General features: G+C 36.9%; 2 protein-coding genes across 2 annotated transcripts; both read right to left on the bottom strand.

Annotated features, from left to right (window-relative positions):
* Window positions 1-2,517: 2,517 nt before the first annotated feature.
* LOC127189544 (60S ribosomal protein L35-like) lies at window positions 2,518-2,939 on the bottom strand. The gene has a single exon (XM_051146467.1). The coding sequence runs from the start codon at window positions 2,890-2,892 to the stop codon at window positions 2,521-2,523; it is 372 nt and encodes a 123-aa protein (XP_051002424.1). The 5' UTR covers window positions 2,893-2,939; the 3' UTR covers window positions 2,518-2,520.
* A 2,241-nt stretch (window positions 2,940-5,180) lies between these two features.
* Window positions 5,181-56,558, bottom strand: LOC127189885 (cytochrome P450 2C37-like). The gene is made up of 9 exons (XM_051146953.1): window positions 56,532-56,558; window positions 39,979-40,125; window positions 39,632-39,818; window positions 36,177-36,337; window positions 34,063-34,239; window positions 22,773-22,914; window positions 20,063-20,250; window positions 7,393-7,534; window positions 5,181-5,634 (listed from the first exon to the last, which is right to left on the bottom strand). Exons 1-9 carry the CDS (start codon window positions 56,556-56,558, stop codon window positions 5,453-5,455), a joined length of 1,353 nt encoding a protein of 450 aa, XP_051002910.1. The 3' UTR covers window positions 5,181-5,452.
* Between the last annotated feature and the right edge of the window lie 5,994 nt (window positions 56,559-62,552).

Below are 62,552 nucleotides of genomic sequence, written 5' to 3'. Positions count from 1 at the left end.
TTCTTTATTTATTTAAGGGATAGTAATCACATTTACATCAATATATATAATATTTATCATGTTCTGCGTTAACTCATTTAGTATTATTCTTTTGAGTTCCATTTATTTGCCTGCAATTTTTTTCATGTTATTATTTTAGTATCTCAGTAATACCCTATTGTATAAATATACCACATATTCTTTTTCTATTCTTTTGTTGAGGGAAATATAGGTGGTTTCCATTTCCTGGCTATTATGAATAAATCAGCAATGAACATGGTTGAGCATGTATTCATGTGATAGAATCAAGTGTTCTTTAAGAATATATCAAATAGTGGTATAATCAATCTTGAGATAGATCAATTCTAATTTTTCTTTTTTTTTATTAATTTATTCTTGTTACATCTCAATGTTTATCCCATCCCTTGTATCCTCCCATTCCCCCCCCCCATTTTCCCATTATTCCCCTCCCCTATGACTGAAATTAACAAATTAGAAACTAAGAAAACAGTCCAAAGAATCAACAAAACCAAAAGCTGGTTCTTTGAGAAAATCAACAAGATAGACAGACCATTAGCCAAACTAACTAAAAGACAGAGAGACAGTATTGAAATCAACAAAATCAGAAATGAAAAGGGAGACATAACAACAGACACTGAAGAAATTCAAAGAATCATAAGATCCTACTTTGAAGGCATATACGCCACAAAATTTGAAAATCTAAGGGAAATGGACGATTTTCTTGAACAATTTCACTTGCCAAAGTTGAATGAAGAACAGATAATTTTTCTGATAGAAGCTTATATGGATCTATAGTGTCTATACAAGTTTGCATGCACACCAGCAAATAAGAAGTGTTCTGCTTATTCCATTCTTTACCAGGATCATTTGTCCTTGTTATTACTCTTAGCTATTATGGCATATGTAAGATGAAATTTCAAAGCATTTTTACATTTTCAGAGTGGCTAAAGAGTTTGAATACTTTGAAGTGTTTCTCTGCCATTAGAGTTTCCTCTCTCTAGAAATCTTTGTTTATATCTGTACCTCAGTTTACTTGAATAGGTTGGATTTAGGGTATCTAATTTGTTGAGTTCTTTATCTATTTTAGATATTAGTCCTCTTTCTGGCATAGAATTGGTAAAAATCTGTTTTCCATTCTATAGACTGCCAATTTGTCTAAATGTTATTGTCCTTTGCTTTTCAGATGTTTTTCAGTTTCATGAGTTCCACTTATTGATTGTTGATATTAGTGCCTACACTATCAGTATTCTGTTTATGAAGTCTTCTCCTGTGCCAGTGAGCTCAAAGCTGTCCCTGACTATCTTATCTATCAGGTTAATGGACTCTGGTTTAACACTGAAGCATTTTATTCATTTGGACTTTAGATCTATGCAGGGTGATAAGTGTGGGAATTTGTGCATTCTTCTAACATAGAGACATCCAGTTTGATAAGCACCATTTATTGAAGATGCTGTCTTTTTTTCTGGTGTGTATTTCTAGCTTCTTTATCAAAATTTACATGTTTATAAGTGTTGGGATTTATGTCTGTATCTTCAATTTAATTTCAAGGATTATCATATCTGTTTTATGCTAGTTCCATGCAGATTTTATTACCATAGTTCTGCAGTATAAATTGAAATAGGGAATAGTGAGCCCTTGAGCAGTTCTTTCACTGTTCAGGATTTTTTATCTATCCTAAAATATTTTTGTTTTTCCATATGAAGTTGATAATTGTCTTTTCAAGGTAGAAAATTGTGTTGAATTTTTGATGGGGATTACATTGAATCTGGAGATTGCTTTTAGTAGACTGGGTGTTTTCTATGTTAATTCTACAGATTTATGGGCATGGGACATCTTTCCATTTTCTGATATCTTCTTCAATATCTTTCTTCCAATACTTGAAGTTTTGTTTTTGTTCTTTTTCATGTTGTGTTATAATAGAAGTCTTTCACTTGCTTGGTTAGAGTTTACCCCATTTTATATAATTTGAGGTTATTTTGAAAAGTTATACTTCCCTGGTTTCTATCTCATTCTGTTTGTCAATAGTATACAGGAGGGCAACTGATTTTTTGTGAGTTAAATTTATACTCAGTTAATTAGCTCAAAGTATTTATCAACTGTAATAGTTCTTAGGTTAATTTTTTTGAGTCACATATGTATATGATCTTATCGTTTTTCAAAGAAAGATATTTTTACTTCTTCCTTTTGTATTTGTATTGATTTGATCTCCTTCAGCTGTATTATTCTAAGACTTAAAATACTATATTGAAGAGATATATATGGACAACATTGTCTTGTTCCTGAGTTTAGTAAAATTGCTTTGAGTTTAGGCTGATGTTGCCTGGCTAGATGCTTGCTATAAATTGCATTAATTATGCTTAGGTATCCCTAATAACTCCTGTATACTAATCAGTATGATCTGTATGGGACTTTTTTCATGAAGGAGTGTGGAATTTTGTCAAAGGCATTTCTTCATCTATTGAGATCTAGTGTTTGTTTGTTTTTTTTGCCAAGCCTCGCACTTTATTGTCGCTGCCCTCCTCAGGCCTTGACTGCGTACTTGCGCAGCGGGTACAGCCGCTCTTTCCGCTGCTGCTTCTTGGTCTTCAGCTTCTCCTCGTGCTTGGTGAGCCGGTGGAGCATGGCTCTAGTCTTCTTAGGCCGCAGGTCCAGAGGCTTGTACTTCTTGCCCTTGTAGAATTTCCTGAGGTTTTCTTTTTGAGTCTGGTTAATGACAGTGAGGACGCGGGCAATGGATTTGCGGACGACTCGTATCTTGGAGAGCTTGGATGCGGCGCCGCCGGTCACCTTGGCGACCCGAAGCTGAGACAGCTCCACCTTCAGATCGTCCAGTTGTTTCAGCAGCTCCTCCTTCTTCTTGCCGCGCAGGTCCCGAGCCTTAATCTTGGCCATGGCTGCGCTGCTCACCGCGGAGGCCGCCAGGTACGAGAGAAAGAGGAAGGGGCCTGTTTTTTTTTCTTTTAGCTTAGATAATTATTGATTTTTGTATATTGAGTCATCTGTGAATCTGAAATGAGATCTAGTTGAACACATAAGTGGTGCATGATCATTTTGATGTGCTCTTGCATTTTGTTTACCTATATTTCATGCAGTATTTTTGCATCTCTATTCATAAGGGAAAATGGTCTGTTGTTCACTTTCTTTGTTGAGATCTCATATGGTTTGTTTATCAGGGAAACTGTAGCCTTATAAAATGAATGGGGACATATTCCCTCTGTTTCTGCTTTGTGGAATAATTTGAGGAGTATTGGTGTTAATTCTTCTTTGAAAGTCTGGTAGAAATCTGCAATAAAACAATATGACCCTGAACATGTTTTGCTTAGGAGACTTTCACTGACTGCTTCTATTTCATTAGGGTTTGTATCTACTTACATTGTTCATCTGATATTGATTTATGCTTGTTAAGTGATACCCATCAAGAAAAGTATATATTTCTTTTATGTTTTCCAATTTGGTAGAGTATCAATTTTTAATGTATGTCCCCAGGAGTCTCTGTATTTCCTTCATGTATGTTGTTATCTTCCCCTTTTGTTTTTGTTTTTGTTTGTTTGTTTGTTTGTTTGTTTTTGGTTTGGATTCTGCCTTTCAGTTAATTCGCATAAGGGTTTATGTATTTTGTTTATCTCCTTAAAGAACCCACTTTTTGTTTCATTCATTCTTTTATTGTTCTCTTTCTATTTTATTGATTTTTAGCCCTAAGTTTTATTATTTCTTACCTTCTATTCCTCTTGGATATGATTAATTATTTTACTATAGATCTTTCAGGTATGCTATTAAGTTTATCTCTCCTTTCCCTTTTTAAATGTAGGTACTTGGTGCTTTGATATTACCTCTTAGGACTGCTTTCATTGTTCCCCATAAGTTTGGGTATGCTTTGTATTCATTTTAATTCATTTTAATTAAATTCCTTTTACTCCACTTCTCTCCAAAAGCAGTAATCCCTCTTAACTGCTTTCTTATTCCTCTGATCTGAAGTTTTTATACATTTTAGTACTAAATCAAATAAATATTATATCCTATTTTATGTTTTAAGTATTTTGAAGGCTTTAGTTTTAGATCCTTTAGTAGAAAAAAAATCTAATTGTATAAAATTTAAATATTTCAATCCAATTTTACAAAGAAACATACTTTATACCATTTTCGTTTAGCATAGATTGCACAGTTTTTGTAAATACATGCCTGTGCACTGACACATGTGTGATGACGTATGTCTGCATTTGTCACTACTATAATGGCTAAATGAGGACAAGCAAAGTGGCTTCCTTTGAAAGTGACAGAAAGGGCTTGTGAGTGATGTAACTTCTCATTTAATAATTTTCAATGGTATGGAAAGGGAATATGGTAATCATAAAATAATAGAGAACTGATATGTCCTGTTACTGTTATTCTTGCTAGAAAGAAGAGAGGCACTTAGAGACATGGTAAACAATAGGGAAACATGCTGAAGTTTAAGCTGGAAGAAACAAGTCAAAACATATTTTAAGTGTTTATATTTTATTCTGGGTAATAGAAAGGCAGGAAATGGCCTCTACCCTGCATGTGTATTCCACCTGTGTTTATCTACAGTGAGCAGCTGTTCCCAGACATTGTTTATCTGTTTCAAATGTAAATACTTTCAGTAACTCTAGGTGATTTCCAGCCAATAAACTTTCTTACACAATCTTTTCTGTACCTTCTCTTTCCAAGTAAAACTATAGGCCTATGCTTATGAGCATGACAACACATGTGTATGTACAGTAGCCTGTGTGTTATGAGTGCATGTGCATGAGCATGTTTATGGCAAAGGTCAATTGTTGCTGCTGTTTCTTAGGAAATCTCTACCTTGATTTTGTCTAGACCCAGGGATGCTTCTGGCTCAGCCTTCCACTCTGGTAAAAGTAATATTTACTGCCACTTCTGACCTGTAAATGTGCATTGGATACAGACTCATGTACTTAGGAATGCATGGTAAAAACGCTACTTCCTGAAAATCTCAATAGCTCTCACTCTTTACATTCTCTATGTTTCTTGTTATGTGGACCAACAGTACCTTCAGGATCTCTTTTTTTTTTTTTTTTTTTCTTTTTGATGTGAGTTAAAACAAAGTCTATGTGAACAAGAATACAAACTAAAAATGAAATATTATTCACAACACATAAAAGATACCCACATGATTGTAAATTATTATATGGCAATACTTTATTTTACATAGAAGCTACATTAACTACTTAGGTTTGGATGCATGTGAGTACAAGAAATGGTAGCAAGGTTACAGAAAGTAGACTGGCGGATATATTCAGGCAATGACTTCAGAGACTTCAAAATGTAGAACTGTAGATATCCCTGACCAATGACAGAATGAAAGTTGTGAGAAGAGGGAAGAACTCAGTGACCCTGCTAAGAAAGTGGTAAATGTAGACTTTGTGTATAATTTTAGAAGACAACATAGCAAGAGCCATGCATATGATGGTTATTAGATAGGAATGAAGCAGAGCTGGAAAGGGGGAGGAACTGAAGCCAATCCACAAAGCACTGGGGTTGTATCAATGTCCTTCGGATGAACCAGAGATTTCAGTTTGAAGTTCTGTAAAATGGTGGTCAGAAATAGAAACAACTCCATGCGGGCCAGTCCCTCTCCTGCACACATCCGTTTTCCTAGGGGAGAAAAGAGTCAAAGATGTTAACTATGCTATGCTCATAAGTGTAAATCTGAGGCACCCTATGTTTGTAACTGGTACAAATGTGCAAAAGAAAACTGTTGAGTAATTGGATGGGTGGTCAGGTGGGTGAGTGAGTGAGAGAAAAATTACTTGAGCAAATATATGAAGATAGGAAATGTTTACTTCCCTGCTACAATATATCTTAAGGAATATATTGGAGAAGACAGATCACCCAACAAAAACTAAACATAGAAATGATGTATGACATCATAAATCAAATAGAAATAACAGAAATTTACAGAACATTTACCCACCACCAGCATCCACAATTACTAAAATGTATGCTTTCTCAGCATCTCTTGAAACCTTTTCAATATTGACCACATACTTGGATACAAAGCATTATTAAGAGATATTTTTAAAAATTAAAGCAACACCTACATCTAGTAAGCAGCCTACCTCACTGCCTCAGATTAAAGCTGGGTATCAATAACAGCAAAAACAAGAGGTTTACAAATTCATGGAAGTACAACAAGGTACTACTAAATAAATTAATAACTCAATGTGTGTATGGTGTGTGAATGGGCAGAGTAAGTATGCAAAAGTTATTTGTCTACACAGTCTGGAAGACTGCTACAGATCACCTGGAGCTGGAACAATAGGTGGTTGTGAGCTGCCTAAGGTGGATGCTGGGCATTGTACTCAGGTTCATGGCAAAAGCAACAAGTTTTTTTAGTTCATAAACTTACTAGCTTTGTAAACATGACAAACATCTGCCAAAATTGTAGTAAGGACTAGGAATGTTCTCACAAGGTCTTACCCCTTCCTGAGGAGCTACTGACAACTGGTGGCTACCCATACAGAGAAAACTATTCTCATCATGGATGCAGTTCCATTGGCATGCTCCAAAGGAGTCACTTAACTCATACAATAGCAGCACACCATGCATTCCGTGAGACCGAAAAACAAAAAGTGTAAGAAGTTGAGGGAAGGAATGGTTGAGGGCAGGGTTGGGGATATGTGATGACTGGGTTGAAATACAGTGGTAGTTTTTATCAAAAGACATTGTATACATATTTTAAACTCAAACAATTCAAAATGGAGTTTAAAATTGCATTTGTCTCCCCCCCCCCATTCTCTATTACTTACGCCCTTTGAGACAGATTAAAGTCATCAATTAGAATGCTGACTTATTTTTATGTTTAGCAATTGAGTTATCTGAGAGCAAATATGAGTGGCTTTCTCCCAACAGCCCTCTTCCACAGACATGTGTAATGATCTCTAACCATACGTCCAACTATGTCAACATATGTATCCATCTGTTTTCTTGAGTGGTCTTATGCCTATTGGAGTATTTGTGAAACTTATGTATAGCTGAGCCTGGAGAATGGTGATGCAGCAAAGGCATAAAGACAAATTATGACAGAGTCTTTACCTAATGGTTCATTATCAAAGGCTATATGACCTTTACTCTCTAGGATAATGTCTTTAGTGTCTACAAGATATACATAAATAAAGAAGGCAATTAGTGCAAATGCTAGCTTTCTTTACTTGAGTGAAATGTGTGAACAAGTTGAACTTCAATATTTGTTTCTAATAGGGAAAAGGTGTTGCTATAAAAGACAATACATGGGCATTGGGAGTCATGCTACAGATGATGCGCAAATTACAAAACTACAGGATTTTTTGGATTTACTGTAAAGTTCCCATGGATTGTCATATCACTAAAGCCATGAAAATGAGTTTCTATTACCTGTTGAGAAAGGCACAAAGTGGTCACTTTTCTTAAAGTTTCCTTTCGCATCTAAAAAGTGTCCAGGGTCAAACATCTCTGGATGGGGGAATTCCTTGCTGTCATGCAGTACTGATGACAATGAAGTTAATATTTTTGTTCCCTGCAAACAACACAAACAGCAACACCAAGGTACAAAGATATTATGAAAAGAATACGTAAAAAAAAAAAAAAGAGAAATAACCTTATGCACCTTCTGCTCCATAAAAAAGTTAGAGTACAAAAAAAGAACAGGGATATAAGAGAGAAGTATGAGACCAGTCATAGTGATGAGGCTAAATAGTCTCCAGGAACATGTGAAGCCAGTACTTTGGTATTTGGTGATAATGCTCCTGAGTTTGTTCTTCTTTTGCTCTGCTTTGAGCATGTATATCTCACCATCTGCTGCTCTAGTTCATTGCCTTGTTTTCAATAGTCACATAGATCATAGCACTAAATGGAGAGCTGTGTTGTATGTGGAAGAAACAAGAAATCATTCACGAAGGTAAAAAAAAAAAAGTTTAAAATGACAAATATCCCTTGTTTTCTCTCATGGACATAATTCAGATATAGATGTAGATCTTACTTGTCATAAAACAGAATGTACTTTCATATATAGAATCTATGTAAACACACACCAACAGGAAAGAGATCGTGTGGAGAGGGAAGGGAACTAATGGGATGGGATAGGAAACTGTAGAGCTCACAATTTGAATATTTTACTTAAGGGTGGCTATGTCATAATACACATGTTCTATGATAGATGATTGATAGATAAATAGATAGATGATAGATAGATAGATAGATAGATAGATAGATAGATAGATGATAGAGAGATACATAAGGCTTAAGGATGCATGGTTATGGTTGTTGCTGGTTCTTCCATGTTTCTTTCAAATAATACACAAACATATCCTGAATAATTCTAAAATTTTTATGGACTGGTATGTGTTTCAGGATATTTGATCACCCTGTGAAGCCTCAGAACGTGTACTGGAAAAAACTATTTCTCATTGTGTGTGTCTCAGCCCTAGCACACACATTTAACCCAAGAACTTTCTGCTTATTGTAAGCAGGTAGTTATGGTATGGCTCAGCCCTAGAATACACTTTTAATCTAAGAACCTTCTGTAAACAGGCTTAAATAAAGTCACCATAGATCAAGAGGTGAAGCAAACAATCAGTTGAAATAGAATGAACATAGGAAAAGATAGAGAATGAGAGAAAGTACAGAGGACAGATAGAGAGAAGTAAGTAAGTAAGAAGTGGGGATATTCAGTTTGCAGTGCTTTTTAACAACAATATAGAAAAGGGACTTTTCCCTTCTGGGATACCAGCTTAGTAAGAAGTGCATCTTGATGATTTATCTGCTTCTCTGAGCCAGTAGGCTTTTACTCCAGCCTCTGGTTCCTGAGTCCTTATTAGTAAAATTCAAACATTGTGAATTTTGTTTAAAAACGCAATTTTGCACTCCAATGCATGGCATGACCACACAGACAAGAGAATTAACACTAGCTTCAGACAAACTGAAAAGTTATTAGATTTGGTAAGTCACCTGACAAGTCCTCAAGGAAAGAGGTAAGAGTGGAAAATACACTAATACAAGTTTCTAGGACCATGTGTGGTGCTACTTTAGATGGCTTTAACTGTAAACAAAAAATGAAGGGCCAAATGACTTAACTGAAATTGGCTCAATATCAATTATGATTATTATCTGTTGAGAGTTGGTTTGATAATATATATTCTGATGATAATTACTGGCTCCCAAGATCTAGTTGCACATTCTCACATATACCTATCCTTGTGCAAGCTTTGCCTAAGAAATTATTTCTGTTTGACCAATAAAAAGCTGATACCTGGGCTGGGCCAGAGGAAGGTTCATAGGCTTTTGGAAAGAAGCAGAGAGTTATTGGAGGAAAAAAGAAGTAGAGCTGCTATGATGGGTTAGCATGGAGAGGGCCACATGTCCAGACTGGCATGGATAGAAGAATGCAGCCCACATGAAGAAGAACATTAGCAAGTATTTTGGAATTATGGATGGGAGGTATCCCAGATATAAATTATTGGAGCAGATGCAGTGGTATGGGGGTTTGGTAGGTAAAAATAGGTTAAGAGGTGGTATCTGCCATACTCCAGGTAAAACAAAGCTATTCTAAAATCTATCAGGTGTCTGTGTCTTTATTGATTGTAATAGTGAGTTAGATAATACTGCTATAATAACTATAAGCTTAATAATAAGCATCATTAGGCCATAATTTTAAAACAACAGAACAATGATCATTTAAGTATTTCATATTTTATCCTAAAGAGCCACAGTGCCTTTCTATACCTGATGAATAAAAAATGATTTAGAGATACAGGTAAAATAAAAATATTAAAAGTGGATTGGTAAAATACAAGTCTTAGAAAGACATATAAATAATATAAGAAAAATACTTAGACACAGACAGAGGAATTTAGACAAGAACCTACTGCACCACCTCCTGATGAAACAGAAAGGGCCAGCCCAACTTTCTTAGAAAACCAACTTTAATCTATCCAGCCACCATACAAATACTACCAGCGGATGAGAGGCACCCCCAAGATTGTGAAGAAGATAAATGCAATCCTATAGACATATTAGATTTGAGATGATTTTAGGAAGGGATTATTTCATATAGTATGCATTCACCCTATGTCAATCAACTATTAAATTTATGGGCAATTCATAATAGAATTATCCCCCAAGAGTGGAAAGATTTGGCAGCAGCAATATTAGAAGCTGGTACCCAGTTGCAAGACAAACACAGTAGGAAGAGAAAGCTATGACCGTAGAAGAGTGACATAAGGTTATAGGTATAAATATTTCCAAGATCAGTTGCTAGGTGAAGGGCAATATGTTGAGTTGCAATGGCAGCTTGAATTTGATAATCACATCTTGGTGTTATGTAATTTATCAGCTTTAATTGGGGTGTACCAAGACCTCCAGTACAAGGTAATGATGAAATTAATCAGCTATTAATAGGATATGTGCTCGAAGTTTCACTATTTCAAAAAAAAACATCACTTTAACAGTAAAGGTTTGAAGAAAGATTTTTCTATCACTTGGTAATAAGCCAAGGAAATTCCAAGGCAATGTACTACTTGCTCTTTGTATAAACAAACTCCCTTACCTACAGAAAGTAAGCCAAAAGGTACACAAAGAAATAAAATTTGGCAAATGGATGTTTTTCGTTTTGCATACCTCAGATGTGCTTAATAGATTATGGGCCTCAAATCTTTTGGAGATCTGCTGAATAAAGATTTTAAAAGGTTTAAGTTTCCTACCATTCTTAAAAGTAACCTTTTAGGTCTCCAGTAAGATGATGGGGCCCCACAATGACTAAATCACCTGGATTGTGGAGTGATAGGGGAAAAGGTAGATTATTGAATCTACTCTTAAACTATAAAGTGCCTTTAAAGAGAAATTGGACACATCGCACATAAGTATATTAATGACACAACTGGAAGCCCTAGAAAAAAAGAAGCAGAAACAACCAAAAGGAGTAGACTTCTGGAAATAATCAAACTCAGGGCTGATATTAACAAATTAGAAACTAAGAAAACAGTCCAAAGAATCAACAAAATCAAAAGCTGGTTCTTTGAGAAAATCAACAAGATAGACAAACCATTAGTCAAACTAACTAAAAGACAGAGAGACAGTATTGAAATCAACAAAATCAGAAATGAAAAGGGAGACATAACAACAGACACTGAAGAAATACAAAGAATCCTAAGATCCTACTTTGAAGGCATATATGCCACGAAATTGGAAAATCTAAGGGAAATGGATGATTTTCCTGATCAATTTCACTTGCCTAAGTTGAGTGAAGAACAGATAAACAAGCTAAATAATCCCATTTCCCCTACAGAAATAGAAGCAATCATTGACAGTCTCCTAACCAAAAAAAGCCCAGGGCCAGATGGTTTCAGTGCAGAATTCTACCAGACCTTCAAGGGTGAGCTAATACCGATACTATTCAAGCTACTCCAAAAGATAGAAATGGATGGAAAATTACCAAATTCATTCTATGAGGTCATAGTCACATTGATACCTAAACCTCACAAAGACTCAACAAAGAAAGAGAATTTCAGACCAATTTCTCTTATGAACATCAATGCAAAAATACTAAATAAAATACAAATACAAGAACACATCAAAGATGTTATTCATCATGACCAAGTAGGCTTCATTCCAGGCAAGCAGGGATGGTTTAATATAAGGAAATCCATCAATGTAATCCACTATATAAACAAACTGAAAATAAAAAAACCGCATGATCATCACCTTAGATGCAGAGAAAGCATTTGATAAATTGTAACACCCATTCATGTTTAAAGTTTTAGAGAGATCGGGGTTCCAAGGCACTTTCCTCAATATTATAAAGGCTATATACAGCAAGCCAATAGCCAAAAGTAAATGGAGAGATACTCAAGGAAATTCCTCTAAAATCGGGAACAAGGCAAGGCTGTCCACTCTCTCCATATCTCTTCAATACAGGACTCGATGTTGTAGCCAGAGCAATAAGACAACAAAAGGAGATCAAGGGTATCCAAATGGAAAAGGAGGAAGTCAAATTATCCCTATTTGCAGATGATATGATAGTGTACATAAGGGACCCTCAAAGTTCCACCAGAGAGCCCCTAAAGCTGATAAACACCTTCAGCGAATTGGCTGGATACAGATTTAACTCCAAAAAGTCTATAGCCTTCCTATACACAAATGAGAAGTTTGCAGAGGAAGAAATTAGGAAAACCACACCCTTCACATAAACCACAAGCAATATAAAATATCTAGGAGCTACTCTAACTAAGCAAGTGAAGGATTTGTTTGAAAAATTTTCAAAACTCTGAAGAAAGAGATTAAAGATGACCTGAAAAGATGGACTGATCTTCCTTTCTCATGGATCGGGAGAATTAACATAGTAAAAATGGCCATCCTACCAAAATTAATCTACAGATTCAATGCAATCCCTATCAAAATACCTACACAAGTTTTTAAAGACATTCAAAGTTCAATTCTGAACTTCATATGGAAAAACAAAACAAAACAAAAAAAACCCAGAATAGCTAAAACAATCTTGTACAATAAAAGTTCCTCCGGAGGAATCTCCATACCTGATATCAAACTGTACTATAAAGCAATGGTAATTAAAACAGCATGGTACTGGCACAGCAACAGGCTGGATGATCAGTGGAATCGAATCGAAGACCCAGATATGAATCCACACACATATGGTCACTTGATTTTTGACAAAGAAGCCAAATCCATTCAATGGAAAAAGGATAGCATCTTCAACAAATGGTGCTGGTCTAACTGGAGGTCTATATGTAAAAAATGCAACTGGACCCATATTTGTCACCTTGCACAAAACTCAAATCCTAGTGGATCAAATACCTCAACATAAAACCAGAGACACTAAGTCACTTAGAAGAAAAATGTGGGGAAGAGCCTGGAACATATTGGCACAGGAGACAACTTCCTGAACAGAACAACAACAGCCGAGGCCTTAAGGTCAACAATTAATAAATGGGACCTCATGAGGCTGAGAAGCTTCTGTAAGGCAGGAGACACTGTCAAGAGAAAAAAGCGACAGCCTACAGACTGGGAAAAAATCTTCACCAACCCTACATCTGACAAAGGTCTAATATCCAAAATATATATATATTAAAAAAAACTTGAGAAATTAAACACCACCAAACCAAATAACCCAATTGAGAGATGGAGCTTGGAACTAAACAGAGAAATCTCAACAGAGGAATATCAAATGGCTGAGAAATATTTAAAGAAATGCTCAACCTTCTTAGTCATCAGGGAAATACAAATTAAAACAACTCTGAGATTCCATCTTACACCCATCAGATTGGCTAAGATAAAAAAATTCAAGTATACCACATGCTGGGGAGGATGTGGAGAGAGAGGAACACTCCTTCATTGCCAGTGGGAATGCAAACTTGTACAGCCACTTTGGAAATCTATCTGGTGCTATCTCAGAAAAATGGGAATAGGGCTTCCTCAAGACCCAGCTATTCCACTTCTTGGAATATACCCAGAAGATGCTCCAGCACACAACAAGAAACTTGGCTCAACCATGTTCATAGCAGCTTTATTCATAATAGCCAGATTATGGAAACCGCCTAAGTGTCCCTCAGTAGAAGAATGGATAAAGAAACTGTGGTACATATACACTATGGAATCCTACTCAGTTATTAAAAACAAAGAATTCCTGAAATTTGTGGACAAATGGATTGAGCTAGAAATGATCATAATGAATGAGTTAACCCAGAAGCAGAAAGACTCAAATGGTATATACTCACTTATATCTGCATACTAGCCCAAGGGGCATGTCCCATGAAAGCCTTCACTTACCAGGAAACTGGAACAGAGGGGAGGACATTCTATTTGGACTCTACATGAGAGAAGCATGGGAGAATAGCAAAGTAGAGGGATCCAGAGGGTCCTAGAAACCTACAAGTAGAACATTATAATAGGTAGATTTGTGCCCAGGGGTCCCACTCAAACTATGGCACCAGCCAAGGACAATACATGCCGTAAACTTCAAATCTCTACCCCAATCTAGCCAATGGACAGGACATTCTCCACAGTTGAGTGGAGAGTGGGGAATGAATTTCACACGTACTCTGGTGCTTCATATTTGACCATGTCCCCTGAATGGGGAGACCTGGTGGTACTCAGAGGAAGAATAGCAGGCTACCAAGAAGAGACTTGATACCCTATGAGCATATAAATGGGCAGGGAGTCCCCCTCAGGCACAGTCATAGGGGAGGGGAGTAGGAGGAAAATGGGAGGGAGGGAACAATGGGAGCATACAAGGGATGGGATAAACATTGAGATGTAACAAGAATAAATTAATAAAAAAAGAAAACAAAAAAAAAGAAATTCAGTTTGACATGTTTGCTACAGATTGTTTCTAAAGAGAAAAATATACCTATGTGCATTAAAACTTGAATAAAAAAAGGAAATGCCAAATCCTAAAAGTCCCTGACACAGAACATCCAAGAAATCAAGGACACCATGAAAATATGAAACCTGAGACTAATAGGCAGTGAGGAAAGAGAAGATGCCTGACTCCATGGCCCAGAAAATATCTTCAACAGAATCATAGAAGAAAATTTTACCAATCTGAAGAAGGAGATGCATATGAACATACAAGAGGCCTACAAAACACCAAATAGAATAGACCAGAAAAGAAATTTTTCCCACCCATAATAAAAACACAAAATATACAGAACAAAGAAAAATATTAAAAGCGGCAAGAGAAAAAGGCAGAGTAACATACACTGACAAACCTATCAGAATTAAACCAAACTTTTCAGCAGAGACTATGAAATCTAGAAGGGCCTGGAGAGAGGTCCTGCAAACCCTAGGGGACCAAAGATGCCAGGCCAGACTACTAAACGCAGTGAAACTATCAATAACCATTGATGGAGAAACAAACTATTCCATGAGAGAAACAAATTCAAACAGAACCTATCTACAAATCCAGCTTTACAGAAATTACTAGAAAGAAAACACCTAACAGAGATGAAGTACAACCAAAACTACACAGGGAATTGATAACTACATCATTGCAAAATCACAACCTCACAATCTCTCGAGCGTAACAAACATCAAAATGAAGGGACTTAACAGTCACTGGTCATTAATATCTCTCAACATCAATGGTCTCAGTTCTCCAATGAAAAGACACAGACTAACTGAGTGGATGCATAAACAAGACCCAACATTCTTCTGCATTCAAGAAACACATCTTTCCCTCAAGAACAGACATTACCTTAGGGTAAATGCTGGAAAAATATTCCAAGCTAATGGTCGCAAGAAGCAAGCTGGTGTAGCCATTATAATATCTAATTAAATAGACTTTCAACCAAAATTAATCAAAAGGGATAAGGAAGGACACTTCATAGTCATCAAGGGTAAAATCAACCAAGATAACATCACAATTCTGAACATCTATGCTTCAAATACAAGGGCACCTGCATTTGTAAAAGAACTATTAACAAAGCTTAAACCACTCACCAATCCCAACACATTAATAGTGGGAGATTACAACACCCCATTTTCACTGAAGGATAGGTCATTGAAACAGAGACTAAGATGAGAAATAACATGTTGATAACTAAACTTCAAAAAGACTCAACAAAAAAGGAGAACTTCAGACAAATTTCTCTTAAGGAAATAGACACAAAGATATTCAATAAAATACTCCCAAAATGAATAAAAGAACAAATCAAAGATATCATTCATCATGACCAGGTAGGCTTCATTCCAGGCATGCAGGGATGATTTAATATACAGAAATCCATCAATGTAATCCACCATGTAAACAAACTAAAGAAAAAAACCACAGGATCATCTCCTTAAATGCAGAAAAAGTATTCGACAAAATCCAGCACCCAATCATGTTGGAAAGATCGGGGATACAAGGCACATACCTAAACATAATAAAGGCTATATACAGCAAGCCAATAGGCAACATCAAATTAAATGGAGAGATACTCAAGGAAATTCCTCTAAAATCAGGGACCAGACAAGGCTGCCCAATATCTCCATATCTCTCCAATATTGTTTTTGAAGTTCTAGCTAGAGCACTAAGACAACACAAGGACATCAAGGAGATCCAAATGGGAAAGGAATAAGTAAAATTATCCCTATTTGCAGATGATATGATAGACCCCCAAAATTCCACCAAAGAACACCTACAGATGGTAAATACCATCAGGAAATTGGCTGGATACAAATTTAACTCAAAAAAAATCAGTAACCTCCTCATATACAAATGACAATCATACAGAGGAAGAAATTAGGAAATCTATACCCTTCACGTTAGCCACAAGCAATATGAAATATCTAAGGGTTAGCCTAACCAAGTAAGTGAAAAACTTGTTTGAAAAAAAAACTTTAAGTCCCTGAGGAAAGAGATTGATGATGACAGGAGAAGATGGAGGGATCTGCCTTGTTCATAGTAAAAATGGCCATCTTACCAAAGGCAATTTACAGATTCAATGCAATCCTTATCAAAATACCTACACAATTTTTAAAAAGACATTGAAAGATCAATTCTCAACTTCATATGCAAAGACAAAAACCCCAGAATAGCTAAAACTATTTTATACAATAAAAGATCCTCAGGAGGAATCTCTGTACCCAATCTTAAGCTGTACTAAAGAGCAATAGTAATTAAAACAGCATGGTACTAGCACAGCAATATGCTGGTTGATCAATGGAATTGAATCAAAGACCCAGAAATGAATCCACACACATATGGTCACTTGATTTTTGACAAAGAAACTAAATTTATTCAATGGAAAAAACATAGCAGTTTCAACAAATGGTGCTGGTCTAACTGGATGTCTATGTGTAAAAAAAAAAAAAATGCAATTAGACCCATATTCGTTACCATGAGTAAAACTTAAGTCCAGGTGGATCAAAGGCCTCAACATAAAGCCAGAGACACTAAATCAGTTAGAAGAAAAAGTGGGGAAGAGCCTGGAACACATTGGGACAGGAGACAACTCCCTGAACAGAATACCAACAGCCCAGGCCTTAATGTCAACAATTAATAAATGGGACCTCATGAGGCTAAGAAACTTCTGTAAGGCAGGAGACACTGTCAACAAAACAAAGTGACAGCCTACAGAATGGGAAAATATCTTCACCAATCCTTCATCTAACAAAGGTCTATATTCAAAATATAGAAAGAACTCAAGAAATTAAACACCACCAAAACAAATATTCCAATTGAGAAATGGGGCTCAGAACTAAACAGAGAATTCTCAACAGGGGAATATCGAATGGCTGAGAAACATGTAAAGAAATGTTCAACGTCTTTAGTCTTCATAGATGCAAATCAAAAGGACTCTGAGATTCCATCTTACACCCATCAGAATGGCTAAGATAAAAAACTCAAGTGACACCACATGCTAGCAAGGATGTGGAGAGAGAGGAACACTCCTTCATTGCTGGTGGGAATGCGAACTAGTACAGCCACTTTGGAAATCTATCTGGCACTATCTCAGAAAACTGGGAATAGGTCTACCTCAAGACCCAGCTATTCCACTCCTTGAAATATACCCAGACGAAACTCCAGCACACAACAGGGACATAGCAGCCTTATTCATAATAGCCAGAACATGGAAACTGCCTAAGTGTCCCTCGGTAGAGGAATGAATAAAGAAACTGTGGCATATCTACACTGTGGAATACTATTCAGCTATTAAAAACAAGGAATTTCCGAAATTTGTGGACAAATTGATTGAACTAGAAATGATCATAATGAGTGAGTTAACCCAGAAGCAGAGTCAAATGGTATATACTCACTTATATCTGGACACTAGCCCAAGGGGCATGTCCAATGAAAGTTTTTACTTATGAGGAAAGTGAGATAGATGTGCAGACATCCTACTGGGACTCTAGGTGTGAGAAGTATGGGAGAATGGGGAAATAGAAGGGTCCAGAGGGTTCTTGAAACCTACAAGAAGAACATTATGATGGGAAGATCTGAGCCCAGGGGTTCTGCTCAAACTATGGCACCAGCCAAGGACTATACATGCAGTAAACATCGAACCCCACCCAGGTCTAGCCAATGGACAGGTCATTCTCCACAGTTGAGTGGAGAGTGGGGACTGACTTCCACCCGAACTCTGATGCCGCATATTTGACCACATCCCCTGATGGGGAAGACTGGTGGCACTCAGTGGTAGACTATCAGGCTACCAAGAAGAGACTTGATACCCTATGATCATATACAGAGTTAGGAGGTCCCCCTCAGTCAACATCATAGGGGAGGGGAATAGAGGGAAAGCAGGAGGGAGGGAGAAATGGGAGGATACAAGGGATGGGATAAGTATTGAGCTATAATACAAATGAATTAATAAAAAATAAAAGTAAAAAAATAAAAAGTTATGTGGTCTATAAAGCTTTACAGTACTGTATTGTATTAGCATATCAACTGAACAAAAGATGTTTGAATTTTAAATACTAAAAAGGTTTTGACAAGTGTAAGTGTTTAAAAATCAAATTCTAGTCTCAATACTTTTTTTATATATCCATTCTTATTAGTTTACACATTGCCTGTGGCCGGTTTTCTGCTACAGTGGCAGAATCAGAAGTGGCAGCACAACCCTTGTGGATTAAAAACTCTGAAATATTTTCCAACAAGCCCATTGTAAGCAAAGATTATTGAATCTTGTCTTTGCCTATTATATGTACTGAAACCAGCAGGCTCATCTGGAAAAGGAGATTCTTATCCAATTTGTAAGAGCATAATGTTAGCCATGAAGTTATGACTATTTCTGTACCAGGAAGTTCCAGGAGTGGAAAGAATGCTATGATAGTTCACAAGACCCAAATTGAAGAGTCTCATCACAATCCACCAGTAGAGCATAAAGGGATGTGAGGGCAGTATATGCAATACTTGGTCAAAGGAAGACTCTTGTCTTGACAAGAGGACATGGGACATGGGTCACTCCTGTCTCATTATTCAGTTTCTTTATCATTTAGTTATGTATAGAGATGTAGATTAAATGTTCTAATACTATACATAGACTCCAATACCAAGAAACACAAATGATATTTTAGGAAAGCCCTTTGGTCAAAACTTAATTTGATAAAAACACTTTCCAAATCATATAAAGACATGAGACTTGACATATAAATGTTGAAGTTAAATAGATTAAAAATCAAATGAATATGCCTATATATCAGTTGGACCTATTCATTTATTCATCTTTATATCATAATATTTATGTCTCCTTTATACATTCTCAGGGAGAATCAGGAATCAATAATGCAATTAGCTTATTTGAGTGTATTTGTCTTTTCTAGTCTCTGTCTGTACATTCTTATTGTCCAGATACAATTTTATATACATTCAATTTTGGTAATCATTGAAATGAAAAACCAGTTCTGTTTAATGCTATTTGTAATTAATCAACTGGTTCATAATAACATAAACTGAAATGAAGTGCAAAGAAATAAGAAAAGCATAGATAAAAACATTAACCAGAAAATATCTTAAAATTATACATATCTTTAGAAATAAATCATTCACTGTAACTAGTAAAATACATAAGTTAGGTAAAATAAGATCAGAATTATGACTAAATTAATTGTTTTTATAAACCATGTTAAGATAGTGGCAGACATACTATAAAAAACTAGAAGACTATTTCATTATTCATCAAAACTCTAAGAAATTATTGGCAGGATACTTCATTGAAAAGAAATAATTATGGAGAAAATAAACCAAGGACAAGTAAAAGTAAGGTATAACTTTTTTCATAATTGGATAATTCAAGATATAACTTCAACCAGATTATTTGGAGATTTTTCTCTCAATAACAAAAATTCCAAAAAGTCTATTGGACTGCAACAGACATTTAGAAAATATACATGGAAATATAAACACCCAATTTTTAATCAAAGCAAAATGTGTAAGGTGGAGCAAATGTAGGAGTGTCACTACCATGTCCCTGCCTGCTTACAGCTACCTTCCTGATCATGAATGAGCATATGCTACCTGCAGCACAGTGTGTCTAACAGAACTGGGACCACACTGTGAATATGGAAGGGTCAAGAGCAGAGAGATGCAACAATGAAGAGACAAGCTCACCTTGGGGATGAAGTAGTTCCTGAATTTAATGTCACAGGTCACTGTATGGGGCAGGCTGGTAGGGAAAAGGTCAATGAATCTCTGGACGTCATGAATCATGGCATCTGTGTAGGGCATGCAGTTCCTGTCCTGCATGCAGGGGCTACGGTGCCTGCCCACAACACGATCAATCTCTTCCTGGAATTTAGCTGGTAATAAGCAATGACAAATGTTGGAATAGGGAAAAAGCAGCATATTTGTCCTGTTAATTCATGGCTATGGAGGGCATGAAGAACTTGCCTCAGCAGTATCATGAATATATATATATACCCTATAGCATAGCTAATATGATTTAATTGTGTACATTAATAGTTATAGCCATAATAGAAAATATTAGAAAAATTTAATATTGCCAACAAAACCAAAGCACAACTTATTCAACATTATAAGCATTAGTTAAAGATATCATACAAAATTTATTAAATTTTTTGTTAAAATTCAGCATTGATCTTTAGAATATGTGTGGGCATTTAGGTGTGTGCCTTTGTGCATACAATTTGAAGTAGTATTCCAGTTATATTATTAACCTCCAGTGGCAAGGTTCTACACCAACAACTCCTTTTGAAATATAATTGTATTTTAAATAATGATTGCTTCTTATGTACTGAAGTATACCTAAATTTATTGAGTTTTTGAAAGGGGAAATATCAGTTGTACCTACATCCTATTTATAAATACCTATCTACAAATAGATAATTAACACACACACATAAGCATGCACAAATATAAGAATACACACACACACATGTATCCCATCACATCTTTAATAACAGATTGTGGATAACTATACTTAATTACATGATTCTCATTGTGAAAAATTGCAGGTACATTAAATATTGTTCCCCAAAACAAATATTATAGTTTTTATTATTGATACACTTTTTGGCTGGTAAATCCCTTTTCACTTTAGTTTGTAATTTTCAATTTCATGAATTAGAATTGTTTCTAAGTATTCAAATGGATACTTTTGTTCCTGAAATAAAAGGTCAGTTGATGAAAGCATCAGAGGACACACCACTTCTCCATTACCCCTCATTTTCTGTTCTTGCCATCGGCATTCACAGGGTAGATATAATATCAGGAGCTTTCTAAGTCTGGTTCCATACACCTCTCTTAAACTGTCTCCCTCTCTCCTGCACTATGCAGATATCTGAATTTCATGGCTTCCTAGGATGTTGCTTTAGAGAATGGGATAGGAAACAAACTCCAGGATTTCATGAAGAAACAATATAGTGTATAAAATTGATGGTAGGCATAGAGATCTATCTTTGTATTTTTGTTTATCAGCACTGAAGACACCACAACGTGATCTTGAGAATTCTGGTGCACTTTCAATGATAATATTTTACATGTGAATCAAGGATCACTGGCAAAGATTTTTTTTTTTTTTTGCTTTTCTATTCCATGGTGGTGTCTAAAACTCTGGGAAACATTGCTTTGTATTCATGATTCTATTCTACTCTTTCTGCTAGATATTTAGAAAGAAGCATCTATGAAGATGGTATAATACAGAGATCTTTTTAGTGCATTACTGTCTCAAAGATAGATACAGCTGTAGATATTCCTGAAACAGGATCAAGAAACACTCTTTGAGACTCTCTATGTAATGAAAACATTTCCAGTTTTCTCCTTACATCACTCTACATTTTTCTTTCCCTGGCATCCACCCATTGTTCCTGTTCACATGGCTTCCTATTTCTTTTGTAGAGCAATTATGTTCTCTGTATAGGAAACAGTCACTTTCATGATAGGGACATTAAGGGTACAGTGGACAGCCCAGCCTATGGTTCATAAACTGGTTTTCTCCTTGGACTCCTTAAGTCCAAACAGGATACCTTGTGGAGATTTGGGGTCACTGTTTGTTTTTCCTTTTCATAGCAATTCTTCAAGCATATTCTTTATGCCATCATCTTCCAGGATCCCTTATCCCCCACTGCTCATTACTATTGTGCTATTTTAATGTTGTAAAAGCTACTTAGTTGCTTACTGTTTTCTTCTTGTTCTACCCTAAATGATCTAATTCTCTTTCACAAATATGCTATTTTCATTTCAGTGCATATTGACTCAGGATGGATGATGTGTTTCATCTATGCAGAACACTTGGTTCTATTTAAAAATAAGTTTCTAAAATAATGATATTTGTAAAAAGGAAATACTTTGCACATATTGGGAAAAAGTGTCATCCAGCACATTTTTTAAGGAAAATGATAAAATTGCATTATGTATAAGTTTGAAACCATAACTTTTACATCAATGAAAATACAAGTCTAATGGTCCAAACATTAGTATGTTTCACAGAAGGAAACATTTCCAAGGAAAATACACTAAGTGCTACGATTACTTCATATGTTTTATTGAGGTGAGCTTTATTTTCTCTACACAAGAATTAAATTTATCTGAATGAACACATCTATAAGAATTTAGCTGCTCTAAAGATTTGAATTTGGGGAATATAATACAATTACAGGCCAATATAGATTCTCTGTCTACATTACTCAGACAATTAGACCAGGTTTGGTGGCTTTTCCTGCTGTCATTCTCTCTTCCTTCTCTCAGTCATCCCCCTTATCATATCCAGTAGAACAGAAAGATGGGATGTTGAAAAACAACACAATGGAATACTGGAAGCACTTTCCCAGCATCTTAAAGAACTGCTGTGGTGCATCCTCACCTGTGACTTGTGGGTACTTCAAAAGGAACAGGAGAGCATATCTCAGTGTTGTGCTTGTTGTCTCTGTTCCAGCAATAAATAGGTCAGTAGCTGTTATTGCCAGGTGTTCAAGTATATTGTCCAACTTTTGATTGCAGTTTTCCTAAGAATGCTTTGATAAAATTATCTGATAATTTTTTACTGGCATATCAAACTGTAATGAATATACAACATGGCATAATTCTATATAGCTGATAATATAAAATATAGAATATGCAGCAGTGGCAAAAACCAATATAGCATTTCAGAGACAGCTCTGTAGTTGGTCTAAATTTCATTTTCTACATTTGTATTTCTTGTTACTGTAAAATTACATTCTTGAGATTATTTTCCTGTAAGTGTGAGTGTACATGTATGTGTGTGTGTTTGTGTGTGCTTAAGTATATGTTTGCATGTTTAGGTGTGTGTATATATGTTTGAGTGTGTATACAGAGAGAAACTTATTTTCTTATTAGTACGTTCTTCTATCAAAACATACTTAGGTAGGATGTAAGTTACAGCTTATATTGAGATTTTTAGCTTAATAAATAAGTAAAAAGCCTGCATGCTATACATATTAAAAATACTGGCAGGACTGGACTCTGATGCTTTATATCTACTCTGCTATGCCAACTTCTTTGTGATGAGTCTGCTTGTGTATGTATGCAGTGGATCCTTGATTTCTTATGGCATTTATAAATAGATTTCCTCTTAATTGTGAAGAGCACAACTTGAGTTAGTAGAAATAAAACAAAATGTGTCCATGATGTTAGCTGTTTTAAACTAAGTTTGGAAATGTTCCTATAGGAAAAGCAGGATGAAGGCTGATTCACATCTCTCTTCTGCTTCCCCAGATCCAATCTCACAAGCTTTATCCCCAGCTATGTTACAGTAAAAAAAAAAAAAACTGTTGCTGAAATCTCCCATTTCAATGGACTCCATTCTCCAAAGTATATTCTTCCCCAACCTTCCTTCCTCCAACCCATCCCATGATCCATCCTCTAACACAAGCAGGCATTCACAAGGAACTTGCTAACTAAGGAGGGCAGGGAAACAAGCAAGACAAAATTCAATCGCCCAATTTCATCCCTAGTTAATAGAACACTAGCTGCAGCCTTTCTTGCCCCTTGTGAATATCTGCTGTAGATACTATAGACCATCCCTGTCCCTACTTTTCCTACATACCGGGCCCAAACTTCAACAGGCACACCACTGGGGGAAAAAGGAAAAAAGAAGAGAAAAGAAAGAAGGCAGGTTAGGAAAAAAAAAGACCAGGAAGACTGCCTGAGATCTGTTTTTCTCCCTTTGTTCGCCCATCCAATCGGCCAGCATCATCCTCAGCTCTGCAGAAAGACACCCATGGCAGCCAATCTTGTCCCCATGCCATTCCTATATTCCATAGATCCCACAGATCTTCCCTTTCTAACCTCCTTAACCTCATGCATTCTTTGTCTCAGCCTATAATTGCAGCAGGAAGCCCCTGCTACAAGGGCTGCTCTTGCTAGGCAACAAGTAGGCTGAAGTCTAATCCACACCTCGCCTTTTGTTTCTCCATATCCACCACCCAGTCACATCCATAGCTCTATAGCAGAAAACCTATTGCTGCTGTCTTCCTTTCTGATTTCATTTCCAGCATATTCCCACAAAGATCTCTTCCCACCTTTATCCCACTAACTCATCTAAATACCTAGCCTCCAACAGCAGAAGGCATCTTTTAAAGCACACTAGCCGAGGAGGCCAAAGAAACAGGTAAGCCAACTGAAGGCCTTCATCACTATCTTTTCCCCTCCAAATCCAATTCTTCAATCTCATCCCTATCTCTACAACGGAATACCTGATGCAGTTTCCTGCCCAAAACTCCTGTAGCTCACACATACAATCCCCTCCTAAAGTGCTTGTCCCCACCTGTTGATTTATCCCAGCCCCCAACTCCAGAGGCAACTGTATGTTAACCTGCAGAGTTACCCCTCAGACCATTCTTGACATGGAATCAAACAGTTTATCTCCTTTTCTTCCTCTGGATCCCCCCCCCCTCACTTAGGCTCATGTCTGGGAATATAACAGATGTGCTGTGGTGACCTCTACACTGTTTTTCCCAGTAAAGAAGAAAAAAATAAGCAGATCTTGGTTGAACACTCTGTTCTCCTCCCTCCTGGGAATACCTTCAGATTCTTAGACTAGCCTCCTCTCTATGTAAGCTTCCAATGGCCAGAAACACATTTTATCTGAAAACCAAAGAGGACACAGCTATCATGTCAAAAAATTCTACCAGGGAACATACAGGCATTATATTTCCTGAAAGCACAAAGAAAACAGAAACCAAGGAATAAAACATCTATCCATCAACAACAAAAATACAGAACTCAACACCTAGACCTGTAACCATCGCAGTCCCAGATATCTTTCATCAACTTAAAAACACAAACAATAACTGCCAAGGCAACAAATCTCCACTAGAGCCTCACTATCCTACCTCAACAGACCCTGTATGTTCTAATATAGCTGTAGCATAAGAAAAAGACCTTAAAGCCACCTGAATAAAGATGATAGAGGTCTTTAAAGGAGATATTAGTAAATCTGTTAAAGAAATTTAAGAAATACAAAGTTGGGAAAATTAATAAAATTGTACAAGATCTGAAATTGGAAATAAAATCAATACAAATAACCCCAAATGTGAGAAATTTGGATATTAAAATTTTAGGAAATCCATCAGAAATTACAGAGGTAAGATTCACCAACACAATACAAAAGATGAAAGAGATAATCTCAGGTATTGGATGAATGATAAAAGGAAATAATAGAGGAAACAGATACATCAGTCAAAGAAATTCTGTAATCTAAAAACTTAAATGCACAAAATAGCCAGGAAATCTGAAACACTATGAAAAGACCAAACCCGAAAATAATAAGATTAGAAGGCAAGTATCAGCTCAAAATCCCAGAAAACATTCAACAATTTCTTAGATGAAAAAAAATATTCTAACCTAAAGAAGGAGATGCCTATATGGGTAAAAGAAGCAGCCAGAAGACCAAAGATATTGGCCCAGAAAATAAAGTTCTATTAGCACATGATAATGAAAACTAAATATTCAGAATAAAGAAGGAATATTAAAAGATGCAAGGGCAAAGACCAATTTATGTAAAAAGACGTACCTATTAGAATTACACCTGACTTCTCAAGGGAGATTCTAAAACTGGAAGGGCCTGGACAGATGTGCTGCAACTCTACAAGACCACAGATGCCAGTGAGGACTACAAAATCCAGCAAAACTTTCATTCACCATAAAAGGAGAAAACTACATACTCCATGACAAATCCAAATTGAAATAATATTATCCACAAAAATAGTCATGCAGAAGGTACTAAAAACAAAACTCCAACCCAAAGGGCTTAACTACACTCATGAAAACAAGGAAATAAATAATCTCACACCAGCAAAATAAAAAGAAAGGACGCACACAAACAAAACCACCACCACCATTGCAGACAAAAAAATAACAGAAATTAACAGTTGTTTTTTTATATCTCTCAATATCAGTCAATTCAATTCCCCAGTAAAAGGACTTAGTATAAAGATGGCTCCAAATGTGGCAAACAAGCCACTGGGAAAAATGTCCTCATTTCTAGCACAGACAGCATTCTGCCTAAAAATAGGCAAGCTTGGTTGCAGGCAGGGTTGACTGCCAAACTCTGCCAAGACAGGGCAAACAAGTCCTCAATAATTCCTGCCTCACAATTATGTCTGTCAGATATACTGGGCCAGAAGGCTGAATATGATGCTCTAATGTGATAGAGTTTTGAGTGACTCTTCAGGCAGCAAATTGTCTCTATCATTCTCTCGTTTTGAAAGCTGCTAACCTGAACTTCCTGTATACTCAGGCAATTAACTTTATCCCTTCTCAAGTCTCTAATGGTGTTGAAGACCAGATAGTTTAGTTTTACAATTAAGCTTAGTTGTTCAAGTGTTAAGATGTTTTTAGGTCTAGGTAGATGTTTTAAGTTGATAATAATGAGATATGATAGATATTGATTTACATTCAGAATTTTAGATGCACTAAGATAGGAAAGATTTTTTTTTCAAGGTTGCCAAATACAAACAGCCAAAACACAATGGAATTTCTATAATTCCAGATTGTTTCATGGTTCTTCTTTCTGTATCAAGTTTATTATATGTGTGTGTAAGAATTAAAAACAAAAAGAAAAAAAGACTTAATTTAACATAATAAATAAGAAAACAGAAACCATTCTTATGCTTCATAAAAGACACATCTCAACATCAAGGACAAATATTGCCTCAGGGTAAAGAATTGGAAAATTATATTTCAAGCAAATGTACCTGAGAAGCAAATTGATACAGTCATTTCAATATCTAACAAAATAGACTTAAGTCAAATTTAATCAAAAGATGAGAAAGGTCAGTTCACACTAATCAAAGGAGAAATCCACCAAGATAACATTTCAATTATGAACATACATGCTCAAAATTGCAAGAGCATCCACATTTGTAAAAGAAACATTACTAACACTTAAACCATGCATCAAACCCCATGCATTAATAGTGGGACATTTCAATATCCCACATTTACAAAGGACAGGGAGTTCAGACAAAAACTAAACAGAGATATAATGGAGCTCATAGTTGCCATGATTCAAATGAACCTAACAGATATCTATAGACCATTTCACCCAAACACAAAAGAATATATCTTTTCAGCACCTCCAAAACTGACCACATACTCAGTCACAAAGCAAGTCTCAGCAGACATGCACACACAAAAAAGTTGAAATAAACCTTTGTATCCTATCAGACCACCACATATTAAAGCTGAATGTCAAAAACAACAGAAACAATAAAAACCTCATTGCAAAACTTGAAAAACATTGATATGCTAGATAAATACCACTTCCCAAAGTTAAAGCAAAATCAGATAAAGAGGTTAAATAGACCTATGACCTCTAGTGAAATAGAAGAAGTCATTAAAAATCTCCTAACCAAAATAAAAACTCAGGGCAAATTTTTTCAGTGCAGAATTCCACCAGACTTCCAAAGAAGAGCTAGTGCTTATACTCTCCAAATTGTCCCATAAAATATAAACAGAAGGAACATTTCCAAATTCATTTTATGAGGCCAAAATCACCCTGTCATCCAAACCCCCAAAGATTCCAGAAAGAAAGAGAATTATAGACCAATTTTCCTTATAAACATAGATGCAAAAAAACTCAACAAAATGCTTGCAAACCAAATCCAAGAACACATTGAAAATATTATCCACCATGATCAACTGAGATTCATCCCAGAGATGCAGAGATGGTTCAATACATGAAAATAAGTCAAAGTAATCACCATATCAACAAACTGAAAGAATAAAACCACGTGATCACCTCATTAGATGCTGCAAAAGCCTTTGACAAAACCAACACCTATTCACAATAAAAGTCTTGGAGAAAGTAGGTATAAAAGGAACAAACCTAGACCTAAAAGAGGCAATTTCCAGAAAACCTGTAGCCAAAATAAAATTAAATTGAGAGACCCTAAAGCAATCAGGAAGAATGGAAGGTTGTCCACTCTTTCCATATATTTTCAATATACTACTTCAATTTCTAGCTAGAGCAATAAGATAACTAACGTAAATCAAGGGAATACAAATTGGAATGGAAGATGTCAAAGTATCATTATTTGAAGATGATATGATAGAATATATAGGCAACCCCCAAAATCTACGAGGGAACTCCTACAACTGGCACACACCATTAGTGAATTAGTAATGTGACTGGATACAAGATTAATTCAAAAATAACAATAGCCCTGCAATGCACTAATGATAGATGGGCTGAGAAAGAAGTTATGCAAACAAAAGCATTCAAAATATCCATAAACAACATAAAATATTGTGGTGATGACCTGAATGAAACAAGTGAAAGATTAGTGTGAGGAAAACTTCAAGTCTTTGTAGAAAGAAATTGAAAAAGAGATTAGAAGATGGAAAGATCTCCCATGCTCATGGATCAGTAGTATTAACATAGTAAAAGTGTAAAAATGGCCATCATACCAAAATAAATATACATATTCAATGAAGTCCTCACCAAAATTTAAATTCAATTATTTACAGGAATTGGAAGAATAATTACCAAAGCTATATGGGAAAAAAAACCCAAACAGCTAAAACAGTCATGTACAATAAAAGACTTTTCAGGGGTATCACCATCCTTGAGTTCAAACCCTACTAGAAAGCTATAGAAATAAAAACTGCATAGTTTTTGCATAACAAGAGAAATGTTAATCAGTGGAATCAAACTGAAGATCCAGATATAAGTCCATATAACTATGTACACCTGATTCTTTTTAATGAAAAAGCTAGAATTATACAATGGAAAAGAGAAAGTATCTTCAAGAAATAGTGCTAATCTAACTGTATATCTGCATGTAGAAGAATAAAAATAGATCCATATATATCATCATGCACAAAACTCAAGTCCAAGTGGATTAAAAACATTAACCTAAAACCAGATATACTAAATCTAATTGAAGAGAAAGTTGGGAAGAGCCTTGAACTCATTAGTACAGGAGAAAACTTTCTAAACAGAGCAACACCATCTCAGGAACTAAGACTAACAATTAATAAATGGCATGTCATGAACCTGAAATGTTTTTGTAAGGCAAAGGATACTGTCAACAAGATAAAATGGCAGGCCCAGATATGCTTAGTAACAAGGAGGGTTCGGGGGGTACACAGGGATCTCCCTGGAGGGGGAAATAGAACATATATTGGAGGTGGATAAGTTGAAGGTAGGAAAGAGACAGAAGTGATCAGGTGAGAAGATGGAGGGAAAGAGTATTGGGAGACACAACTGGAATTGGGAGGCATTTGGAGGTAGATAGAAACTTAGTACAGTGGAAACTCCCAGGAATCTACAAGGGTGACCTAGCTAAGACTCCTAGTAAAGGATGATATAGAGCCTAAATTGGCCATCTCTGTAACTGCTTATGACTTCCAGTAGAGGGCTTGGGACACTAGCCCTGCCCCAAATCCTTTGAGATACAATTTTCCCTGTCTATGGGATGTGTTGTGGTGAATGAAGTTGGCACAGAAATTGTGGGAGTATCCAACCAATAAATGACCCATCTTGAGACCCATACCACAAGAGAGAGGCCACCCTGATAATGCATGGAAAGCCAGCAACCAGAAGCTGGATACCTGAGAGACCTAGAATAAAACCAAACATCACTGGGGGAAAAGTCAATAAAATGGTGCCTAGTAATGCAAGCTATACTTGAAGGCAGGAACCTCACACAATTGTCAACAGAGAGGCTTCATCCAGCAACTGATGGGAAAAAATGCAGAGTCCCACAGCAAAACATTAGTCAGAGTCCAGGGAATCCTGCCAAAGAGTAAGAGGAATGATTGTAAGAGCCAGAGGAGTCATGGACACCAGAAGAAAATTCACAGAATCAATTAACCTGGCCTGGTAGGGACTCACAGAGACTGGTCCAACAATCAGGGAGCCTGTGTGAGTCTTACTTAGACCCTCTGCATACATGCTATGTTATGTTATGGTTGTGTATCTTGGTCTTATTGAGAGACTCCTACCAGTAAAAGCAGGAGCATTCACTGACTCTTTTGCCTGCTTTTGGGGTCCTTTTCCTCCCAATGAGTCACCTTGTACATGAAGGGAGGTGTCTAGTCTTATTGAAACTTGATATGGCATGTTTGGTAGGTATCCCTGAAAGCCCTCCTCTTTTCTAAAAGGAAGTGGATATGGAGGAGATGTGGGGGGAATGTCTGGGAGGTGAGGATCGAGGGGAAACTGAAGTTAGGATTTAATACATGAAAAAGAATAAGTTTAATCTGAGGAAATGTCTGTCTTTGTTGCTGAGGTATAGCAAAGTGTATCCATCATCATCTCATTTGGAAAGCTACTAACCTGCACTCCTGGTATACTCAGGTAATCAATTTTATTACTTCTCAAGTCTCTGATGGGATTGAAAACCAGATAATTTAGTGTTACAATTAAACTTAGTCGTTTAGGGGTTATGGCGTTTTTAGGTCTAGATAGATGATTTAAGTTGATAATAATAAGGTATGAAAAAGACTGATTTACATTCAGAGTTTTAGACTCACCAAGATAGGAAAGATGTCTTCTTCAAGGTTGCCAAATACAAATAGCCAAAACACTAAGAATGTTACATTTATATAATTCCTGATTGTTTCATAGTTCTTCTTACTGTACGTAGTGTGTTGTATGTATGTGTAATAATATAACTGTATATGTAAAAATATTTTTAAGAAAGGATAAATTTAAAAAGGCAATTATGACATGATCATCATGCAATTTTTTAAAGAAGAACTCTTAAAGAAATCCAGAAAACTCAAACAAAATACTGTGAGGAAGTGAATAAACAAATTCAAGACCTGAAAATAAATATAAAATCAATTAAAGCACAAAATGTGGAAACCATGAAAGTGAAAAATTTAGGAAATCCAATAGAAACTACAGAGGCAAGATTCACCAACAACATACAAGAGATGGAAGAGAGAATCTTGAGTGTTGACGAAATGCATAACTTATCAAAGAAATTGTGAAATCTAAAAATTCCTAAAAGAAATATGCACAAAATCTATGACAGTATGAAAATACCAAACCTGAAAATAATAAAAATAGAAAAAAAAATACCAGCTCAAATTTAAAAAAAATAAGCATTTCATAAAAGAAAAATTTTGTAACCCAATGAAGAAGATGCCTATAAAGGTAAAAGAAGTAACAAAAAACAAATACATTGACCTAGAAAAGAAAGTTCCTTTGGCACATAATAATCAAAACTAAATGTAAAGAATTTTTTAAAAGAATATTAAAAATAACAAGGGGAAATTTCAGATCAAGTAACATAAAAAGGCAGACCTATTAGAATTACAGCTGGCTTCTCAATGGGGTGCTATGCAGAGCGTATGAGACCACTGATTCCAGGAAGGAATACTAAAACCAGTAAAGTATTTTAGTTACCATAGATGGAAAAATAAAATTCCATGATGTAGTAAAATTTATCTATCTACATATCCTTCATTACAGAAAGTGTTAGGAGGAAAATTCCAACTTAAAGAAGTTAACTACACTACCTATGAACACATAAGGAATAAATAACCTAGGAATACCAAAATCAAAAGAATGAACACATACACACATACACACACACACACACACACACACACACACACACACACATCCAACACCAAACTACAACAAAATAACAAAATCAATAATCAATGATTAGTAATACTCTCAGTATCAATGGTCTCAATTCCCCCAACAAAAAGAGACTAAAAGAATAGATGCAAAAACAAGATCCATCTGTCTGTTCCATCCAAGAAACACACTTCAACATCAAGAGCAGACAATACTTCAGGGTAAAAGGTTAAGAAAATATATTTCAAGTAAATGTATCTAAAATGCAAGTTGGTGTTGCCATTTTGATATACAACAAAATAGACTTATAACCAGAACTAAAAAAAGGAAATATGGAAAGACACTATGTACTCATCAAAGGAAATTCCACCAAGATGACACTTCAATTCTTAACATCTTTGCCCCAAACACAAGAGCAACCAAGTTTGCAAAAGAAACACTACAACAATTTAAGACATATATTGGCCCTCACATATTGATAGTGGTAGACTTCATATCCCATTCTCACTAATAGACGGACGCTAAACAGAAACTAACTGAAAAGCAGATAGAGAATATTCAAATTAAAAAATCAGAAATGAAAATGGGCATATAACAACAGACACTTTGTCAAGAAAATAATAATGAAAGCCTTTAAGAAAACTTCTATTCCACCAAATTAGAATATATAAAAAAAATGCATAAATTTCTCCACAGGTATCACATACCACAGTTAAGTCAAGATCAGATAAATGATTTAAATAGACCTATAGGCCCTAGTGAAATTTTAAAAAATAAAGAAGAAAGAATTTGCTAATAACTATTTTGTCTAATTTTTATGGTCTCAATATTGTTGTGGCTGCTTCATAAATTTCAATGTTTTTATGGCCCTCATAGGATATCAGAGACTAGGAACAATGCCATTCACAAAGTTGAGACATGGTGTGTTATAGGATTGTAATTACATCTTTAAAGTTTTACCAAAAGATGATAGATAAAATACATTATTCCCTAAGTAGCAAATTGATAGTATTTTCATAATATCTATGTGCCCTCTAGAATATATAATATCATATATTTAATATGATTAAAGTAGCTAACCTTCTCTGTACTTATACCTTCTGAACAAAGATACTTATCTCCCACTGTAATTCAGCTTTTTGACATCTTATCACCACAAATGTTACATTGTTTGTGTCTTAAATTAACCTCAAATTACTCTAAGGTAGTACACTAAAATGAGTAATTAAACTACCAAGTGTTGAAATGATTTTGGATATACAGTGGTGCAACTGTGACAGTTACATCCTGTCAGTGACTAATCACTATCTAATCAGATTTAATGACTGTTCAAAATAGGAAAATCATGCCTGATATTGAAAACCTAGCCAACTGACATCTGTGGAGCCCTTTTTAAAATATACTATATTTACTTCTAGAAATTGTGTGTAACTAAGTGTAATCTCTGTATGAATCACCATTGACCTCATGCAGAAATTGACAAGCATATTCTAAAAGTTATAAGTAAATTTAAATGATCCAGAATGATAATGAAGTCTGATAAAAAAAAAACAAAAACTTGTATAGTTGTTGGATTCAATTTTATATACTCAATTAAGTCTTTACTCTTGTATTCACCTGCTGTTTCCCAGGACACGCCTCACCCTACACCCTGCGGTCCTTTTGAAACCACTTGTAGTATCTATCAATGGAATATGTCCAGATCCATTTTATCTATAGTACGTGTAAGTGATCCACACACCAGCTGCTGATGATAATAATGTTCGTATTAAGCCAAGAAAGGTTATGATTTATGACTGCAGTGGAATTTGTTTCTTGCTATCTCTCCTTTGTGTTGTCTTTCTCCTCTGCTAGGGTCATCTTTCCTTTGTTCTTGTTGTTGTTGGTTTTAATTTAAATAACAAGGATGGTGTGGTCTAATTACCAAATTCATTTTTTTTTCTTTCATGCATACTCACCTGATAGATATTACATCCTTTTGAAAATGAGACTGGCCTGGTCTTTAAACATCACTGGCAAAATGTAAGTACAAAACAAACTATACAATGCTTAGCCAATCCAGCAAGTGTATACATTTATATGAGCATTTTACCTGCCTTCCTTTAATTAGGTAATAATCAATGAAGTCCCGAGGATTTGTAACATCCAATGATTCTTCATGTTGTTTTATTTTCTCCAAAAGGTAATTTTTAATACAAGCATAGTTTTTAAAAAATGTATTATGACTTCCTGGACAATAATCAAGCAGAGCTGGGAAAGTATTGCAAACCTAAAGGAAGTACAAAAATTTGCTAAATGAATACACCGCAATGAAATAATTAAGGTACATTTATAATATATCAATGATGCATTTGCATTTAACTAGGCATGAGTTAAATTCATCTTAAGGGGTGATTTATTTACATATATAGTAAATCTCTATTCCAATACAGAGGTTTGATATACTATTTCCTGCTCAGTCGATCAAGGATCATAGTATAATTTCTACATTCATGAATCTTTTTAGCGTAAGGCATGGCATCTCATTGATTGTTCATATAAACTCAGCTCTCTTCAAGTTTGAAATCCCACGTAATATTAATTACTCGCATTCACACTTTTTTCTTTTAATGATTCTCTTCCTATATAATATATCCTAATTATAGCATTTCCTCCCTTTACTCCTCCCAGTTTCACCCCTCCTCCCATCCAGAGCCATTCCTTTTCTGTCCCTAATTAGAAAAAAAAAAGGATTATAAGAGATAACAACCAAACATGACAAAATGAAATATAATAAGATGAAGCAAAAACTGTCATATCAAAGTTGGACATGGCAAGCCACAGAAGGGGGAAAAAGAGTCCCAAGAGCAGGCAAAAAAAAAAAGTAAGAGTCATAATCATTCTCAGTCAGGAGTCCCATAAAAATACTTAGCTAATTAGCTATAATATATACACAGCTGAACTGGTGCAGACCTGTGTAGCCCTGTGCTGGCTGTTTCGGTCCCTGTGAGCTCATATGTACCTTGTTTAGTTGACCCAGAAGGCTTTATTCTTCTGGTGTCCTCCATTCCATCTGGTTCTTACAATCTTTCTTCCTGCTCTTCTGTGGGATTCGCTGAGATCTGAGTGGGGCAGGATTTGGTGAGGCCTCCAATATGGACTCTCTCTTTCTCATTAACATAGTGTTTGGCTGTGGGCCTATGCAGCTGTTCACATCTGCTGCCTGAGGAAGTCTCTCTGATGATGACTAAGGCACTAATCTACGCACACTCACACTTTTAGGTAACAACAGAAGTTAAGATAGTTGGGTGAACAGATTTACAGATGTAATCTAGTGTCTGAAGTTTTTCTTTCTGACACACACAAAAAAAAAAAGTTAGAAGTGGTGAGGCTCAAAAAGGCCTTGAAGTCAGTTGCACATCACCCCTTAGGGGCCCTATACGATGAGACAATTATTCTTTATGCAGCATAGAGGAGATGCCAGTCCAACACAGGGAATGCCATAAGGAGTTTCACCTTGTCATTTCTTTTTAATACTCTTTCAGCTAGTATCTGAGCTCATGCTCAAACTGCTGGATCTACTCAATGTTTTGTTTTGTTGGCGGTTTTTTTTTTTCTTTTTTGAGTCTTTTATTGCAACATGTATCCTTTCTCCTATAAGAGAATAGTCTTTCTATATTAAGATATACCTAGCTAATAGTTTGATGAAAATGAGTTAATTGCTGAAAAGTAGGTATGAAATTTGAATAGTTAATAAAAGAATATCCTACAAGTGATTGGCCAATTTCTAGAAGTAAATGTAGTATATTTTAAAAAGGGCTCCACAGATGTCAGTGGTGAAATTAGTGTAGAGTGAGCTATCAGGCTTGAGCCACTCACCCTTGTGTTTTGGTGTTTGAAGAGCAAAAGTTTTGATTTTTTGGTTTATTATGTTTGGTTTGGGTTTGCTTGTTTGTGTTTGTTTTTTGAGACAGGGTTTCTCTATGTATCTTTGGCTGTCCTGGACTCACTTTGTAGACCAAGCTGGCCTTGAATTCACAGGGATCCATCTGCCCCTGCCTCCCTGAGTGCTTAGATTATATGTGTGTGCCACCATGGCATGCTATAGCAAAGGGTCTGGACCTCCAATCCAGGTAGTCTTTCCACAATATGTTAGTCAGAACTATATCTGACCACCTCACTATTTGACCCACATGTGTTCTCAGAAGGAAAGAATCTTGGCTTCACCTGCAACCAGGGGGAGCTCAGGATCTTCGTGTTCTCATTCAGTTTTTCCATCAAGTTAAGAAAATCCTGCTCTTTATAATCAAAACGATTCTGGAAAATAATGGAGCAGATGACATTGCAAGGAGCACAGCCCAGGATGAAGGTGGGATCACAGGGTAAGCCTGAAGAGTTGGAATCAATTGTAAAATTCCATTAACATATATAAAGAAGAAAATTTGTCCTAGTTAATGGGTAAAGGTACTTTAGACTCATTAAGTAGTATCTTAATTATGAACTTTTTAACACCCAAATATTCATGTGGTAAAGAATCAGAAATCACATTGACCTGTTTTGGCCTTCATTCTCATTAGCTAGGTTACAGCAGATCACATCTGTTTTATTGACTAACACACTTGTTTACCATTGCATGCAAATCAAGGATATATATATATATATGTATATATATGGATATATATATATATATATATACATATATCAGAGCCAACATCTGTCTTCAAATCTAATAGCTATATAGAACTGAGAAGGCATGTAATATTGGAGTCCTGGAATTTTGCTTTGTAATGAATAACTTAAAAATTCATGTATTTTTCCATGAAGTAGAGATAAAAGTCAATATTATAGTTAAGTTCAAGAAGGGATAAAATGGAAAGCAGGATATATCAGTGTTATATGGGAAGAAAGGTAATATTAACAGCGGTCAGTACGCGTACTACTTCCATAACTACATAAGAGAGTCCTCATTTAAATAAATACCATAGATGGTGCAAATGAACAAAGAATAAATGAAGGCTTTCTTTTCATATCCATATTTAAAACAATGAATTTTGTTCCTTTTGAAATAAATATTTTATGTGAATATGGATAGTGAGTAAAAGCCAGCCTGCATAGTAACTAGAAGTAGGTGAAAAAGGACATGAGAGTGAGAAAGGCCAGTGTCGATGACATACTATTATAAAAACTTCTTTATGATCTCATACTATACCTGATGAAGTTTCAAAAATAACATTTACTTAAAAGTAGTGAATACTCATTAAGGCCCAAATCACATTTAATGTATTTGAACAAATCTGAATTTTGTGGCTATTTTCTACATTGTCATTACTGAGCTCTTATATGGCAAAAATGTTCACAATCTGTGTATTACATTGATCACATTAATTGATTTTACAAGGAAGAAAAATAAGTAATTGGCTTCTATGCAGGTTTGATTTTGTCAAGTTGACACAAATACAGTTAGCTCAAATTAAAACTCCATTGAATAAATGCCTCTATTAAACTATTCTGTGAACATGTCTCTGTGATTATTTCTTCATTGCAGATTGATATGGGAAGGCTCAGTCTTCTATGGGCAATGCCACTCCTGGGCAAGTGGACCTGAGCTGTGGACGAAAAGAAGCTGAGAAATGCAGGTGGAGCAGGTCACTGAGCAGCACTCCTCCATGGTTTCAGCTCCAGTTCCTTCCTCCAGGTTTCTGCCTTGAGTCCCTGTGCTGCCTTCATTCAAAGATGAGCTATAACCTATGAGCCAAATGAACTCAACATCAAACATTTTAGTCAGTGTTTTATGACTAAAACAAAAAGTAATCTAGGAGAAAATGTTTCTTTCTTTTTCTTATCTTCTCATAGTAAAATTGCTATGATCAATGAATCAATATTGTTTATTACTATGATCTAGAAATCAGTATTGTTTATGTGCCAGGTGATGTCAATTTTATGTTTGTAGACTCACATAAGGGCCAAATAAATAACAATGTTATATGAGTGAACAAAAGGAACTAAGTTTTCTGCTGCTATACCAAGTTACGTGAGTTAACAATGTTAGACATGTGAACAGAAGGACCTTCTTGGCCTGCCTATGCTACAGACCAAATGTAACATATTAAAATATTCAACTATCACAAAATGTACTGTTTTAGTAAAGAAAGTGAAGGGTGAGTCTTTGAGATTGTTACTCTATGTGTACATGTCATTAACATGTAAAATCAGTCTTTTACTGTATTTGGAAGAAAAATTTAAAGACAAAGCCATTTAAACAGAAGGAGATAAGATTTTTCATTATAAACACTTATTAGGTGAGTAGCATTTGTGTTGTTAACAAAGCAACACACATCAATTTTCTAACACAAGAATTACATTTAAAGATGTTTTTATTACTCTAAACATTCTCTGACAAGACAAGTTAACTCCAGGCAATGCACAGCCTGCCTCAAAGAAGATGAGCATCAAAGAACCTCCATATGGAGTTGGCTTCAAATGTGGCAAAACAGCCACTGGGAAAAATGACCTCGTTTCTGCCATAGACAGAATTCTGCCTAAAAATGAACAAGTTTAGCTGCAGGCAGAGTTGACAGCCAAACTCTGCCAAGACAGGGTAAGAATGTCCTCAGTAGTTCCTGCCTTGCAAATATGTCTGTCAGATATATTGGGCCAGAAGGCTGAAGATGAGGCTCCAACATTATAGAGTGTTGGGTGACTGTTCACACAGTAAACTGTCTCAGTCAATTTTTTCATTTTGGAAGCTGCTAACCCACACTCCAGGTTCACTCAGGTATTTAAGTTTTATCCTTTTTCCAAGTCTCTGATGGGTTTGAAGACCAAATAGTTTAGTCTTTCTATTAAGCTTAGTAGGTTAGGGATTAAGATGTTTTTAGACCAAGATATATGTTTTAAGTTAATAGAGATGAGATATGATAGATATGTATCTCCATTCAGAAATTTAGACCCAACAACATAGGAAAGCTGTTTACTTTAAGTTTGCCAAATACAAATGGCCAAATGACTATGAATGTAACATTTATATAATTTCTGATGGTCTCATGGTTCTTCCTGCTGTTTCTAGTTTATTTTACTAATGCATAATGATATAAATGTATATGTTAAAAAAAGAAACATAATAAAAAATATTTTTACAAAAAGAATCAGTAAATGTGAGCATGATATGCAAAACCAAGATGTGTCTGGAAATGTTAGCGAGGCAATGAAAACATTTATAGTTTAACTAAATAGAACACTACATTAGTTTCTCTGTGTGCCTAATTTTTGCAAATTGTGTTGAAACATGTGTCTTAGTAAAATGTACACCCAGTTGAGAAATAAAAGCCATATATCACATTACTGTTCAAAAACAACTGTGAGCATGATCCAGGAAAAACTCTCAGACACATGAGTGAAGCAGGGCAGATCAATGTTGCCTCTCCATCCAAATAACAATATCCTCTGGTTTAGACTCTTTCAGTGTACACAGTGCCGTTGCCACCATTTATCATTGACAATTATTGCCTGGTAAGGTGATGTGCAATAGAATTAATGGTTCCATAAAACAATAAAATTAAAATAAGACCTATACTTATGGCATCTTATGGAGAAAAAAAAATATTTGAAAAGGACAGGAGCAATGACTCATACATTCATGCACAGACCAAGGTGTAAAAGTCAGATTATAAATCTGCACTCACCATTGGTTTTCTTCAGTTCCTTCACAAGACACTGTGCTTCCTCTTGAACACGGTCCTCAATGCTCCTTTTTCCCATGCCCAATTTCCGCAGGGTCATGAGTGAAAAGCGCCTTGTGTCTCTCCATACATCTCCATTGTAAAATACAATGCCTAAAAGAAAATGGGCATAGATACTGAAAAGTAGGTCCTAGAGGAAGAAGAAGGAGCTGACTGGTGACAGCCATAGTGTCCCAACCTGTGCCTGAGGATAAGGCATGGCCTCTGCATTCCATCCTCCAGTTCACTATGCACACTGACTGCCCAGCACACACATAAGCATGTGCACACTTACCTAGGCCTTTAACAACTTTATCAACAACTGGGTAACTTCCTCTTCCAGCAAATTCCTCCCCATGATCAATCAGAGCTTCCTTCACTGTCTCATAACCATGCAGCACCACAGTGGGCTGCCTGCCCAAATACAGAGTGAACACAGGGCCATAGGCTTTAGAGAGCTAGAAATAAAATAGAAAACACTAATATTACTAAAATATGTCCCTTAGTTTTCATAAAGTCAACCTTATCTAGGCATGTATTATTGTTGTTATTGTTTTTGTTATTGCTTTTGTTGTTGATTTTAATTTTTTTTTTTTGCAGGAAAACCCAGCTTGAAGTCTGTATATACCTAACATTAACATGATCATCACTTATGGATAACCTAAGATCCTAATTATGGTGTGTCAAGCAATTGCCCAAGCAGTTGACACACGGGTGAGAGTGAATGACACTAAGACAGTCAGCATGCCTCTTGGTCTTATGAATTCACAAACTACAATAAGAGAACCCCACACTCATTTCAAGGATCCTATTGCAAATGAATGGAGACTCAAAACCAACACTCCTCTTACTCATTGATGCTTGAGCAACTTGTCACTATTCTCATGCTCACTCTGTGCTGAAATAAACATCTATAGTCAAATGACTGCTGTAGGATCAACGGTGAAACTCTCACTGTGGGAAACTGGCTAGCCCTATGATGAGCAATAGGCATCTAAACTCTTAGGTCACAACAGTGTTCCTATCCAGTTTTCATAAACTGTTATAAAAAAAAACCCCACAAAGTGGGCATAATAGAACCTGTACCACAGCATGTAGTTTCTGAGGGAGAAATAGATTCCTTCAATGCAAGCTCCAGTCACAGGCTTTGTGTAGCATGGAAGTCATTTGGAAACCACCAAATATGCTCTGACACACTGTTTATGTCTTTAATTTCCTGTGTGAGCCCATACCCTTAGGTGTTTACTTCGAATCTGGGACCAGGTAGATTTTCAGAGCCCAGCATCAATGACTGATGTCAATAAAGGTGCATGTCTAAAATTCTAACTTATTGACGAACTATTCCTCAATTTTAGCAACCAAATATAATTGAAAATAATTGTCAAAGGAAGATGTAGAGAAGCACACAGAAATTTCGAATTCTGTAATTGTATTCTAAAGGGCTACAACTTACATTTTCTTCAATCTGAAATGTTGCTTATTGTGTAGTTTCTGACCAGAACAAGAAACAACAGACAGAAGAGACACAAAACTTTACAGGAGGTTCAGACTTTGTGATCATTTTTAAAAATATTGTCTCCAGAATTTCATTGAAAACATTACTTATACCCCACTTTGAAAAGTGCTAGAGCAGCATAAAGCATACTTACATTGGTTAAGGATTGGCAGAGGTCCTTCACATCTATCTGGAGGAAATTGCCAATAATTGGGAGAGGAGTAGGGCCAGGAGGGAGCTTCCCAATCCCAGAGCTCTGTCTCCAGAGTAAGAGGAGAAGCAAACAGGAGAGACTGAGCACCAGGACCTAGGCTGGATCCATGAAGACCCTTCTTACTCACAGAGCTGTGGTCAGGCATCGAGGAGCTTTTATAATGAAGCAGTGGAATCAACATGTTGGTCTTTGAGAAATTGTTGACTAATTCAGTAGACACTGTTTATGGTCCAGGTAGACTTTGTCCTAGTGACGTGACAAAACTAGTTCTTCTTTGACCTTACCCGTCTTTGTGGAGTTCCCATTAGATATTTTAGCTCAATTTTATTAAATAGTGACCAAATATTTCTGATATAAATAAGAAACATGTTTTGAATATCCAGCTATTCCTTAAAAATGTATCAATTAATATTTTATTTTTTTTCCTACAGAAACCAATTCATATTGATTTTTATATAGAAAACTCTAAAACTGAAACTTGTTATAATTAATTTCTTTCAGATAAAGATTGTGTAAAAATTACTCATATTTTTTCCTTTTTTATTATTAATTTTCCAAATTACATCTCAGTTGTTAGCCCATCCCTTGTATCCTCCCATTCCTCCCTCCCTCCCGCTTTCCCTCTATTCCCCTCCCCTATGTCTGTGACTGAGGGGGACCTCCTCCCCCTGTATATGCTCATAGGGTATCGAGTCTCTTCTTGGTGACCTATTATCCTTCCTCTGAGGGCCACCAGGTGTCCTCATCCTAGGGACATGGTCAAATATGGGGCACCAGAGTTTGTGTGAAAGTCAGATCTCCCTCTCCACTTAACGGTGGAGAATGTCCTGTCCATCTGCTACTCTGGGTAGGGGTTCGATGTTTACTGCCTATGTTTTCCTTGGCTGGTGCCATAGTTTGAGGAGGACCCCAGGGCCCAGACCCACCTGTAGTTTTCCAGGACTCTCTGGATCCTTCTATTTCCTCATTCTCTCAGGCTTCTCACACCTAAAGTCTCAATAGGATGTCCTCCCCTCTGACCCACTTTCCTGGTAGGTAAAGTTTTTCATGGGGACGTACCCCTTGGACTAGTGTCTCGATATAAGTAGGTATATACCATTTGTCTCTTTTTGTTTCTGGGTAAACTCACTCATTATAATAATTTCTAGATCAATCCTTTTGTCCACAAGTTTCGGAAATTCCTTGTTTTTAATAGCTGAGTAGTATTCCATAGTGTAAATGTACCACAGTTTCTTTATCCATTCTTCTACTGAGGGACATTTAGGCTGTTTCCATGTTCTGGCTATTATGAATAAGGAAGCTATGAACATGGTTGAGCATATGTCCCTGTTGTGTGGTAGTGCATCTTCTGGGTATATTCCAAGGAGTGGGTCTTGAGAAAGCCCTATTTCCATTTTTCTTTTTTTTTTTTTTTTTTTTTTTTTTTTTTTTTTTATTTATTTATTTATTTTTATTAATTTATTCTTGTTACATCTCAATGTTTATCCCATCCCTTGTATCCTCCCATTCCTCCCCCCCATTTTCCATTATTCCCCTCCCCTATGACTGTTCCTGAGGGGGATTACGTCCCCCTATATATTCTCATAGGGTATCAAGTCTCTTCTTGGCTACTTGCTGTCCTTCCTCTGAGTGCCACCAGGTCTGAGAAAGTGCCAGATAGATTTCCAAAGTGGTTGTACTAGTTTGCATTTCCACCAGCAATGAAGGAGTGTTCCTCTTTCTCCACATCCTCGCCAGCATGTGGTGTCAGTTGAGTTATTGATCTTAGCCATTCTGATGGGTGTAAGATGGAATCTCAGTGTCGTTTTGATTTGCATTTCCCTGATGACTAAGGAGATCGAGCATTTCTTTAAGTGTTTCTCAGCCATTTGATATTCCTCTGTTGAGAATTCTCTGTTTAGATCTGAGCCCCATTTCTCTATTGGGTTATTTGGTTTGGTGGTGTTTAATTTCTTGATCTCTTCATATACTTTGGATATTAGACCTTTGTCAGATGAAGGGTTGGGGAAGATCTTTTCCCAGTCTGTAGGCTGTCGCTTTATCCTCTTGACAGTGTCTCCTGCCTTACAGAAGCTTCTCAGCCTCATGAGGTCCCATTTATTAATTGTTGACGTTAAGGCCTGGGCTGTTGGTGTTCTGTTCAGGAAGTTGTCTACTGTGCCTATGTGTTCCAGACTCTTCCCCACTTTTTCCTCTAACTGTATTAATCATTTAAGTTTCTGAGATTACATTATAACCACAACATTTTCCTCTTTCTTTTCCTTGTCCAACTCTCCATATGTATATCAAATATAAGAATATATAGTCTTGATATCTCAAATTTATGGCCTCATTTTTCACTAATTGTTATTATATACATACTTGAATATGCATATATTCCTAAAGAAATGAATACAGCTTGCTAAATCTGTATAATGTTGATTCAGGGCTGACCATTAAGTATTGTATAATAAATTGGTGTACACTCTGCGGGATAACTATTTCTTCCTCTGTCAGCATTTTTAGCAGCTTGTAGGCCTTGGTGTAAATTTAAGACCTCTTCAGCTTTTCTGCTCTGATGTGAGTTTTTCTATTGATATTGACAAAATGTTATGCCAATTTTAGGTATTCAAGTGATATTTTATGGGTGGAGCTGATGACATTGCTAGGAGACATATTCACTTAGGTTATTTGTTCCTTTGTTTGTTTGTTATGAATGAATTTTCCTCAAAATTCTCAATTCTCAGTTAATTATCCATGCAGAAGTTTGTTTTATGAATATTTTGTGTGTCCTATTAAGTACATTTCTTTTTAATAAAGTGTCATTGTGTAACTCAGTCTGGCTTTTAATGCACAACTCTTCTTCTACTTTTTCCATTGGGCTAGAAAATATCAGCACACAACACCATACCCATGTTTACTTGTATATTTCAAATGTTTCTACACTATACAAAATTTTAGATATATGTTTTTAATGATGAAAGCCTTACAACTCCATGTTTTGATAAATACCACTAAGGACAAAACACCTAATGTCAGTCACACATATTAAATCAGAACACATTGACTTGTTACTTAGAGAAAGATGCATAGTTTTTAGCATTGTGGTACTAAAATGTAGAAGATCCAGGCTATTGGTTTTGGTTTTGTCTTTTGTTTTCTATTAGCAATAGTGTGATAGAATTGTCAGCATCTCACAGCTCATAGCTGGACAAGCAGAATCAATGTGATTATCTCCTAGTTACAGTTACTTCTTCTACCTTTAATCACAGCTTTTCAATGTATTGGGATCCTCATTCCTTCATTTAGAAAGGAGCCTGGTGCTTAATTTCTAGAGTTCTTTATGTAGTTTGGATTTTATCCCTTGGTCAGATGGGTGAAGATCTTCTCCCAGTCGGTAGGCTGTCATTTTGTTGTGTTGACAGTGGATTTTGCTTACAGAATCTTTTCAGTTTCACAAGGTCTCATTTATTAATTGTTGGTCTTACAACCTGTTCTATTCAGAAAGTTGTCTCCTGTGCCAATGAACTCGAGGCTCTTCCTCGCTTTTTCTTCTAACAGAATTAGTGTGTCTGGTTTCATGATAAGATATTAATGTACTTGGACTTTAGTTTTGTGCAGGGTGATAAGTAAGTGTCTATTTGCCTTTTTCCTCAAGTAGGCATCCAGTGAGACGAGCACCATTTGATGAAAATTCTTTTTTCCATTGTATGGTTTTGATTTCTTTGTCAAAAATCAAGTTTTCATAAGAGTGTGGATTTATTTATGGATCTTTAATTTGATTCCACTGATCCACCTGTCTGTTTCTATGATAGTATCATGCCATTTTTATTACTATTGTTCTATAGTAAAGCTAGAGATCAGGGATAGAGATACTTCCAGAAGATCTTTTATTGTATAGGATTGTGTTAGCTATTCAGGGATTTTTTTTTCCAAATGAAGTTAAGAATTGTTCGTTCAAGTTCTATAAAGAATTGTGTGGCATTTTGAGGGGAATTGTACCACAAAACCACATGATCCATTTAAAAAACAGAGTACAGAACTAAACAGAGAATTCTTAACAGAGAAATATTGAATGGCTGAGAAACACTTAAAGAAATGTTCAACATCCCTAGTAATCAGGGAAATGCAACTCAAAGCAACTCTGAGAGTCTATCTTAAACCTCTCAGAATGGCTAAGATCAAAAACTCAAGTGACAGCACATGCTGGCAAGGATGTGAGGAAAGAGGAGCACTTCTCCATTGCTGGTGGGAGTGCAAACTTGTACAATCACAATTGGGAACACTTCTAACTCAAGTCTCAACCACACCACTCCTGGGCATATACCTGAAAGATTCTCCACTAGACAACAAGGATATTTGCTCAACTATGTATATAACAGCTTTATTCATCATAGCCAGAATCTGGAAACAACCTAGGTGTCCCTCAACCAAAGAATGGATAAAGAAACTGTGGTACATTTACACAATGGAATACTACTCAGCTATTAAAAACCAGGAAATCTTGAAATTTTCAGGCAAATGGATGGAACTAGAAATGATCATCCTGAGTGAGGTAACCCAGACCTAGAAAGACACACTTGGTATATTTATCAAGCGGACATTAGCCACATAATACAGGATAGTCACACTACAATAAACAGACCTAAAGAAACTAAATAACAAGGAAAACCCTAGGAAGAATGCTTAATTATCATTCAGAAGGACAAGTAGAACAGACACTAGAAGCACTTGAAGAGAAGAAACAGGAAGGGAGCCTACCATAAAGGTCCTCTGAAATACTCTACCCAGCAAAGAATCCAAGTAGATGCTGAGACACAAAGCCAAACTTTGAGTGGAGCACAGGGAGTCTTATGGAAGGATTGGGGAGTAGAGAGATGCGGAGGGGTCAAGAGCTCCACAGGGAGACCAATCAAGCCAAAAAATCTGGGTGGAGAAGGGGGTGCTGAGAGACTGATGCACCAACCAAGGACCATGCATGGTCAGGACCTAGACACTCTGCTCAGATGTAGCATATAGGCAACAAACTCTCCTTGTAGGTCCCATAATATGGAAAGTAGGGACTACTTCTGACATGGACTCTGGTCTCCACACATTAGTGACTTACCTCTAGTGGAGCAGCCTTGAAAGGCCACAGAAGAAGAGGATACAGGCTGTCCAGATAGGATTTGATATGCTGTCAGATGTTAGAGATGGAGGGCTCCTCTTCTGAGGACTAGGGGAAAGAATGATGGGTATGAGTGAGGGATAGTGGGACCCAGAGGTGACAAGGGAGGGTGTTACAATCAGTATGTAAACTGAACAAATTAAAAAAAGAAAGAAAAGAAATGAACCTGGCTCAGTATTACTGAACACATGGACAGTATCAAATAGCACTGAGGAACTGTGGCATTGCCTTTATCCTTTTATTCTCTAATTGTTAATCGTAAAAGTAGGTGTACAATAAGAATCATTAGTTACTGTCAGAACAGTTGCTATTACTATAATAGAGCATGGGTGCTATGAATATTAAAATATTACTATGAAATGACCAGACTGTGCAGAGCTGAATGGATGGAGACAGTTATCAAAGGAACTTGAATCCAAAAAGGAAGACATTTATTATTTGAGTGCTAATGACATTGATTAGGTAAAGACTCCTTCTGTAAAACTGCCATCATGTTTGCTCTGATTCAACTAATAAGTTACTCTTAAATTTCTCGACAGTATTTGAAACTGTGTTTGTTATTCCTTCCTTCGTGCTTCCTTATTTCCTTCTATCCTTCCATTATTTATTTATTTATTTATTTCTCTTTGATTTTTCAAAACAGGGTTTTTCTGTGTATCCTTGGGTGTTCTGGAATTCATTCTGTAGACCGGGCTGTCTTCATGTTGATCTCCAACAAATCTATGTGTCCTTCTTCTTTTCAAATGCTGGGATTAAAGTCATGTGATACACACATATGGTCACCTGATTTTTGACAAAGAAGCCAAATCTATTCCATGGAAAAAGGATAGCATCTTCAACAAATGGTGCTGGTCTAACTGGATTTCCACATGTAGAAAAATGCAATTGGACCCATACTTGTCACCATGCACAAAGCTCAAGTCCAAATGGATTAAAGACCTCAATATAAAACCAGAGACACTAAATCAGTTAGAAGAAAAAGTGGGGGAGGAGCCTGGAACACATTGGCACCGGAGACAACTTCCTGAACAGAACACCAACAGCCCAGGCCTTAATGTCAACAATTAATAAATGGGACCTCGTGAGGCTGAGAAGCTTCTGTAAGCTGGAGACACTGTCAAAAGAACAAAGCGACCCCCTACAGACTGGGAAATAATCTTCACCAACCCTGCATCTGACAAAGGTCTAATATCCAAAATATATAAAGAACTCAAGAAATTAAACGCCACCAAACCAAATAACCCAATTGAGAAATGGGGCTCAGAATTAAACAGAGAATTCTCAACAGAGGAATATCAAATGGCTGAGAAACACTTAAAGAAATGCTCAACATCTCTAGTCATCAGAGAAATGCAAATCAAAACAACTCTGAGATTCCATCCTACACCCATCAGAATGGCTAAAATCAAACATTCATGTGACACCACATGCTGGCGAGGATGTGGAGAAAGAGGAACACTCCTTCATTGCTGGTGGGAATGCAAACTAGTACAGCCACTTTGGAAATCTATCTGGTGCTACCTTAGAAAACTGGGAATAGGGCTTTCTCAAGACCCAGCTATTCCACTCCTTGGAATATACCCAGAAGATGCTCCAGCATACAACAGGGACATATGCACAACCAGGTTCATAGCAGCCTTATTCATAATAGCCAGAACATGGAAACAGCCTAAATGTCCCTCAGTAGAAGAATGGATAAAGGAACTGTGGTACATTTACACTATGGAAAAGTACTCAGCTATTAAAAACAAGGAATTCCCGAAATTTGTGGATAAATGGATAAAGAAACTGTGGTATATATACACTATGGAATACTACTCAGCTATTAAAAATAAGGAATTCCCAAAATTTGTGGACAAATGAATTGAACTAGAAATGATCATAATGAGTGAGCTACCCCAGAAGCAGAAAGACGCAAATGGTATATACTCACTTATAACTGGACACTAGCCCAAGGGGCAGGTCCCATGAAAATCTGCACCTACCAGGAAAGTGGGATAGAGGTGAGAACATCCTATTGAGACTCTAGGTGAGAAAATATAGGGGATAGGGAAGTAGGTGGATCCAGAGGGTCCTAGAAACCTACAAGAGGAACATTATGAGGGGTAGATCTGAGCCCAGGGCTTCTGCTTGATCAAAGGCACCAACCAAGGACAAAACATGCAACCATCATCAAACCCCTACCTAGATCTAACCAAGGGACAGAACATTCTCCACAGTTAAGTGGAGACTGGGGACTGACTTTCACAGGATCTCTGGTGCCCCATATTTGGCCATGTCCCTTTGTTGGGGAGGCCCAATGGCACTCGGAGGAAGGATAGCGGACTACCAAGAAGAGACTTGATACCCTAGCACCATATTCAGGGGGAGGAGGTCCCCCTTGGTCACAGTCATAGGGAAGGGGGATTGGGGTGAAAGCGGGAGGGAGGGAGGAATGGGAGGATGTATGGGATGGGATAGAAAATGAGATGTAATATGAATTATTTTATCTTTCAATAAAAATGTGTTAAAAAAAAACAAAAAACAAAACAAAACAAAGAAACAAAAGAGTCATGTGATACCACCACCCAGCTAGAAAACTGTCTTCTTAATACTAGATTAGATTACATTTTATTTTTCTTGTTAAAAAGGCTGTTGGGTACTTTTATATGAACTTGGCACAAACTGTAGTCTTCTGAGACTAGAGAATCTCAATTGAGAAAATCTTACTAGCAGACTGGGTTATAATCAGAAAAGCCCATATACCATTTTCTTAATTAGTGATCAAGGGCAAATACACAGTGATTTGTGGGTGCAAGTACCCTAGGGTTGGTAATCCTGGGTTATGTAAAAAAAATAGGCTCAGAAAGCCAGGATGAGCCAGCCAGTAATCAGAATCCCTCCAGGGCCTCTGCATCAGCTGCTGTCTTCAGATTCCTGCACTGTTCAAGTTCATGTCCTGACTTCTTTCAATGAGGAGCTGTGATGTGGAAGTGTAAACCAATTAAGTCTCTTCTTCTCCAACTTGTTTTGGTCATGGTGTTTTATCACAGCAATAATAACCCTAAGACAAAGGGGTTCTGTTAGTTTACACTGTATCATGTATTTATTTCCACTTTCTTTTTTAAATGTTTTCATTATTTTTCTTTTTTACATATACATTTATATTATTACACATATATACAATAAACTACATACAACAAGAAAAAACATGAAACAACCAGGAATTATATACATGTTACATTCATAGCATTTTGGCTATTTGGTTTTTTTTTAATTTTTACTAATTTATTCAGATTACATCTCAATTGTTATCCCTTACTTTGTATCCTCCCATTCCCCTCTCCCTCCCTCCCTCTTTCACCCTATTTCCCTCCCCTAGGTCTGTGACAGAAAGGGGCATCCTCTCCCATAATATGGTCACATCTTGGTAGCCTGCTTATTCTTTCTCAGAGTGCTATCATGCCTCACCACCAAGGTGAAATGGTCAAATATGGGGCACCAGAGCTCATGTCAGAGTCAGTCAGTCCCCACTCTCCTGGTAAGTGAAGACATTCATAGGACATACCTTTTAGGCTAGTGTCCAATTACAAGTGAGTATATACCATGTGAGTCTTTCTGGGTCTGGGTTAACTCATTAAATATGGTCATTTCTAGTACCATTCATTTGTCTGCAAATTTCAGGATTTCCTTATTTTTAATAGCTGAGTAGTATTCCATAGTATAAATGTACCACAGTTTCTTTATTCATTCTTTGACTGAAGGACATTTAGGTTGTTTCCAGGTTCTGGCTATTACAAATAGGGCTGCTGTGAGTATGGTTAAGCATATGTCCTTGTTGCATGGTGAAGCAACTTCTAGGTATATACCAAGGGGTAGAAGAATAGCTGGATCTTGAGGTAGCCCTGTTCCCAATTTTCTGAGAAAGCACCAGATTGATTTCCAAAGCAGTTGTACAAGTTTGCATTCCCACCAGCAATGAAGGAGTGTTCCTCTCTCCCCACATCCTTGCTATCATGTGTTGTCGCTTGAGTTTTTTATCTTAGCCATTCTGAGAGGTGTAAAATGGAATCTCAAAGTTGTTTTGATTTGCATTTCTCTGATGACCAAGGATGTTGACCATTTCTTTAAGTGTTTCCCAGTCATTTAATGTTCCTCTGTTGAAAATTCTCTGAGCCCCATTTCTTGATTGGGTTATTTGGTTTGGTGGTGTTTAATTTCTTGATCTCTTCATATACTTTGGATATTAGGTCTTTGTCAGCTGTAGGCTTGGTGAAGATCTTTTCCCAGTCTGTACACTGTTGCTTTGTTCTCTTGACAGTGTCTTCTGCCTTACAGAAGATTCTCAGCCTCATGAGGTCCCACTTATTAATTGTTGACCTTAGAGCCTGGGCTGTTGGAGTTCTGTCCAGGAAGTTGTCTTCTGTGCCAATGTGTTCCAGGGCCTTCCCAACTTTTTCTTCTAACATATTTAGTGTGTCTGGTTTTATGTTGATGTCTTTAATCCACTTGGACTTGAGTTTTCTGCATGGTGATACATATGGGTCTACTTGCATCTTTCTACATGAAGACATCCAGTTAGACCAGCACCATTTGTTGAAGATGCTATCTTTTTCCACTGAATAGATTTGGATTTTTCCACAAATCAAGTGTCCAAATGTGTGTGGGTTTATTTCTGGGTCTTCAATTCAATTCCATTGGTCAAGCAGCCTGTTGCTGTGCCAGCATGATGTTGCTCCATATTACAGCTTTAGGTCTGGAATGGAGATTCCTCTGGAGGATTTTTACTGTATATGGTTGCTTTAGCCATTCTGGATTTTTTGTTTTTCCATATGAAATTGAGAATTGATTGGTTCGATGTCTTTAAAAAATTGTGTAGGTATTTTGATAGGGATTTCATTGAATCTGTAAATTGCCCTTGGTAAGATGGCCATTTTTATTATGTTAATGCTCCCAATTAGTGAACAAGGGAGAGCTTTCCATCTTCTGATGTCTTCTTCAATCTCCTTCTTCAGAGATTTGAAGTTTTTTTCAAACAAGTCTTTCACTTCCTTGGTTAAAGTTATTCCTAGATACCTTATATTGCTTGTGGCTATCATGAAAGGTGTAGTTTCCTTAATTTCTCTCTCAGCACATTTGTCATTTGTATACAGGAAGGCTACTGGGTTTTTTTTTTTTTTTTTTTTTTTAGTTAATTTTATATCTAGCCACTTTGCTGAAACTGTTTATCAGCTGTAGGACTTCTCTGGTGGAATTTTAGGGGTCACTTATGTACACTATCATATCATCTGTGAATAGGGATAATTTGACTTCCTCCTTTCCCATTTGTATTCCCTTGATCTCCTTTTTTTGTCTTATTGCTCTGGCTAGAACGTCAAGAACTATATTGAAGAGATATGGGTAAAGTGAGCAGCCTTGTCTTCTCCCTCATTTTAGAGGAATTTCCTTGAGTTTCTCTCCATTTAATTTGATGTTGGCTATTGGCTTGCTGTATATAGCCTTTATAATGTTTAGATATGTGCCTTGTATTCCTGATCTTTACAAAACTTTAAACAAGAATGGGTGTTGGATTTTTGTCAGATGCTTTTTTGGCATCTAAGAAAATGATCATGTGGCTTTTTTTCTTTCCGTGTGTTTGTATGGTGGATTACATTGATGGATTTCCATATATTGAACAATCCCTGCATACCTGGAATGAAGCCTACTAGGTTATGATGAATGATATCTTTGATGTGTCCTTGGATTCAGTTTGCGAGTATTCTGTTGAGTATTTTTGCCTGTATGTTCATAAGAGAAATTGGTCTGAAATTCTCTTTCTTTATTGGTTTTTGTGAGGTTTAGGTATCAAGGTGCCTGTGGCCTTATAGAAGGAGTTTGGTAATGTTCCATCCTTTTCTATTTTGTGGAGTAGCTTGAAGAGTATCAGTATTAGCTCTTTGTTGAAGGTATGATAGAATTCTGCACTGAAACCATCTGGCCCTGGGCTTTTTTCTTTTGGTTGCAATACTATTTATTACCATTTCTATTTCTATAGAAGAAATAGGACTATTTAATTTGTTTATCTGATCTTGATTCAACTTTGGCAAGTGGAAATGATTAAGAAAATTGTCCATTTTTCTTAGATATTCAAATGTGGCATACAAGGCTTTGAAGTAGGCCCTTATGATTCTTTGTATATCTTCAGTGTCTGTTGTTAAGTTTCCCTTTTCATTTCTGATTTTGTTGATTCACATAGTGTCTCTTTGCCTTTTAGTTAGTTTGCTAATGGTTTATTGATCTTTTTTATTTTCTCAAAGAACCAGCTTCTGCCTTTGTTGATTCTTTGAGTTGTTCGGTTTGTTTCTAATTTATTGATTTCAAGCCTGAGTTTGGTTATTTCCAGCTGTCTGCTCTTTCGGGTGTTTCTGCTTCTTACTTATTCCCTAGGGCTTCCAGGTGTGTCATTAAGTCCGATAAATTTGAGTATGTTGTTCCTTCATTTTCATTGAATTTTAGGAAGTCCTTAATTTCTTTATTTCTTCTCTGACCCAGTTGTCATTAAGTAGAGAGTTGTTTCCATGTGCATGTAGGCTTTTGTTGTTTTTGTTGTTGTTGAAGTCCAGCTTTAGTCCATGGTGATTTGATAGAATACAAGGTATTATTTCAATCTTCTTGCATCTGTTGAGGCTTGTTTTTTACCTATTATATGATCAATTTTGGAGTAGGTTCCATAAGGTACTGAGAAGAATGTATAATCTTTCGTATTTGGGTGAAAAGTTCTGTAGATTTCTGTTAGATCCATTTGATTCATGATTCACATCATTGTTTCTTGATTTAGGTTCTGTTTTATTGACCTATCCTTTGGTGAAAGTGGGGTATAGAAGCCTCCCACTATCAATGTGTGGGGGTCCATGTGTGGAGTAAGCTTTGTTAATATTTCTTTTACAAATGTGGGTGCCCTTGTATTGGAAGCATAGATGTTCAGAATTGTGATGTCACCTTCCTTGACTTTACCTTTGTTGAGTATAAAGTGTCCTTCCTCATCTCTTTTCATTAGTTTTGGTGTAAAGTCTATTTTATTAGATATTAAAATGGCTACACCAGCTTGCTTCCTGGGTCCATTTTCTTGGAATACTTTTTCCTGCCTTTTAACCTGACATAATGTCTATCCTTGTGGCTGAGATGTGTTTCTTGGATGTAGAAGAATGTTGGAGCTTGTTTATGCATTCATTCAGTTAGTCTGTGTCTTTTTATTGGAGAATTGAGACCAATAATATTGAGAGATATTGGTGACTAATTGACTGTTATGTCCCTTGATTCTGATGTTAGTTGCAGTAGAGTGCTTGTGTGGTTATATTTTTGCAACAATGTAGTTATCTGTTTCCCATGTAGTTTCAGTTGTAGTTTGTCACTTTGGGTTGGCGTTTTCCTTCTATTAACTTCTTTAAGGCCAGATTAGTAGTTAGATACTGTTTGAATTTGTTTTTTATCATGGAATATCTTTTTTTCTCCATCAATGGTTACTGAAAGTTTTCCTGAATAGAGTAGTCTTGCCTGACAACTGTGGTCTCTTAGGGTTTGCAGGACCTCTGTCCAGGCCCTTCTGCCTTTTATGGTGCCTGCTGAGAAGCTGGGTGTAATTCTGATAGGTTTGCTATTATATGTTACATTAATTTTTCCCTTGCCTCTTTTAGTAATTTTTCTTTGTTCTGTATGTTTTGTGTTTTGATTATCATGTGATAGGAATATTGTCTTTTCTGGTCTATTTTATTTGGTGTTCTGTAGGCCTCTTGTATGTTGATATGCATCTCCTTCCTTAAATTGGGGAAATTTTCTTCTATGATTTTGTTGAAGATATTTTCTGGGCCGTGGAGCTGGACATCTTCTCTTTCCTCACGTCCTATTATCCTCAGACTTGATCTTTTCATGGTGTCCTTGATTCCTTAAATGTTTTGTGTCAGGAAATTTTTGGATTTAGCATTTTTTAATGGTTGTTTCAATTTCTACCATAGTATCTTTACTGCCAAGATTTGTTCCTCCATCTCCTGAATTCTGTTAAAGAAGCTTAGATCTGCATACCTGCTTGCTTCTCTGAGCTCTCTTGTTCCTGGCTCTCTTCTGTCTGTGCTTTTATCATTGTTTCCATTTTCATCTTCATATATTGAACTGTTTTATTGATTTCCTTTATCTGAGAGTTTGTGTTTTCCTGAATTTATTCCAGTGTCTTTCTATGGGCCTTAAGATCTTGAACTATTTTATTGAGTTCCGTCATCGGATTGTTTGTCTTTTCCTGGATTTCTTCCAGTGCTTTTCTATAGACTTCTTTCATGTCTACTATCTGTTTGGCTGCATCTTCCTGCACTGTTTTCAGACTTTATTTTCTCCATTATCATTTTCATTACTATAGATTTGAGGTCATTTTCTTTTGTTTCAATTGTACTTCAGTTTCCAGGGTTGCTTTCTTTGGGATAGTTGGGATCTGGAGATGCCATATTGTTTTGGTTTTTGTTGTTTATGGTTTTACACTAGCATCTAGTCATTTTGCTGTCTCTGACATTGGGACCCTGATCCACACGCTCCATTCCCCCTGGGCCAGCCATCCCACAGATTGGAGAGAGAGAGAGAGAGAGAGAGAGAGAGAGAGAGAGAGAGAGAGAGAGAGAGAGAGAGAGGGCAGGTGTAGCAGGCATGTATATATGCATGCTTGGTGGTGCGAAGCTTTAAAGCTGTGGCTGGAGGGTGTATCAACAGCTGCCTGGGTCATTGTGTGGGCCCTTTGTCTATCTGTGGACTGATGGGCCCAATCCACCTTGTTCCCCCTTGACCAGCAGGCCCACAGATGGTCAGAGAAGGGGACAGAAGGCACAGTTGAGGCAAACATCCTCAGCTCTGGGTTTTGGTTTTGTGCTCATGCTCACATGATCACTGGTCCCTCGGGCTTTCTCGGGACTTTTGGGTAAGTCTAAGGTCAGAAACACCCATTTTCCTGTGTTGTTCCTGGGCCAGCAGCTCCAGCGTAGAGTTACACTACCTACAGTTCAGCCTCAGATACCATGTTCCTGATTATCACTAGCAGGAATCTGTCCAGCCCCTTGGAAGTGTGCACTCTTCCTCCAAGTTCTTAGATCAGTCAAACCAAGTGAGCAGCTTTAGCGCTGTGGCTGGAGTGTTTGTCCACAGCTTCCTGGGCACTTGTGTGGACCCTGGGTCTCTCTGTGGACTGGCAGGCTGGATCCATGCTTTCTGTTTTCCCTGGGCCTGTGGGCACACAGATGGTCAGAGATGGACATGAGGGGTGCAGATGAGGTGCACACACTCACTTGGCTCTTGGTTTTGGTTTGTGTTTGCTGGTCACCAGCCCCTGGGGCTTTCTCAGGATTTGCTGGTAGGTCTGAAGTCAGAACCTCCCATTTTCCTGCATTTTCCTTGGCCAGAAGCTCCAGGCTGGAGTTAAACTACCCACAGTTCAGTCTCAGATACAAAGCTCCCAGTTATCACTGGCAGAAACCTGTCTAGCTGCTGGGAAGCATGCACCCTTCCTCTGTGTTTTTAGATCAGTCAACTCGAGGTGCAGCTTTAGAGTTGTGGCTGGAGGGCATGTCCACAACTGGGTGGGCCCCTGTGTGGGTCCCTCTTTGGACTGGCAGGGCCATATCCTCCCTCTTCAGTACCCCTGGGCTAGTGGGCCCACAGATCCATAAGGGGGGGAGACAGAGAGTGCAGGGGAGGCAAGCTGTGTAATGAGGCAGTGCAGGTTGGAGGTCTTAGGACCAATCCACCAGTTTCCCTGGAATTTCCCCAGTCCCAGAGCTCTAGTGTTTCACTGCTCAGAGTTCAGTCCCATATACCAAGTTCTTAGAATATGGCTGCAGTTCCCAGTTTGCAGGCATGTTCTGTGATCCAGATCCTTGGGCCTTTGGATGCCTCAAGGCCAGATCCATCTGTGGTCTGCACTGTAGAGATCCCACTCACCTAGTATTGTCCAGGTCTTCCAGTCTGTGGCTCCTAGTAGGGTCCTTAGTTTCCTTCCTCTAGATCAGTGTGTCATTACCACTGCCATCTTGGACCTCCTTGTCATGTTTTCGCTATTTGTATTTGGCTTGTTTAACCATTTTTCCACTTTCTTTGTCAGAGGGAAAATTATTCCCATTTGGGAATAAGAAGGTGGCCCTTGGAGATTCAGAACCTTGACAAAGACCAGAGACTTGAGGTGATAGATTTGAGCTTGGCACCAGAAAGCAGCTTATTTCCTTTCTCCTTGCCTTGAAACATTCCATTCAATTTAATCCACCAACATTTACTGGCTGTGCTCTATGGTTCAATCAAAATAATCAACATGTATCATAGTCAGATTTTTTATAGAAGCATATATAGAAACATGCCAAAAACTGTCTTCTGGAAAGTATAAAATTATTTGAATAGTTCTGGTCAGGAATTCAAGTAAGTTGCCTTTTCATTCTTGCACTGGTGCCCTATCCTGAAAGCTCTGAGGTCAGAGGGTATGAAAGGGCATGTTGCATAAGCAGAAAGGCAGTTGCAACACAGATTGAACCTTCTTCCACATACTTTTCCACATTGGGCCACATCCAAGCTGGCAGTCTTTGTGTCATCCCAGAGTACATATTTTGACAGAGTGTTCTATGAATTGAATATTCCATGCCAGCAGCCCAGTGAGTCCTTTCCTGTGATAAGATGTGATAATTACAAGATGCAATCATTTGCCCTTTACTGAGTCTCTTCGTTTCTTAAACAAAGTGCTCACATAATTATGGACTTGAGATCACCTTGATCAGGTGTCTGCAGAGATATACCTGGCGATACAGATGGTTGAGTTCTCAGAGTTCTCTGTCATTTCCCAGCATGTGCTTGTTTCACGTGGGTGCCTCTGCTTTTGTATTTGCAGCTTAAACCACAGGGATTTCAGGGAAGAGAGGTCAAGAGCACTTGGTAAACCAGGTACAGAAAGAAGACTGGCTGGAAGGAAGCAGGCAGCACAAGTGCTCTCGATCACTTGGGGACCACAGTGACCAAATCATAGCCCTAAGGTGGTGTAACATGTTCCTGGGCTTGCTTTTTACGGTAAATCTGATCCTCTACAATGAAATGACTCTTCCATTTCAGGTTGGTGCCACAGTCAGTGCACACATAACATTCAAGGTGGCTGTGATGGTCCCTCAGCTTCGCAAACACACCACTGCAGGAAGGAAAGAGAATGGGACTCCATTAATAACAAGAGGGTCCGTTCTAGTCCTTCCTCAGCTTTGGCCAGAGGCTCCTTCTGAGGCCCTATAACAGGTTCTGATAGTAAATGGGAAAACTCATACTTCTACCATCCTTGCCCATGTCAACACAATAGCTCTGCATATTCTGGTTGATCTGACGCCTTACATCCATGCTATGCCACACTCAGCAATCCCAACACCTTCATGGATTCCCCAATCTCTAATACCAGGAAAACTCAATACTCAAACAATGCCAATTCTATAAGTTGCTTTTATTAGGTTATTTGCCTCAGCAACAAAAAATAAAATTCTAATGCAAAAATGAATGGATATTAAATGGTTTTTTTTAGGTGTCTTGTAAAGAAAGTTGTGAATATTTGTTTTTTCTTTTGCCTATTTAAATTTTTCTCATGTTGGCATAGTTTTTTTTAGGATATATGTCTCTGATTAAAGTACATGAGCACCTGCAGAAGCACAAGTTGAACTTTAGAAAATATTAGCTAATGTTGAAATTTATCTTCTCACCAGAAATACATGAAATTATATGTGGATCATTTTCATGTTCCCCATTATGAAGGATATGGATGGTGGATCTTGGGAGGAGGCAGGAGAGGAAGAAGAGAAGGCAGGAGGCCACCATTATGGGTTGGGTAGAGAAAGAATTTTATGGCCAACATGAATAGAGAATTTGGCCCAGAATAAGAACATTAGAAAGTATTTTGAATTATGGGTGGGAGGTAGATTGATAGAAACTATTAAAAGCAGATGGCATGGGTTAGGGGCAAGATGATAAAGAAGGTAATTTAGGGAATTAATATCGGTCCTGCCCCAGCTAAAGCAAGGCTATTTTAAAATATAACAGAGGCCTGTGCTGTTATTGATTGATAATGGGTTAGAAAATACCATAATAATTATTATAGGGCTAATAATAAAATTTATTAGAACCTACCTTTAAATTAACAGCAACATAATGGTCCCTTAATTAAACAGGTATTTTTTATATATAGAATCTGAATGAAAATGTTTTGCAGACAAAGTTGTTGCACAGATTTATCCACTCTATTTGTACCTTATGTTATGATTATCTGGGCCAGTGTCAGTTAATGAACAAGAGTTCTCATTCTAATGGTTTACTTGCTTAATTTTTTTCCTTGTTTGTTTTGGGGAATTTTTAAATTGGCCTTGAACTATCCATCATTCTGCCTCTGACAACTAGATTACATAGAGAAACTCTGTCTCAATAAAACAAAATAGATAATACACATTATATTATAAGGGTTTTTAAACTCATGAAATGCTCTTATATGCTAAAAAATTAAGTAAATAAATATTGGTCCAAATGGTAATGTGATATTTGATAGATTATATTAAATATTAAAACAATAAAAATGAAACATAAATTTTAATTTTGTAAGTTAATTGTTTAAAAAATTAGATATGTCCTTGGTGTACCAGAAGAAAATTAGGTTAGATGAGTAATAGAAATTACCCAAAAGATAGAAATGGATGGAACTCTACCAAATTCATTCTATGATGCCACAGTCATGTTGATACCTAAGCCCAACAAAGACCCAACAAAAAAGAGAACTTTAGACCAATTTCTTTTATCGACATTGATGCAAACATACTCAATAAAATATTTGCAAAATGAATAAAACAACATATCAAAGATATCATTTACCATAAACCAGGTAGGCTTTATTCCTGGCATGCAGTGTTGGTTTAATGTTCGGAAACCCATCAATGTAATCCACTATATACACAAACTGAAAGAAAAAAAACCACATGATCATCTCTTTAGATGCAGAAAAAGCATTTGACAAAATCCAACACCCTTTCATATTTAAAGTTTTGGAGAGATTGGGAATACAAGGCACATATCTAAACATAATAAAGGCTTTATACAGCAAACCAATAGCCAACATCAAATTAAATGGAGAGAAATTCAAGGAAATTCCTCTAAAATTGAGGACCAGACAAGACTTCCCACTTTCTCCATATCTCTTCAATATAGTTCTTGAAGTTCTAGCCAGAGCAATAAGACAACAAAAGGAGATCAAGGAGATGCAAATAGGAAAGGAGGAAGTCAAACTATCCCTATTTGCTGCTGATATGATAGTGTGCATAAGTGACCCCCAAAATGCAATTGGACCCATACTTGTCACCATGCACAAAGCTCAAGTCCAAATGGATTAAAGACCTCAATATAAAACCAGAGACACTAAATCAGTTAGAAGAAAAAGTGGGGAAGAGCCTGGAACACATTGGCACCGGAGACAACTTCCTGAACAGAACACCAACAGCCCAGGCCCTAATGTCAAAAATTAATAAATGGGACTTCATGAAGCTGAGAAGCTTCTGTAAGGCAGGAGACACTGTCAAAAGAACAAAGCGACAGCCTACAGACTGGGAAAAGATCTTCACCAACCCTACATCTGACAAAGGGCTAATATCCAAACTTTATAAAGAACTCAAGAAATTAAGCACTACCAAACCAAATAATTCAATTGAGAAATGGGGCTCAGAATTAAACAGAAAATTCTCAACAGAGGAATATCAAATGGCTGAGAAACACTTAAAGAAATGCTCAACGTCTTTAGTCACCAGAGAAACGCAAATCAAAACCACTCTGAGAGTCCATCTTACTCCCATCAGAATAACCAATATCAAATGTTCAAGTGACACCACATGCTGGCGAGGATGTGGAGAAAGAGGAACACTCCTTCACTGCTGGTGGGAATGCAGTCTAGTGCAACCACTTTGGAAAGCTATCTGGTGCTATCTCAGAAAACTGAGAATAGGGCTTCCTCAAGACCCAGCTATTCCACTCTTTGGAACATACCCAGAAGATGCTCCAGCATACAACAGGGACATATGCACAACCAGGTTCATAGCAGCCTTATTCATAATAGCCAGAACATGGAAACAGTCTAAATGTCCCTCAGTAGAAGAATGGATAAAGGAACTGTGGTACATTTACACTATGGAATACTACTCAGCTATTAAAAACAAGGAATTTCTGAAATTTGTGGACAAATGGATTGAGCTAGAAATGATCATAAGGAGTGAGCTAACCCAGAAGCAGAGAGATTCAAATAGTATATACTCACTTATATCTGGACACTAGGCCAAGGAGTATGTCTCATGAAAGTCTTCACTTACCATGAAAATGGGATAGTGGTGAGGACATCCTAAGGTGGGAGAAATATAGAAGATAGTTAAATAGATGGAGCCAGAGGGTCCTAGAAACCTACAAGAAGATCACTATGATGGGCAGATCTGGGCCCAGGGTTCTGCTCGATCTATGGCACCAACCAACCAAGAACAATATGTGCAGTCATCATCAAACCCCTAACCAGACCTAGCCAAGGGATAGAATATTCTCCACAGTTAAGTGGAGACTGGGGACTGACTTCCACACGAACTCTGGTGCCCCTTATTTGGCCATGTTCCCTTGATGGGGAGGCCCAATGGCACTCGGAGGAAGGATAGCTGACTACCAAGAAGAAACTTGATACCCTAGCATCAAATTCAAGGGGAGGAGATCCCCATTAGTCACAGTCATAGGAAAGGGCAATGGGGTGAAAGTGGGAGGAGTGGAAGGATTCATGGGATGCAACAGCAATTGAGATGTAATATGAATGATTTTATTTTTCAATAAAAAATTTTTAAAAATAATTGAGTTGTAATCTGAATAAGTTAATAAAATAAAATCAAAAGAAAGAAAAAAGTCCCTTTTAATTTTTTGCTTTTATTTTTTTTTTTATTTATTCAGATTACATCTCAATTGTTATCCCCTGCTTATCTCCTCCCATTCCTCCCTCCCTCCCTCTTTCACTTTATTCCCCTTTTCTAGGTCTGTGACATAAAAGGATCTTCTCCTTCACTATATATTCACAGCCTATCAAGTCTCATCTTGGTAGCCTGCCTATTCTTTCTCTGAGTGCCATCAGGCCTCCCTACCAAGGAGAAGTGGTCAAATATGGGCCACGAGAGATCATGTCAGACTCAGTCCCCACTCTCCTCACAACTGGATAATGTCCTGTCCCTTGCATAGATGTAAGGAGTAGTTCAATATTTACCACATGTATTGTCTTGGTTGGTGAGGTAATTTGAGCAGAACCCCCTGGGTCCAGACGTCCCCATCCTGATGTTAGAGTAATAGAATTTATTAAAAGTAAGGTTTTTTGTTTCTTTGTTTGTTTGTTTCACTTCTTTACATGAGAAAAAAATAAAATGAAATTTTATACCTTCAGCTTCAATAAGTCAGTGTTTGAAGAAGGAGGTATGGAATTGGCAGAGCATGAAGACATAGAAATCTTCCTATTAGGTCAAACAGGTTCTCTATTTATTTTGGGGGGGAGGTGAACACATACACACACACACACACACACACACTTTTGGTGGATGAAGCAAGGATTCAACAGCTTTTTTTCTTCTCCCACAGCTTATATATTCCAGAAAAATCTTTCAAGTAACATGGAAATTCCAATGTGGTTACAGTCCACTTTTGTTTGCTTGTTTGTTTTCATGACAAGGTATCTCTGTGTAGTATTGGCTGTCCTTGACTTGCTTTGTAGACCAAGCTGGCCTCAAACTCAAGCTATCTGCCTACTTTTGTTTCCCAAGTGGCTGGGATTAATTGTGTAAATAGATACAATGAGTTCCCCAATATCCTTACATGAATAAATATTTTATATAATACAAGTGAAAAAAAAACACATTATTCCCAAGAACCCATGTACACTTGTGTATAAGTAACTTGTTATAGATTAACAAAAAAACAAGATCTTTTTCTCAGCCATTTTATCATACTAGTCGGCTGCATTTTGCAGTTACAAAGAAAGGAT

The sequence above is a fragment of the Acomys russatus genome, chromosome 5, assembly GCF_903995435.1.
Source record: "Acomys russatus chromosome 5, mAcoRus1.1, whole genome shotgun sequence".
NCBI lineage: Eukaryota > Metazoa > Chordata > Mammalia > Rodentia > Muridae > Acomys > Acomys russatus.
The sequence above is the reverse complement of the archived record's forward strand: the minus strand, read 5'-3'. Positions and strand labels throughout refer to the sequence as shown.

What these genes read in the sequence shown, in the direction of transcription:
- LOC127189544 (XM_051146467.1), bottom strand. Translation starts at nt 2,892, where the DNA reads ATGGCCAAGATTAAGGCTCGGGACCTGCGCGGCAAGAAGAAGGAGGAG.
- LOC127189885 (XM_051146953.1), bottom strand. Translation starts at nt 56,558, where the DNA reads ATGACAAGGAGGTCCAAGATGGCAGTG. An exon ending in GTTACCCAGTTGTTGATAAA is followed by an intron (nt 39,819 to 39,978) that starts GTTGTTAAAGGC and finishes TTCTTCCTCTAG; the next exon opens with GACCTACTTTTCAGTATCTA. An exon ending in GAAGTACCCACAAGTCACAG is followed by an intron (nt 20,251 to 22,772) that starts GTGAGGATGCAC and finishes GCTTATTACCAG; the next exon opens with CTAAATTCCAGGAAGAGATT.